Raw genomic sequence first — 72,089 nt, forward strand, 5'->3', positions numbered from 1 at the left:
TGGGGAGGAGCTGGACATCCTGCCTCACGCTCAAAAGCGTGCATCATCACCCGTGGCGCGGGACTCTTTTAGCCTTGCTGCCTGCTGGGGACTCCAAGCCCCACAAACCATCACCTGCTGAGGAGGAGCTGGACAACCCGCCTGGCGCTCAAAAGCATGCATCATCACCCGTGGCGCGGGACTCTTTTAGCCTTGCTGCCTGCTGGGGACTCCAAGCCCCACAAACCATCACCTGCTGGGGAGGAGCTGGACATCCTGCCTCGCGGTCAAAAGCGCGCATCATCACCCGCGGTGCGGGAAACTTTCAAAAAGGGGGTGGTGATGGACAGAGTATCTGAGTTAATCAGAACACTCCTACCCAGTCAACAGATCAGGGCTTGATCCTTCACCGTTTTTTAGCTCACTGCACCAACCCAGTTCAGAACCTGGCTATATGCAAATTAGTCTGTCCCTGGCCCAGTGCATCATGGGAACAGGGCAGACCAAACTACCAAGCCAATTCTTCACTGGAAAGGAAAGAAGCTTCCGGGGACCGGTTTCTGGCATTACAGCCGTCTTCGGCCCGGCTTGCTTGAATCCTGATGGTGCAGTGAGCAAGGGACTCATGTCTGAGCATACCCTTCCACACTTATGGTGGCCAAAATAATTTCAAAAAGGGGGTGGTGATGGACAGAGTATCTGAGTTAATCAGAACACTCCTACCCAGTCAACAGATCAGGGCTTGATCCATCACCGTTTTTTAGCTCACTGCACTAACCCAGTTCAGAACCTGGCTATATGCAAATTAGTCTGTCCCTGGCCCAGTGCATCATGGGAACAGGGCAGACCAAACTACCAAGCCAATTCTTCACTGGAAAGGAAACAAGCTTCCGGGACCGGTTTCTGGCATATCAGCCGTCTTCGGCCCGGCTTGCTTGAATCCTGATGGTGCAGTGAGCAAGGGACTCATGTCTGAGCATACCCTTCCACACTTATGGTGGCCAAAATAATAGGGCCACACAAACCATCACCTGCTGGGGAGGAGCTGGACATCCTGCCTCACGCTCAAAAGCGTGCATCATCACCCGTGGCGCGGGACTCTTTTAGCCTTGCTGCCTGCTGGGGACTCCAAGCCCCACAAACCATCACCTGCTGAGGAGGAGCTGGACAACCCGCCTGGCGCTCAAAAGCATGCATCATCACCCGTGGCGCGGGACTCTTTTAGCCTTGCTGCCTGCTGGGGACTCCAAGCCCCACAAACCATCACCTGCTGGGGAGGAGCTGGACATCCTGCCTCGCGGTCAAAAGCGCGCATCATCACCCGCGGTGCGGGAAACTTTCAGCCTTGCTGCCTGCTGGGGACTCCAAGCCTCACAAACCGTCACCTGCTGTGGAGGAGCTGGACATCCCGTCACGCGCTCAAAAGCGCGCATCGTCACCTGTGGCGTGGGACGCTTTCAGCCTTGCTGCCTGCTGGGGACTCCAAGCCCCACAAACCATCACCTGCTGAGGAGGAGCTGGACAACCCGCCTGGCGCTCAAAAGCGTGCATCATCACCCGTGGCGTGGGACGCTTTTAGCCTTGCTGCATGCTGGGGACTCCAAGCCCCACAAACCATCACCTGCTGAGGAGGAGCTGGACAACCCGCCTGGCGCTCAAAAGCGTGCATCATCACCCGTGGCGCAGGACGCTTTTAGCCTTGCTGCCTGCTGGGGACTCCAAGCCTCACAAACCGTCACCTGCTGTGGAGGAGCTGGACATCCCGCCTCGCGCTCAAAAGCGCGCATCGTCACCTGTGGCGTGGGACGCTTTCAGCCTTACTGCCTGCTGGGGACTCCAAGCCCCACAAACCATCACCTGCTGGAAAGGAGCTGGACATCCCACCTCGCACTCAAAAGAGCGCATCATCACCCGTGGCGCGGAACCCGCGTCAAGGGCGTTCCTGTCCTAGCCCGTCATCACCAGGTAGAGGCAGGGCAGGGCCACCCCCCCTGTTGTCTACCATCGAGCGCAGGTATGCCACGAGAGTCTAACCCCGGACTGAAAGGTACTGTGCATCTATCCCACTCACCTATTTCCCACCTACCCAGAACTGTAAATCTGTACAACGATTGAACTACCACCGGATTTGGTGGAAGAGTTAATCCACGCTATTGTACAACTATCCTTCCCGATATGGGAAAAAGAAAGCTAATGGAAAGCGGTGGAGGGGGGGGGGAGGAGGGAATGCTGGTAGAAGTATTAAAAGGAAAAAGGCAAGAAAGGCAACCAAGAACACTGGTAACAACTGTGTAATGGACCACATAAACACATTAATTGAAGAATGCGAGGACATTTTAGCGACAGACTCAAGTCTGAACATGATAGGATCAGGTCCCCCCTGGTAATGGTCAAAACCTGTATTCAAACTCTGAGAAGGGTCCCGCAACTCCCGCCATGTTTACAAGGCGAAGAAAAAAAAAGGAGCACTATCGAAGAGAGTCGACCAAATGCAGCTAGGGAGATTAATTCAATTGTTAGCGCTTCCAGTCAAGCAGAGCTAAATGTCAGTCATTCTCAAATTTTAGAGCCCATTGTGCTTTGTTCTAATACATTTGCCATATTATCAGATATTCAGGGAGAGGGAATTACGCAGCCCCCCGTACTGCTTCCAGGTGTTACCACTGAGCTGGAAGGTAACAAAACACCGGAACTGAAGGACATATTGAATGTGGTATGCTCACTTCGAGATGAAATTGGGTCCCTGAGTCTAATGTTAGAGAATTTGACTGTTGTGGTTGGGAAGTTGAGTGAAGCAGGGCCCCTTGCAACAATCTGTGAATTGAATGGAATTCCCAACCCATCACCATTTAGTCAACCATCTGCCCATGCCAAATCTGCCGCCCTGCTGACCACTGGTAGCCAGAAGAAAGCTATTTCACTGTCCAGTGAGGTGGTCAAGCGGAAATCGCCCCCAACATCTTCCCCACCATACTCTAACAGAAATAATGAATCACCTTCTACTTGCACTAGCACTAGGCCTCACAATACTGAAACATCAAAAGGGTACCCACTGCACAATAGCAGTTCTCATAGGAGCACTAACATCAATACACCTTTACGCATAAACAATCAACACAGTACAAAAGAAGGGAGGTGGGATCAGAGCACAGCTAAAGTATATAATAGACATAGAATCTATATGGTGAATGTTCCCAAGTTGGACTACAATAAAAGCTCAGAAGGCGTGCAGTCACTGACCAAAAAGGCTATCCATTGGATTCGCTATGTAAGGGGATGTCAGTCAGTGATTAGAGAAGATATTATCAAGGTGCGTAGACTCACTACCCCCTTAAATTGTTTGGACTGTATAGAACTAACCCTGCAGAATGAGGAGCTGGCCGAAAATCTATTTGCTCTTGAATTTAGAACCAGTTCTCCCGATTCCTCATCTAGCCAATTAAGGAGGTCCCGGCTTGTAATTCTGACTAGCAATTATTTGGGGCAGCTACAGATGGGAAGGATGGGTAGCTCTACATTGGAGGGTATTGATTGACTGTTAGGTGAGCCTGGATTATATCAGGGTTGTGTTGACTATCCAACAGTCCCAAAGGGTAGGCACTCAGCCATGATTTTTTTCTGGCAATAGCAGTACTATTGAGGGACCTCTAGGTGTACTACCAGTCCCATCTCAGCCAGCGAGTCACCACAAGCATAGTCATAACCACCTTGGGGAGCCAAATGGGCTAGTGACCACATGTCATGTGCCTGAAGGTTTTGGTACTCCAAAAGACCATAAGGGCAGCCACATAGTCAGGGATTCCAACTGCACCAACAGATCTATCAAGCTCATTCAAATGGCAAGCCCATCTTCTTTCCAGCTAATTGGCCAGAGCGAGTCCTATCAAACCTCATCAGTGGAGCCATATGGCCTATCTAGTATCCAAAAAAACACACCAATAGTCAATGTTCAATGATATCATGGAATATTGCGGGGTTGAGTTCTAAATTCATAGCCCCGGATTGATTGGCTTTCATCAATTGTTTCGACATCTGTCTCTTTCAGGAGACATGGCTCTTTGCACCACAATACTGCGTAGATTATCTAAATGATCATATACCGGCAACTAAAGGAGCAAAAGGTCGACCATCAGGAGGTTTGACCATATGGGTTCGCCAAGACCTGGACATTAGCATAAAGGTGCTCCCCTCCAAGAGCAATGATATTCAGGCACTATGGCTCAAAATAGATCCGCTGGAGAGCATTGATGTTATAATATTTATGTGAGGGGAACTAGAGGAGGAAAACCCCAAGTTTTAGCGGCATTGGGTGAACTCCTCGAGTCGAACTCATTGGGCACCCATGCTATGGTTGCGGGTGATTTTAACACAACTTTCGAACCACTAGCCAAGGGTGAATGGCAACTTTCTGCTAAAGAAGATGCCTAGTGGGTAATCCCGAAACTGGAACTCGACCCTGTACAAAAGTGGTTGCAGATTGTTGTTCAGATAAATTCCATCTGCCTTGAACATAGGCTGAGGGCACTAAATGGTAGGACGCAACAAGACAGGCAGGGTGTGATTACGTTCAATAATGGGCATACTAAGAGCAGGATAGACTATATTCTTGTGAACATCAAACTCTGGCATACAATCATTGACATGGTAGTTAGAGACCGCCCGGAAAGTGACCACAACCCGCTGTGTGCATCCGTTAGATGGTGGAAGCACAAGAGAACACAAGAGGGCGAGGTTGAACAGCATTGTTATGACTTGGTTCCTACCAATGACAGGAGACATCTCAAATGGGAAAGACTAGCAGAAAACTCTGAGACCATGGATAGTATTTTGAAAGATGTTGATAGTGCCCTATCAGAGCTAGGCAAAACTCTGTCCTGTAAAACCCCTTAGGTGCTCGCCATGCAGGCTCACAAATGTTTTTTTAAGCACCTAAGAGCCTATTTTGTTAAGCAGTGCAAATCAAAGAAACCTGGAGGCCAGAAGCCCAGCCGCAGGTTCAACAAAGAATGTAGACAAGCAAGAGACCTCCTTGGGCAGGCGATAAAAGATGGAGACCTTGTGTCAGTACGCAGAGACAGGCAGGCTTACTAGAGAGTTATGTTCATAGCCAAAAGCTCCTGGGACGAGAAACGCTGGCAAGACCTTAAAGAAGCTAGCAGCCAGAATAATAGCAAACTGTTCTGGAGCATCCTAAAATGGGATGGGGGGGGGAACCTGAACAATCTCAAAATCATGTTACGAAGGAAGATTGGGTTAAACACTTTAAACCGCAATATGAGCAAAGCCAGTTAGCGAACATTTTTGTCGATCCCAGTCATGTATTTTATACGGAAGATGGTTTTAACACTAATGATGTGGTGTTAGCTCTTGATGCAGTAACAGGCATACGTTTTTTCCTCCGTGTGTTTGTGTCCTTTCTTTGTTTCTAGGATGCCTCCTACCTTGAGGGAACACGTCGCTGGTTAGTCAGCGTCTTGAACAAGTACGTTTACCGGACCCTCCCTCACCACAACGTCCCTGACAGCCTCAAGCTAAACTCTTTATAGCCCGAGCCAAGGATGGCAGAAGAGGCAGATACAATTAAAGGCCGTGATCTAGCTCAAGGTTGCCGGGGTCATCGACTTCGAACTCTTCCCACCATAAGCACAAGCAATAGAGGCAGCAAGGAGAGGAATAAGAGAGGTCAGTCTCTGAGTGAATTTCCTCTCTGTCGGGCCTCTCTTCAGAGCCAGGTAGGTAGGTATAGATTAGTTCAGTGGTTCTTAACCTTTTGACTTCTGAGGACCTCATGCCTAATCATTACTGGAAACTTGGAACCCCCACTGAATTATTATTGGAATCTGGGACCCACACTGAGTTATTACTGTAAGGCGGGGAACCCGGCCTAAGCATTTTCGATGATTTGAACCGCTAAACTGTGCACAAACAAGCCTTTATCAAACAAATACACAAATAATTAAATAATTGAATTCACAATCAAATCTATTAAAAAAATTAAAAAAATTAACAGGAGTGCTGTACCGTTTCTAAATTCAATTGAGGTCACTTTTGTAATGATTTTAAATAATCAATCAATAAAATACTACTACCTAATTGAGGTCACTTATGGTTAATACTCTATTCTGCATGATGCACTTGCACCGCCCTCACAAATCAATCTGAGGATACTCATTTTTAGCCTCCAATTTCAAATTTCTTCACATTTACAGAACATTTTGAACATTGAAATTCTATATTTAGTTTCTTTATTTATATCCATTTTATTAATCTGTTAATAATATTTAATTTTCTAAGTAATTGCAGAGCCCCTGAGTAGGCTTTGCGGAGCCAGAGGGGGTTCCCGGACCACAGGATGGGAATCACTGACCTAGATGGTTCGATTCTACCTGTTCTGCAGCTAACAGGCGCCTTTGTGATGCACTTTCTAATAAGTTTGTTTAGGAAAAACAGTGGTTCAATGTTGGCCACAATGGGTCCAGAGCAAAAAGTGTTATCCCCAAGGGGGCACTAGGATCCAAGTTAAACTAGAAGATTAATCATACTGGGAGCACAAAGGTAGGGGGACATGTGTAGTGTAAAATAGACAGTTTATTTTACACAGGTTAAACTTAGTACTCTAAGTAATATTCAGGTGCTCGCACAAAGTGAAAGTCGGGGTGATGTGACAAGGTGATAGTGGAGTAAAAAACATAACATCGCATTGATAACAAACAATGGAACTTCACGTGGGTATAAACAATGGAAGGAGTTCCTGGTGTAGGGGTCTACGGCGTTTCGATCTTAGAGACTTAAGATCATCTTCAGGACATATAGTGAGCAGTCTGAAACTGAAGGGGAACAATGCATTGTTACAATATGGACCCTACAGTTGTACTAGTAGCAGTGAATAGGTTCTCCCAGTGGTTGTAGCAGTTAATTCAATTAGAGCAAAACCTCCTAGGTTGAGTGAGGTACAGAGAAGACCGTCTATGTGGTCAATGTAGAAGACCATTGAAGGGTGGTGCGTGCGGGGCGCCAAATATTTATAAGGGAGGTCACGTTTAAGCAGCGGAAGGTAGGAGTCATGCATGTAGACTCATACTGGGGAACTTACTCTTAATTTTTTCTTGGAATGGCAATGGCCCAGGAGGGGCCGTGAACGTGATCTCCTCAGTGAATCACGGGATGTCGCATGCGTTGGTCGGCTGTGTCAATCTAAAGGAAGCAGAGAGTGGGGGCCAGCGCAAGAGAAAGGGGGAGCATGGGCGAAAGTTAAGGAGAGCCACTGCTCACTAAGCCTGCGAGGGCAGGGCTGTAAAATTGAAAGAGAGTCAGCCCAGCAGGACAACAAAGGCCTACACGTGAGGAAGCGTGGGAGGGTAGGCGGAGTGTGACTGCTTACTTAATCGTGCCTTAGTAATAGCGTGAGGCGCACAGTGCCGGCGTGAATCACTCGATGGTCCCCTTAACCCCTTCCGTGCTCATTACGAGCTCAGCTCGTCATGAGGTACACCTCTCGTGTGCTCATGGCGAGCTGAGCTCGTCATGACCACACCCATTTCCATTATGGCCCAGCACAGAAAAAATAACTCAAGCAGCGAGACCGTGGTTGCTGAATGGATGTTTCTGTCGGGAGAAAAGGGCAATCAAGGCGCGCCATAGTTAATGGGAGAAGGGGAGGAATTCTAAGCAGTACCGTAGTACTCACAGTAGTGCAGTTAGCTGAAAGTTATTTAGCCAGACCAATTTAAAAGGGTGTAGCCTACGGAAAAGAGAATTTAATTAAATTAGAGAAGTGCTGCAGGCAGGAAAAATTTGCAGCGTTAAACGGAGTACTCACGTAGTGAAGATGAGTTTAGTTGTGTCTGAACTCTGAAATTAACCAAAGCAGTACAGTAAATTAAATCAAATTACTGGACCTCGGCGTCTCAAAACGGGTGAGGGAGAGATGGGAAACCCAATGCAACTTACTGATTCAGAGTCCTGGTCAGGAATGGAGGACCTTCCAGGGGGACGCTCAGCTATCGACTGGCATGGAGCAACGGAATTGACGTCTAGGGAGACGTGACTTAAGTAGCGAGCCCCGGGTTGTGAAGTCGATAGTTAAGACGGGCGCGGAGCACAGGTGTGTGCTGTAACTAAGACCTGAAGCAGACTCGCAGGTAGGCGGCAGGATATGGGAAGCACAACTAAATGTTGTGCAGGATTAACACAGTAACACATTACCATCTTAGATATCTGAACTGGGTATACATGATTAAATAATTATCATGTTAGAGGGTCATGTACAATTGATTAACACATGCTAAACACAGACAGATTGGATACATCTGGATACCGCAATATACAAAATGGATGAAGGTTTATGCATAGAATATGCAGAAGAAGAGAATGCAGTACCAAGGGTCTGTCTTTAGTCCAGGTAAGTACTAAGTACAAGCATTCCATTCATCAATGGAGTTCAGTCCATTCTCAATAGTCCTGCAATTAAAAATCCATTTACACTCTAAACAGTTAAGTATTGTCTGTTGGTTGCCTCCCCTGGTGTTGGGATGGAGGCTGTCGATTACTTGCCACGTGATGTCGTCCTCGGAGTGTCCTTGTTGTAGAACATTTTCCACTAGTGGCGCGGTCATGACTTTGCAAAGGATCCTGCTCTCATGCTGGGAGATCCTGGCCTTGATTTTCTGAGTAGTTTGGCCGACGTAACGCAATTTGCATGGGCGTTCAATGCAGTAAATGAAATGTTGGGAATTACAATTACTGAATTATTTCAAAACATGCTTAGAATCTCCATATTCAAAGGCTTTGGTATTTACTGTAGATTTGCAGGCCATGCAGTGGTTGCATTTGTAGTGACCCAGTATTGGTGGTAAATTGAAATACGAGTGAATAGAATTGTCCTTTCTAGTGGGTATGTTATGCCCTCACTAGGTGGTCCTTAATGTTGCGAGCACATTTGAAAGAGATAAGAGGTGTCCCTACTGTGAACTCTAGGGGATCAAGCACAGACCAGTGCTTTTTTACCAGTTTGGTTAGTCTGTTACTCACTGAGCTGAATGTAGTGACACGTGATTCTGGATAGTGGTGATTTTTTTTTGGGCTGGAGGAAATATTCTCGGTGTGAGTGCTAGGCCCTTTTCATGGTGTGTTTAACCAGGTGTCTGGGGTATCGTCTCACTGTGAGCTTTTTACAGAGTAATTCAGCTTCTTGGAAGAAGTCTTCCTTAAATTTACAGTTCCGTCTGATGCCGAGAAATTTGCTGTATGGTAGGCCGTCCCTGAGTGCTCTGGGATTCACGCTATTATATACTGTAGTAATGTGTTCCTTTCGGTAGGTTTTCCAAAGAGGGTGGTGTATAGTTCTCCATTTTGGCACTTAATAGTAACATCTAGCTAGTCTATTTTGATGTTGTCATAGTTATATGTGAATTTGAGGCCTGGCTGGGTATTATTTAGTCAATTGCAGAAGATTTTGAGTTCACTTTGGTCACCACCCTAGACCATAAGCACATCATCAATGTATCTCTGCCAGAGGCGAATTTTGCTGAGGTGTGGGTTAGTAGCATTAAAAATGGTGTTCGTCTCCATGTCATCTACGAAAAGGATGGCAAAGTTTGGAGCAAAATGGCCCCCATAGAGGTCCCTTTGCACTGTTTATAGTATGTATCATGGAACAGGAAGTGAAATTTCTAGCAATGCAATAATGAATTCTGTAGGTACTTGGTGAGGTGCTGGGCTGTTGTTTAAATGTTTCCTAATGACCTCTAGAACTTTATTTTGCAGGATGTTGGTGTACTGAGACTCTGTAAAGAGTGACAAGGAGTTCTGTATTGGGGTCAAAGAACTGGGATTCTATCAAGTTGATCAAGTGGGTTGTATCCTTAACATAGCTCAGAGTATTCAGTATTAGATCTTTTATAAAAAGTCAATATACCTTTCCACGAGCTCTAAAATAGAGCCACAGCCGGAGAGGATGGGCCTGCCTGGAGGCGCTTCTGCATTTTTGTGCACTTTAGGTAGTGTATCCAGGACAGGTGTGCGGGGTGATTTGTTGTTTAGGAAAAGAAATTCGTTTTTACTGATAAAGCCATTTTCCAGACCATAATGGGTGACGGGAAGGATATGGTCACTAATACCTCATAAGGGGTTGCTATTAAGACGCTCATAGTGTGAGGTATTACTCAGTTGACTGAAAATTTCTGCATCGTAAGAAGTTTTGTCCTGAATAACTAGTCCTCCCCCTTGTCACATGGTTTTATGACGATGTCATCTAGCTCCTTGAGTTTTTCAGACTGTTCTTCTCTTCTAGACTGACATTGAAGGGGGTGAATTTATAGTTTGCTTTAATTTTGGTAAGGTCTCTAAGGACAAGATGCTCAAATGTGATGATTTCAGGTGGCCTAGAGCTACTAGGCGGGTTTAATGTAGATATAGGGCGAAGGCCGGTGGTGTCTGTTCTTTTGGGTTCTTCTCTGTCCTGAAAAAAGGCATGGAGTCTCACTTTCCTAAAAAACTGGACGATCTCAGCTTGTATATCAAACAAGTTGGGCTTTTCGGTGATAACGAAAGACAAACCTCTGCTAAGTAGAGCGATATCAGTTGAGGCCAGTTGGTGTTGGGAAAGGTTAAAGATTGGTATTTGCTCCATGTCTTGGGAGGGTGAAGTACAATCCATATCGAATATTGGTACCCCCACTGGTAGAACCTGTTCCTCGTCTGTTGTTCCCCTGGGGGAAGTTGTACCTTGTTTTGCCTCTCCCTCTCGGTCTCTATGTCACTGGTGTCTGGCCTCTAACTAAAAGATGGGGGTTGCGGGAAGAGGTGCTAGTCCTTTCACCAGGGTCAAAGCCGTCAGTATCTGCTGATGAGTCAGAGAAGGTTACTGGCTGCTTATTTCTAAATCTTCCCCAGGTACCTGTAGGGTACCTATGTTGTTCTTGTGGGCCTGAGATAAAGAAATCTTCTTTGAGATAAGGGTAGGTCTTTTCCTTATTATAATTTTTAATGTCTTTAGTCACCTTAGTCGATTTTTTGTGATGTTCAAAAGTCTGGAAATCGAGAATGGTGTGTTCTAGTTTGTCCAGATCCGCCTTTGCGTCTGTTAGGCTGTCTAATTCAAGGATGGCTTTTTCCCAGGACGAATGGACGGCTGAAGTGTGATCCACGCACGCCGCCGTTGTGCTTCCTGTTACGCTGAGGCCCCGTCCACGGAGGTAATGCCGGCCGAGATGATTGAGACGCTGGCGTTCCGTTTTGCTGTTTAGCGGTTTAGCGGTTCATCTAACGCTGCACTCTACCAGCCTTCTACCAAGCTGCCGACGCCGACCCGAGCAGGGCTCTGCTGGGTTTTGCGGGACGACAAGACGACGAGACAACAAGACGACGCTTGGGCGGGAGGACGGGAAAGACGATCCAAAGCTTGAACAAGTCGGAGGAGGTACCAAGGGCTTTGCCCTGTCCCGCTTTATTGACTTTTACACAAAAGCTTCTCCTCGTTACTTTCTCAGTGCCTGCGCCCACATCCTGATTCTCCATCCTCTCGTGGCAGCGTGAACCATATACATTGTGCATCTGCCACAGCTCTGTCCATTACTGTGGAGCACCCATATCCCCTTAACTCATCTCTCCCTTTGACCGCGGAGCCCTCTCAAAAGTTCTATCGCCCTGTTGCTGATTTTAAGACTCTGAAAGCGTGCCTTGTTGTGAACTCTGTTCCTCCACTGTTGATTACAGTCCTGCGAGTGCGCCGGTGCACAGGGTGCTTGTGGTGTCGGACTGGATTGATCCTCCCTGCTGCCGCCTACACAGTCACCAAGCGGCCGCTGAGCGGGGGGGGGTCACAGCGTCCAGAGGCGTCCTGGGACTGAGACTGAGATTCTACACCAACCTACTCACCCCGACAAAAAAGCCTCTGACAAGCGATATTTTTAGCATTCGCAGAGCCCGGTAAAGTAGTATTTACCACACAATTACTACCCAACTATGTCAGCAAGAGTAAGGGGCAAGCAGGCCAAACAGGAGCAGGTAAAGGAATTGCTGAAATCGATCAATAAAACCCCGCCTGTAGCTAAAGGGGAAAGAAAAAATAAACGAAAAACCCAGCAAAAGAACGCCCTGAGACAAAAGGCCGCAGAGATGCAACTAGGCACAAACAAATATAATGTTCTGAGAGAACAAGATGAAGAAAATGGTGAGGACATTGAAGATGACCAGGAGGAGGGTGAGGTAGACGAAGAAGTTGAAAACCAGTCCCTCCCCGAACACTCAATAGAATCGAGCCCGACAGTCGCTGCTGAGAAAGGCGCTGGGAAGGGTGAGAAAGGCGAGAAAGGTGAGCTGGATATGGAGGGGAAAAATAAAGGAGATAAGATGGGCCAGATGGGCACAGCAGTTAACAAAACACCTTTAGCCCATGGAACTGGGAACTGAAGAACTGGGATTTCAAGTACCCAGCGGCGTCAGGGACACGCCCAAAGTCCGCTGGGTTCCCTTGCCTTGGTATACAGAGACACGGAATACTTCTAGGTGGCGTCAGAGATCAAATTTATTAGCTGCAGCTAGTAGCAGAAATCCCAGCAATACAACACGGTGTACAACTCAAGAAACTGCTCAATTTTACTAAGGCGAGACATCCCTATTTATACACAAAAAGGTACATTTAAAATGCACGCCCCTGCACCAAAATTCAACCAATAGAAAATACATGACATCACACAGCATCATATAGTAAAGCTCATTTTACAGTGTCCCAACCCACAAGTTAATATTTAGGCATATCTAAATAATAATCTGGAAGGCCCGGACAAACCCTTAATTGAAAGCGTACCCCATGAAATGAAGAAACAGTAAAGAAAAGTAGTTTCAGATAATGTGCAAGATAACAGAAACGTAAAGAAACTTAAAAGTTCACAAATGTCTTGAATGGTGATTGGGAAAGTGGATAACGATCTTGCAGGGAAATTGGCTTGGCAGGGTCAATTCCAGGTGAAAGGCCAGCTTCTGAAATTAACTCCAGTGCACGAAAGAAACCTTAGTTAATGTACACATGACCCACAAAAGGTCAGACTGCTTTGATCGCAGACTAACTTCTGAGGCCTACGTAAAAGGCAACACCAGATGGCAGTCACGACGCATGGCAAAAACCCATGTTTGGAAAAGAAAGTTGTGCACTTTAAAAGCACGCAAAATCACAGAACCTCAGAACCAACTAAAACAGTACCCCCTTTTCTCAAAACCCCTCCACCAACAAGGGCAACTTTCAAGTACCCCAATGCTGGGGGGGACGAATCGGGAAGGGAAAAACGGCATGCTGGTACAAGAAGACTTGAGTGCTGGAGGGGTGTTAACCAGCTCCATAACGTCTGAGTTACCGGAGACAGCGCCATTAGCAGGGGGAGACCAGGAGGACTTTGAAGAAATATTTTCTGCGGCTCCAATAGCACCTATAACATCGGCGCCAGATAACAGCCAAAGTCACAAGCATACCATGAAGACTCCTAGTCAAGAGCTAAGCCTGCAGACATCTCAGGTATCCTAAGAGGACGGGCTATTTTCCCTTCCAAATACTACAAAAACGAACCCTATTGAATTTTTGCTTGGAACCATCCTCCAGGAGTTAAGAGATTTTAAACAATCCCAGGCACAGGAGATCTCACAGCTGCACAGTAGGCTCACGAAAATGGAAGACCTGTTGGTGGGCAATAGGGAAAGAGCCCAGTTAGTAGAAAAAATGCAGGACCTTGAAAACTATAACCGGAGGTCAAACCTACGGCTGGTAGGCATACCAGAGGGTTTGGAAGATAAGGACGTAGTCAAGTGGTCAGAGTCCCTTCTGAAAAAAGCCATACCCGAGCTCCAAGGGGATCTGACAATTACTAGGGCACACAGAGTCCCGGCATATAAACCCAACAATTTGAAATATCCACGCACAATTTTGCTTAATTTTTCCGATTTCAGGGTGAAGGAGAGAATTTTAAATACTGCATACTCCAAGAAATCATTCAAGGCGGAAGGTGTAAATAATTTTTTAATCTTTTCAGATATGTCGGCGGTTTCCGCTCACAGACGCAGGGATTTTGTCAAAATGATAGACTCTTTCAAAGCAAGGGAGCCCAAGCTATGATTGTGCAGCAGTCAAAACTCAAAGTATTGGCCAAAGGGAAGTTCTTTATCTTTACAATTGTACATGAAGCCCAGACCTTTCTAGAAGGATTAGGAGCATAGCCTATAGCTGATCTCAAGTCTGCTTTGTATTTTCTAGTAGGTTTAGGAGTATAGTTTATAATTGTTCTCTATTCTGACTTTTAAGGCGGGGCTAAGGCGAAGACAGGAAGCACACAAGGATGCAATGCAATGGCATCCAAAAAGAAGAAACACAAGAGAAGGACGGAAGTGGAACACGGGGGGGGGGTACCGTCCACTCTATGGGGTGGGAGGGGGGGGGGGGTGGTGTAGGGAGGTGTCGCAAGGGGAAAAATGAGAGTTCATATATTGAAGAATTGTTTGCTTTATTATCAAGATCTGCACAGATATGGCATAGACAAGACTATTCGTCCTTAATATGGCTCTAATATGGACTAGGTCAAATTTAAGATTCAGTATCTACGCAAAAGGGGAATGGTCGAGGTCCCTGTTTTTCGCGCTTTTGCGTTTATCCACATGGAAGGATTTAGACTGCTGCTATTAATATGTATGCTGTTCATCTGCTTAGTTTGCACAAAGAAAGGGTTTGCTGCTATTATTATTTGCACTGCTCATCTGCCTATTTTGCACAAAGTAAGGGTCTGCTGCTACTATATATCTGCTGCTATTACATTTGCACTGAGTATCTGCCAATTGACATACAATGAGCCTTTACCTACTTGCCTATTTGCACAAAGAGTGGTCTTTGATATTTATTTACTGTACTATTCACTTGCCTATTTGCACATAGAGAGTTTTTTTTATACAAGGAGAGGCTTCGATATCGTACAAATCTATTGTTCACTCTCTATAATGTTATAATAACTGTAGAATTTATTGGTTTATTTTGTATAAGAAAAGGGTTTGCTATTATGAAAAACTGTATTGCCTATTCGCTAATCTGCATAGAGAGAGGGTTTTTCCTTTTTCACATTTGCATAATCCGCACAAAGAGCGTTTTCTGTTGCTTTTATATACATTTATTATTATACAATTATTGTGCATAGTACCCACGGGTATAGGCTGAGTTTTAAAACCTTTCTTTTATATGTATTAACTATAGCCATTCTTTTTTTAAAACATCTTTTTATTGAAAGCAAAACAATTCCATCATAATACACACTCAGGAGCAATGGAAGAGCAGATTTAGCTTACATTGTTAAAAGCACATCATTTCAATCATTTACCGGTATTGGGATGATCCACCTCCAGTGCAGTGTACCCTCTAGCCTACCTCCGGTCTTCAATCCGTCCCCTGCCCAGCTACTCCCCCACCCTCTGAACTCCCTCTCCTCCCCCACCCCTATTCTAGAAATGCGGCCCGGAGCCAAGCCTAAAACCATAGCCTCCTTGCAAGGAGGGACCACAAACATATCGCGGGCAATGCCCGACTTGGAAGGGCCTCTCTACTCATCCTCTGAGTCGTCCATCCACTCTCCCCTGTACCTTCTCCAGGCCCGCCAGATCTTTTCCCATTTTTTGGGGCAGCCCCTACTGTTATATATGACCCTCTCCGCCCTCTGGCACCAGTCCAGGTCCCGATCCCATTCCTCTATTGTTGGTGGTAGGTCACTCCCCCAGAGACGTGCGATATTTCTCTTCGCCACCATACTCGCAAACGCCAACCACACCTTTTCTTTCTTGGGCCATGTTACCTCTCCCGTGACTCATAATACATGCCACCTGGCCTTCAGCGGTACCTCCGCCCCAACCACCTCCTCCATTATGTCTTTCAACCTGACCCAGTAGGAGCGAATTTTGGGGCAATCCCAGAGGATGTGGAAGAATGTACCCTCATACCCGCACCCTCGCAGGCAGAAGCGTGATGTAGCATATCCCATTTTAAATTGCACAGTGCGTGGGGTGTAAGACCTATGGAGTATACGAAGCTGTACCAGACGGAATCTTGCCCAAATCGCCACTTCCCTGGGGCACTGTAAGGCCTCGCTCCAATCGTCATCTTCTAGCAAACCCAAATCAGTTTCCCACTTTTCCCGGAGTGGCCCGAGTGCATCTGGGAGGTTAATTATTAACTTTTTGTAGGTGAGCGAGATGGCCTTATCAATCATTGGGTCGAGGAGCAGCCTGTCCTCAAGCGGAGCGTACTCAGGCAGCTGATCCCCTCGCGACAAGTGTGAATGTATGGCATGCGTGAATTGTTGGTAGTGAAGAAATTCGCCATTCCCCATCTGGAATTCGGACTGCAGAGCCGCGAATTCCACCACTTGCCCCCTCTTCCAGACATCGCCCAGTAGATCTATGCCAATGAGGCTCCAGGTATGCAAATTGCGGAGTCTAACTACTCCCCTCAAGAAATCCCCCTTCCATAGGGGCGTCTGAGCCGTAAGTTTCTTCTCCCAGCCGAGCAACTTCGTCGCCCGCTTCCAGATTTGGACCACCACCGCAGTCTGGGGAGGCAAGGGCAGAGTACGCCGTGCCCTAGAGTAAAGGGCCGCCATATAGGTACCCTCGCCCATGGCCGCCCGATCCACCCGATACGCCGGTTCCTCCTGTGGGGCAAAAACCCAGCCATTGACGTTGGTCAGCTGAGCCGCCCAGTAGTAGAGGCGGATGTCAGGGACCGCCAATCCCCCCTCATAGGGACCGCGTTGCAGCTTACCAAGGGCGATCCGTGGGCAGCCACCGCTCCACAGAAGGGAACGTTGCTCCGCCTCCACTGTTTTAAAAACCTGGTCCGGGATCGAGAAGGGGGAGCTCTGCAGCACGTATAGCAGCCGTGGCAGGGCCATCATTTTGAAGAGCACCGCTCTCCCCATAAGGGAGAACGGCAGAGTGCGCCAGTGTTGCACGTCGCCACAAGCGGTCAAGTAGTGGCTGTATATTAAGCCGGAGGAACACCGAGGCCGTCGGCGCAATCCATATCCCGAGGTAGCGAAACGCCTCCTGCCATACCAGGCCCTCACATCCCGCCACCGCGGGCGGCTGGGGCCCCGCCAGAACGTAGCCGAGGGATTTACTCCAGTTGATCTGGTATCCGGAATATTCCCTGAAAGTACGCAATATAGTCATGAGACGCTGAATCGATTCCACCGGCCTCCGGGTGTATAGCAGGATGTCATCGGCGTAGAGCGAAATATGCTCTTCCCATCCGCCATCCATTGCTATCCCCCACAACCCCGGGTCCGTCCTCACCTAGTGCGCCAGCGGCTCCAGTGCCAGAGCGAAGAGGGTCGGAGACAGGGGCAACCCTGCCTCGTGCCACGTCCCAGTCGAAACTCACGAGACGTGGCCCAGTTCACTCGGACTCTCGCCAGCGGTCCCACGTACAGCAGTTTTACCCATGAGTAGAAGTTCGGCCCGAAACCCAGCCTCTCCAGCACGGCGTATATATAACACCATTCGACACTGTCGAAGGCCATATGAGCGTCAAGGAAGAGCAAGGCCGTCCGGAGCACCCTCCGGTACGGCGACTGTCCGTAGGACCCCAAACAGCCGACGCAGGTTAAGTCTCGTGTTCCGGTGGGGCATGAAGCCTGACTGGTCCGGGTGGACCAGCGACTAGATCACCGCCCCCAGGCGCGTAGCTAGGATCTTTCCAAGGACCTTTGTCTCGTAGTTGAGGAGGGAGATAGGTCGGTAGGAGCTGCAGGCACCACGTGGCTTCCCCGCCTTGTGGATCACCACGATCGTGGCCAGGCGCAAATCCCGCGAAAGGTGACCTGCGTCACGCGCCTCAAGGAGCATATTGCATAAGTGTGGTGCGATGTGGCCGGCCACACAGCCGAAAGCCTCCGCCGGAAACCCGTTGGGTCCCGGGCCTTCCCCGTCTGTAAATCCCCCATGGCCTCTTCTACTTCCTTGACTGTGATTTCAGCCTCTAACACATCCCTGTCCACCGCTTCCAGGACTGGAAGTTGCAAGGGGGCAAGGAAATCTCGACAGTCTTGGTCAGTATGAGACATGCGGGAGCGGTAGACCTCTTCGTAGTAGAGTGCGAAGTCCTCCGCTATGGCCCTACCGGTGGTACTCACCGATCCATCTGGGTGTTCAATATTCGGCACCCAGCTACGGTCCCGGTCTCTCCTTTCCAACCAGGCGATCATTCTGTTCGCCTTGTCACCCATGTCGTACACTCTGCGCTGGGTGGCCAGTGCATGTGCCCGTGCTTGGTCCATTTGGAGATCCCTCACTTCTTTACTGAGCAGGCGTGCCCTATGCAGTCGAGCTCGGTCTTGGTCCGGGGTGAGCCCTGTCTCATGGTCCAATGCCATAATCTCTGCCTCTAAACGCTCCACCTGAGCATATTTATCTTTCCGCCTCCTACCTACCTCGGCTTGGACAAAATCTCTCGCCACTGTTTTGTAGGCCTCCCACACTATCCCGGGGGATTCCACAGAGCCTACATTCTCAGTAAAATATTGATCCACTCTCTCCCCAAAGCGCTCCCGAAAGTCCTCATCCTTAAAGAGAAAGGAGTCAAGCCGAGGGGGGACGCTCCAGTCTTGAGTGGGACCCAACAACTGGACCCCCACCGGTGCATGGTCTGAGATTCCCCTGGCCAGAAGGTGTCCATCTCGGAACAGGGTCATGCTGTCTGCGTGCGTGAAAATATAGTAAATCCTAGAGGAGGACCCATGGGCCGCCGAGAGGTGTGTGTACTGCCTGAGGTGCGGGTTATGTGTGCGCCATAGATCAAGAAGGCCCATTGCTTGCTTAAAGTCTAAGGTTGTTCCTTCGGGCCCTCCCTTCCTGGTCCTCCAGCCGAGCCGCCACCTGTTGATGCTGGTGCGTGAGCCTTTGGACCTGTTGCTGCAGCGACCTGGTAGTCCCCTGTAAGTCGATGATAGCCGCCGCGTTCTGTGTAGCCTTTTCCGACGTCTTGTTCAGATCCGCCCTCTGAAGCGTCAACTCGATGGACATTTTGTCTATTTTGGACTCCAGCGTGGTGCCCAGGGATTGAATGGCCTGCATGATGGAGGAGAGGGACGGCTCCCGGGGCTCCCCCGATGGTGCAGGGTGGGGCAGTTCGTCACTAGCCGGGCCCGCCGTGTAGTTGTCCATCGTATTGGCCTGAGGCGTCGTATTCTTCTTGCCCCGCATGATCACAGAGGATAGCAGACGATCGGTCAGTCACACGCCACACCTCCAGGCCGCCACCCAGGCATGGCCAAACCAGATCTCTTGGTCCGGCCGTGCGCGGCCGGCCACTGCAGCCGATAGGGATCTGACCACCCGCGAAGCAGGCCCCGTCTGAGTCCCAGAAGAGGGTCCGGTCAGCGCATCCGCCCTTAGTAACGGGGGTACCGTCATCCAGCGGGCCCCGCCATCAGCCAGATAGGATCAGGAGAGCAGCTTCCAATCCGCCCCCACGTGGCCTGCCGCACAGACAGAGGCTCAGCTGCAGGGGTCCACCGCCGCGACCAGCACACCACGCCACGGTTCGTTCCACTCGCTGAGCCACCTCGGGCTGAACCGGACCACCACCTACCCTTCGCCGGTGCCCCGCAATCATAGGCCACAGGCGCGGAGGGGCCAGTCCCATCTACCCCTCAAGTGCACCGTCTTCTCCCTCGGGGCCGGCAGGACAGGGGCCCCTCGCTGAGATCCCCGCGTAATGTCACCAGGTCTCGGTGCAGACCCGAGGTCCAGGCCCCTCTGCACTCTTTGCGCAGGCTCCTACCGTGCGCAGGTCCCCCTGCAGCCCCGGCGGAGTCCACACCGCGTCAGGCGCCTCAGCGCTGGTGTGCAGGAGCCACGCAGGAGCCCCGATCAGCGGCGCAGGCCCCAGGGCGCCAACGGCGTCTCCAGCCAACAAGTCCACTCACTGGGGGCCCAAACAGGTCGCCTCCCAGTTCCTCAGTCGCCGCAGCCCGGGCTCAGCCCCCCCGTAGGTGCGGGCGGTAGAAGGCGCCGCAATCCGCGGTCCGGGGGGCCCCGGTGTCAGGCGCCGCTCCCGACCGCCACTCAGCAGTCCCGCCGCTCGCCTCCCTGCACGCGAGGCCGGTGCTCCTTCTCTGGGCCGCAAAGCAAGGGCCGCGGTCAGCCTCACCACGCCAAGTCCCGGATCTCCGGCACCCGGGCTCGGTTTCTCACCGGGGAGGGAGCGGATAGCGTCGGAGGAGAAGGGCTCCTCGATTCCGGCCTCAAATGCCGTGTATACCGCGGATCGATTGCGGATATTGGGGGTTAAGGGGATCGATCCCGGAGCAGTTCAAGATCAGGCGGCCATTTTGGTCGCTGCCAGACCAAGCCCCAACTATAGCCATTCTTAAGCATGCTTTTAAATCATTGCCTTCTTAAAAAACAATTAGCATGCTGAAGTTTATCTCTTTTAACGTAAATGGTCTGAACAACGTTCGTAAAAAAAACGCCATCGAATGTTGGTTAAAAAATCTAAACTCTGACATTATATATTTACAAGAGACCCATCATAGAGATAACGTTGACGTAGATAAAATATTTAAGAGCTGGGTTGGCCACATTATATCCTCTTCAGCTGGACTGACACAGAGAGGAGCATGTATATTGATAGGAAAACATCTAGGCTTCACTCTGGCGGGTACGGCCACAGACCCCAGAGGCAGATGGGCAGTTGCTCACGGTAAATTAAATAACGTAAACATAATTCTTGCTACAATCTACGCCCCTATCTTAGACGATTTCCAACCAATTCTACAGTTAAAGAATGCTATAACAGGCCTTCCCGGGCTAATAGTCTGGGGAGGCGATTTTAATTTTTTGCAAAACACTGTATTGGACTCGTCTAAAAAAGATCGCCGTCAGAATAAACCCCAATTAGCTTTGGCAAATTTAAAGTTGCAAACTAGACCTTGACATCATGGATTATTGGCGAGATAATAATCCTCTCAAACGAGAATACTCATGTTTTTCGGCAAAATACAATTCTGCCTCAAGATTAGATTTTCTCTTAACCTCCCATGAGTTAAAGCTAATAATTATGTTCATCTATCTAACGCCTTCTCGGACCATGCGGCAGTCTCCATGGAGATAAATCTGGGATCGCAAGACATAAGCCCTATAAAACTATGGTTTTTCAATAAATCCAACCTCCTAGATCCTCAATGGTGTGCAGAAATTGAAGAATTCATTGAGGAATTCTTTTCACGAAATAGAGGTACAGCCCCATTAAACACGACTTGGGATGCATTTAAGGCGACTCTATGGGGGTTAATTACATCTAAAGATATACCAAAATATAAGGCAAGAAAGGAGGAGAAATCTAAATTACAAACAGATCTAACAAAGGCAACCCAAGAACACTACAGGGTCAGATCAGCATACTCTAGGCAAAAACTCTCCGAGGCTAAGGGTAGGATGAGGGACTTCTATTACGTCCTGGGCGAAACTAATAGCAATTTTTACGCTCAGAGGATGTACGAGGAGAGCGAGTATACAGGGAAGCTCTTGGCTTGGCAAGCCAAAGAAAAACAGGCTCGCAACAGAATAGATCAATTAACTGACCCAACCACTAAAATACACGCCAAGACCACAGCCACAATCGGTGAGTGGTTTCTGAAACATTATGAGGGAATCTACCAAATAACAGAAGAGGCCCCATCTGATTCAATAGGGGAGTTTTTAGATCAACTTACAATTCCCAAATTAGATGATGAATACAAGAAATAGTTGACTGAGACTTTCTCAGAGTCTGAATTGGAAGAGGTGATCGGTTCCCTCCCTAATGGTAAGGCCAACGGAGACAATGGTCTGCCGATTGAATTTTTAAAAAAATTCGGAGGAACATTACGCAAAGAACTTTTAATATTAGTAAATGATTTACTCCAAGGAGGATCCCCCCCAGACTCTTTCCATTCAGCTGTGGTGGTTATTATTCTAAAAGAAAGGAAAGGACAGGGAGAATATAAATTCATACCGACCTATAAGTTTACTAAACACAGACTATAAAATTTTTACAAAGCTTTTAGCAAACCGACTGAATAAAATAGGGGGAAGCCTGGTAGCTAATGATCAGTGCGGTTTTATTGCAGGCAGGCACCTTCATACAAATACAAGGTTCGTATTGGAGGCACTAGATTTTTTTAAAATTAATAAAGTGAGGGCCCAAATCTGGTTCCTAGATGCGGAGAAAGCCTTCGATCTAGTGTCCTGGGACTGCCTTTTTGCCATTTTGCACAGTTTTAGTTTCCCGAATGTTTTTATATCTCTTTTAAAACAACTATATTCGAACTCTAGGGCACAGATTATCATTAACAATTCTAATGTTGGGACATGTCAGGTTACTAGAGGTACTCAACAGGGTTGTCCCCTGTCGCCAATATTATTTGCACTATTTATTGAACCTCTGGCGATTGCGATTAGGAATACACGAACTAATACAGTCCCGGTAGCTGGCATGACTAATATAAAATTGTATGCTGATGATATTGCCCTTTTTCTAGATGCTAACCCCGTAAGTCAAGCGAAAATCTTAAAAATATTCTCTGACTTTCAAAAATTAGGGGGTTATAAAATGAATGTTAACAAGACGGAAATTATTTTATTAAACTGCACTGTAGACACTTTAACACCAGAATTTAGGCAAATTTACTTTTTCAGTGGTTCTTATAAAGTGTACACTAAGACATATTTAATCCCGTTACTCAGAAGATATACATTCAAGTGGTGTAGACCTGCATTATGTTTTTTGGGTTTCTTATCTAAATTAGACGTTTGCTTTGCAGTCGGACTGGTGTTAAAATCAGGGAAGCACCTCTATAATTAAATGCTTTTTAAAAATGTTATTAGTTTATGTATGTTAATTTTCACTTTTATGATTATATATCTGTAAGGGGGGGGTCAGGAATGGACTGGACACGTTGCCTTGGTAAAGAGGGTTTTATTTGAACATAAAGTTTCTTTTTCCTAAAGGTTAGTCTCTCTTTGGCAAACCCTGCAGGATCCGTGATGTCGACTGGGTTGGGGTGTTCTTTTCGACGTTCGGATTGTCAGGCAGGCGAATCTTCCCAAAGGACCTCTCGCAGGGGATATGCCGGAAACAAAAATAAAAGAAAAGGACCAATTACTGCCACGTCCTATTACTCTTTGTTCCCAGGGACCAAGGGGTGAGGGATCACCTACAAGTGCTGCACTCTCTTACGGAGAATTCTAGTGATTGACGTGAGGGTCGGTATATTTACAGGAAAGGGTAGTGCAGGGATACTAGGGAGGGGGCAGTTCTTTTAAGGCGGGTGAAGTTCCCCGTCGTCCCACCCAGTTCGAGATACGGTCCCGTACCTGTCGGAGCCACACTCCTCCCTCGGGAGCGTGGCACGGCGCTGCGCGGTCTCGTTGGCCTCCTGGCACGTCTGCTTCGGACAGGGCTTCACCTTGTTCCAGCTCGTCTGCTTCTCGTCCTCGCGTTGAGGGTTCCACGTCCCGGTGGCGTCCTTCCTCCGCTCTCTCCTCTTCCCGGTCCTCGCCTCCGGTGGTGATGTCACACGCCGACCTCCAAGGTTCCGGACCTTTATCCAATGAAAGGAAGGCTACGTCACAAGGGGCAGTCCTGGTGTCCCGTTCTGTATGCCAGTTAAAGGAGCCGTGTTGCATTTCTGGTGACGATGTTCCCCACGTGAAAGGCTCGTCCTGTGGAGAAGGAGCAACCATTTCTTCACTGTTAACAGACCACCAGTTACTTTCATTACTGCAGTCCTGACTATCAGTCCTTGTCCCGGTCACCTGGTTACACACCTCCCCCCCTGGATTCTCCCGATCGGGGAGAAGGGGCGATCTAGACAAGAAGTCCGCATTAGCGTTGTCCCTTCCTTTGCGGTGTTTTATGACAAAGGAAAAGGGCTGTAGGAACAAGGACCACCTGAGAACCCTGGGATTAAGGGACATGTTCCTTTGCATCCATTGCAATGGCGCATGGTCTGTGTAGAGTACAAATGGACGTCCCTCCAGGTAATACCTTAGTTTATCCACAGCCCACCGAATAGCTAAGCATTCCCGTTCAATCGTCGGGTACTTCCTTTCCCTGGGGTGCAACTTGCGACTTAGGAACAGTACAGGGTGTTCGATACCATCCCCCCCTTCTTGCGACAACACAGCCCCAATTCCTACCTCAGAGGCATCAGTGGCTAACGAAAACGCTTTGTTGTAGTCCGGAGGAATCAACACTGGGTTCGTAGTGATAGCTCTTTTCAGTGCCTCAAATGCTTCCCTAGCCTCCCGGGAGGGTTGACTCAACTGAGAGGGTTTGGCTGCCTGGCTGAGGAGATCTGTCAAGGGACTGGCGGTGGCCGCAAAATTTTCTATAAAGCGCCTGTAATATCCAATTAGGCCTAGGAATCCCCTCAATTCTCTTTTGGAGGAAGGGAAAGGGGTCTGCATGATAGCCTTAACCTTCTCTTCTTGAGGGGCGATGACTCCCTCTCCTAGCAGGAATCCTAAATACTTGACCCTGGGAAACGCGGCTCGTGACTTTTTAGCGTTAACATGTAAACCTGCTTTGTTCAGGGCCTGTAGTACTTTCTGTACATGTCTCAAATGGTCTTCCCAGGTCTTACTGAATATCACTATGTCGTCTAGGTAGACGGAGCAAAACTGTTTCAAGTCTGATAGAACTTGGTTCATTAGCCTTTGAAAGGTGGCTGGTGCCCCATGTAAGCCAAAGGGCAATACATTGAACTCGTAGAGTCCCTCCTCTGTGGCAAACGCTGTTTTTCTTCTGTCCTCCTCTCTCAGGGGCACCTGCCAATAGCCTTTTGTAAGGTCTAGTGTTGTTATATATCTTGCCTCTCCAATCCGTTCAACTAACTCGTCCACTCGTGGTATGGGATAGGCGTCGAAGGCCGATATGGCATTCAAAGCCCTGAAATCCATACAAAAACGAGTGGAGCCATCTGGTTTTGGGATCATCACTATGGGAGATGACCAGTTACTGTGAGAGGGCCTGATGACTCCCAACTTGAGCATTTCTTCCACCTCCCTTTTTACATCCCCTCTCCTAGCAGCCGGGATCCTATATGGCCGTTGTTTGATTATCTTCCCTTCCTCTGTCTGTATTTGGTGTTCTGTCAGATGGGTCAACCCAGGGGTGTCTGAGAATATGGACGAAAAGGGACTGAGAGTCCTTACCAAGCTTTCCTTTTCTTGTTCTGTTAACTCAGGGTTGACTGGTAACTGGTCTAAGGTACTTAGGGCCGTACAGACCGGTAAACCAAAATGGGCAGCTTTTGGAGGGGGTCCTATCCATTTTTTTAGAAGGTTTATGTGGAAGGTTTGGCTTCTGGAGGGCGATAACTGGACTCTATATGTAGTTCGGCCTATGGTGTCTATCACGGGGTAGGGACCTAGCCACTCGCTTTTAAATTTCTGTGTAGAAGAAGGAAGCAACACCAACACCAAATCGCCCTTTTCTAGAGTACGCCATTTTTTTCCCTTATCGTAATAGAATTTCTGTTTACGTTGTTGCTTCTCTGCATGGGAATATGCTAAATCTCTGAGCTTTCCCAACTTGGATTGGAGTTGTTGTGTATATTCCAAGAGGGATCTTTGTTCCTCTATGCCTTCCTGTTCCCAAGCTTCCTTGGTTATTTCTAGGAGGGACCTGGGCTGCCTTCCGTACAACAACTCAAAAGAGGAACATCCCAAACTGCTCTGTACTTGTGCCCTTAATACATACAGTGCTAGGGGAAGAAGCCTGTCCCATTCCTTGCATTCTACAGTTAACATCTTCTTTAAGGTTGTTTTCAATGATCGGTTGTACCTCTCAACGAGGCCATCCGTCTGAGGATGATATGCCGATGTTTTAATTTGATGCACATCTAACAGTGTGCACACTTCCTTCATCAATTTTGATACAAAAGGGGTACCTTGATCCGTAAGGATCTCTTTAGGGAATCCTACTCTCGCGAATAGTTCAACCATCCTGTCTGCTATGTTCCTGGTAGTGGGAGTCTTCAATGCAAAAGCCTCAGGGAACCTAGTGTGATAATCCACTATAACCAATGCATAAGTGTTTCCGCTGGAAGACCGGGGTAAGGGACCTATAAGGTCCATCCCCCCCTTTCAAACGGTTTACCTATGAGAGGCATCGGTTGCATAGGGACAGCTTGGGGCCGCGTCATGTTCTTCTTTTGACAGATGGCACATTTCTTGCAGTATACTTCTGCCTCTTTATACAGGCCGGGCCAAAAGAAATGGCGTACAATATTTTGGGTGGTTTTTTCGGCCCCGGAATGCCCGGCTGTGAGATGTGCATGGGCATAATACAGGATCTGTTCCCTGAAAGCACATGGTACCACTAACTGAAGGTCCTCCCCTGCCTTTCCTTCTCGATACAGTAAGTCATTCTGTATCACGAACCTGGGGAAGGTTGCAGGGGTGAGAGTTTGTGCCACATGAGCAGCCTCCCACGCATTCATAAGTGTCGCGTCGTTGGCTTGTGAAAACCTGAAATTCCTATCCAATACCCAGGGCTCCTTCACTAGGTAAGCACTGGCTGTTTTGCTCTGAGAGGACAGTTTATCTTTGAAAAGTGACAGAAAGTCGGGGTTATCGATGCCCAGAATGATATCTTCGGCAAAGTTGATATGACCCCAACTTTGATTTGTACCGGGGCTCTATCCTGAGGTTCAATGACCAATTGTGCTACCGGATACGGTCGCACGTCGCCATGGACGCACCTTATGTGTACTTGTTCGTTAGGAATGATCTGTGTAGGTCTAACCAGTTTCTCCTGTACTACAGATTGCCAACACCCTGAGTCTAACAGCCCCCGTATAGTCTTATCATTAATCCGGATACGTACATAGAACGATGGACCCATTTCTGCTGAGTACATTACGGCTCGGGGAACATAGCCGACCTCCATCGGTTCTTCGGCTGGTTTTCTTTTTGGACACATCCGGGCGATGTGTCCCCACTCCCCGCAGTCAAAGCACTGGGGTCCCTTCAAAGGTACGTTATCCACCCTCCATGGTTTTTGCCTGACAGGAGGGGGTAGCTCTGGTTTCTTTTTGTCATTTCTCATCGTGACCGGAGGTTTGCTGGGTTTTTCAGAGTCCCAAGGAAAAGTTCTGGGTTGTGCTCGTGAAAAGTTGGTGGCCATTTCAATGGCCTGGGTTACGGTTAAACCAGAGTGTTGGCGTAGCCACCTTTGCGTTCCGTACGGCAAGGCCTCCATGAATTGTTCTAGTACTATACTGTCCATGACATCTTCTTTGCTTCTTTGTCCAGGTTTAAGCCATTTCTCCGCCGCCATCTTCAATCTTAAATACAGAGTTTTGGGGTTTTCCCCAGCTACTCCTCTTTCTTTTCTAAACCGTACGCGGTAAGCCTCGGGGTCTAGTCCTAGATGATCCAGGATGATTTCCTTAATGGAGGCATATGGGGTATTACCGGCATGATTAGCCACTTGGTAAGCGGCTTGAGCCTCCCCAGATAACAACGGGGCTAGGAAAAAGGGCCACTTCTCTGGAGGCCACCCACACGCTTGGGCTGCTCTCTCAAAATTCGAGAGAAAGGCGTCCGGATCTTCCCCTGGTACGTATTTCTGTAATGCTACACCGGAAGGATGGGGACTTCCGGCTCTACGGTCTGTACCGAGGACAGGGGTTTGGGCCACTTTCTGCAGTCCCTCTATCTGGGCGCTTAGAGCATTCTTAAACAGTTCGCGATCAGCATCCGCTACCGTCATCTGATTTTTTATAGCCCATTCCAGCTTGTCTTGTCCGTCGATAAGGTGTTGGATTACTTGTTCCATCAGTGATTGCTGGTGGGGGTCAGGCAATCCCACTTCTGACACCACTTGTAAGGGGGGGTCAGGAATGGACTGGACACGTTGCCTTGGTAAAGAGGGTTTTATTTGAACATAAAGTTTCTTTTTCCTAAAGGTTAGTCTCTCTTTGGCAAACCCTGCAGGATCCGTGATGTCGACTGGGTTGGGGTGTTCTTTTCGACGTTCGGATTGTCAGGCAGGCAAATCTTCCCAAAGGACCTCTCGCAGGGGATATGCCGGAAACAAAAATAAAAGAAAAGGACCAATTACTGCCACGTCCTATTACTCTTTGTTCCCAGGGACCAAGGGGTGAGGGATCACCTACAAGTGCTGCACTCTCTTACGGAGAATTCTAGTGATTGACGTGAGGGTCGGTATATTTACAGGAAAGGGTAGTGCAGGGATACTAGGGAGGGGGCAGTTCTTTTAAGGCGGGTGAAGTTCCCCGTCGTCCCACCCAGTTCGAGATACGGTCCCGTACCTGTCGGAGCCACACTCCTCCCTCGGGAGCGTGGCACGGCGCTGCGCGGTCTCGTTGGCCTCCTGGCACGTCTGCTTCGGACAGGGCTTCACCTTGTTCCAGCTCGTCTGCTTCTCGTCCTCGCGTTGAGGGTTCCACGTCCCGGTGGCGTCCTTCCTCCGCTCTCTCCTCTTCCCGGTCCTCGCCTCCGGTGGTGATGTCACACGCCGACCTCCAAGGTTCCGGACCTTTATCCAATGAAAGGAAGGCTACGTCACAAGGGGCAGTCCTGGTGTCCCGTTCTGTATGCCAGTTAAAGGAGCCGTGTTGCATTTCTGGTGACGATGTTCCCCACGTGAAAGGCTCGTCCTGTGGAGAAGGAGCAACCATTTCTTCACTGTTAACAGACCACCAGTTACTTTCATTACTGCAGTCCTGACTATCAGTCCTTGTCCCGGTCACCTGGTTACAATATCATAGTCCAAAAAAGTTTCATTGATTGATTGATTGATAAGACAATATAAATCATCATATAATACAAAATAATGTAAATATTTTACAAATTTCCAGTGGATAAGACCCTTATTTAATAAAAATTAAACAAAGTGCCATTCCTACCGCAACATCAAAAAAGTGCATATTTGCCAGAAATGCAATTACCTCAAGTCATGAAAGTGTCTGATATTTCAAAAAGACCGGTTTTAAAAACTTTCAACTAGCAGTTATATAAAAGGGGGAATGATTAAGAACATGGCATACAGAACAATAATTATTTAAAGAACATTGACACACACCATTTTTGTCCCGCTTGTTTTCATACCATTCTGTTCTTGAGAAGATCGATTTGCAACCAAGCTCTAATTTGAGTAATTCAATGCACAACCTGGGATCAAGTAAATTTGTTATTAATGGTAAACGTTCTGTAGGACCTAAGGTATTGAATGTAAATATAATAGAACGGTGCTTGAGTAAATAATTCCTATCCAACCTTTAGGACAATTGAAGGGTAAAGTCTCTCAACGTATATTTGTCTGGAAACGGCACCCACATTCTGACAGTTCCATATTAACTACGATTAGTTTTTATTTGATTGATTCTTTTATCCAGAACCGTGGACCATTTACTTTCGTTGGTTAGGATATTACCTCAAGATAGTTTAAATATTTTAGTAGGGTGTCTACATATAGACAACCTATTTAGAAAACTTAGAATCGAGAGCCTGCCATATGGAACCAGGGCCTAAGATTTAATTCACATTAGATACTTTGGACCATGCTCTTCGTAGGTAAACTAAGCATACGTTTTAATTCTGCGCCTTCAACACACTTCTAGATGTATGCACATTTTAAGCACAACACCTCTGTTCCTTACAGAGCCAGAGGAAAATATTATCCTCTTAGGCTTTCATAATGAGAGCCTGATAAAGCTGATTAAATTTCATGAGGGACCCTGTTTGCAGCAGAACTCCTGACTTTCTTGTCTCAAGTGGTTATACAATGTTGGGTTATTGAAAAACATCAGTACAAAGTAGTTATACGAGTTTACCACCACAATCTGATTTACATCAACTCACCATCGAAATGTATAACTTTTTTCCCAACGATCATAATCTGTGTTTTCTCTAGGTTTATTTTTAGAGGATTTTCCTTATAGCAAACTGATTTCGCATCAAGTAACATCTGAAGACCAATAGTCTTCTAATATAAAATAATTAAATCATCCACATAAAGGGGGCACGGACTATGTGTGAAACCCACTTAGGGTGAGAAGGACATTCAGCTAGATTCATCAAGCCGAAAACGGCTCGCAAAGGGCCAGATTAGAGAATCTGGCCCTTTGCGAGTGCAATTTTTGCATTTGGGATTCATCATACCAAATGCAAAAATCGCTAATTGCGAAATCGCATATTAGCGAGGAATAGCATTTAAGGAATCTCTATTTGAGATTCCTTAAATGCAATTCATTAACCATTTTCTAATAGCGAATTCGCTATTCCTGGCCGCTATTTACCACAAAGTCAGACTTCGTGGTAAATAGCGAAAACTCAGAAAAATGCACTTTAGTGCATTTTTCTGAGTGGTATGTTACACACACACATATCCTTTGGACATGTGTGTGCACAACATCTGGCTACATTTGCTTTTCAGGGGTGCTACAGGGTGTCCTTTGGACACCCCTGGCACCCTTGAAATCGCATCCTTATTTGCGATTAGCAAATTGCTAATCGCAAATAAGGAATAACTCCCCATTCATTCCTATGGGCCTTAGGCCTTAGGCCCATAGGAATGAATGGGGAGTTATTCCTTATTTGCGATTAGCAATTTGCTAATCGCAAATAAGGAAGATGTAGGAATCGCAATATTTTTTGCAATTCCTACATGAATCCCGTTTTGCAAGTCCTTAATAGCGATTCATAAGGAATCGCTATTAAGGACTTGCAAAACGGGACTTTGATGAATCTAGCTGTTAGTTGTTTTTAGGACAGCAGGCACATTTTATATAGACTAAACAGTGAAGGCGCTAGGACATAGGCCTGCTGCAGTCCATTCAATATTTAAAATTTCCTTGATAAGTGTCCTGACATCCAATCCCATATGTGGCAAGTTAGGTGTCTGCATTGCCTGTATCAAGTATAAATGGTCACAAGGTATATTCAAGGCTCTGAATTTCTCCCAAAGCCCTTATCTTTCCACTGTACCAATGTCTGTGCGGAAGTCTAAAGCACCTCTTCTGATTCACTTCCAAAGATTTCTTAATCGTTGTCCACAGGGCGAAACAGTGACAAAACAATGATCAGTGGTAGAGTAGCCCTCCTGAAACGCACCTTCTTCAATGGGGAGAAAGCTTTTAGCCAATACTCATTCTTCACGATGGTTCAGTAATATTTTGAAAAGACTCAGAGCCAGAGCTGGTCGAAATCCATGCCCCTTTGGATCTAGTGTCACACGGGCCATTGGAATTCCTGGCACAACTGCTACCTCCAATTCACTTCCAGCAGCCAGCGTGCAATCCTGCTCGAACTTTTCCAGCACCCAGTTTGGATCCTTGATGCCGTGTTCGAGGTATTTAGGCGAGCTATGGTCCCCTCTGCCGTGGCTTCAGGCCTCATGCGTCTCTTGGGGTTGTGATGCAGACTACCGCCAGCAGGTCAGCCAACGGTGCGGTTCACACCTTTCATGTGCCGGTCAATGGCGCCATTGGTCCTTATGATGCTTTTGGTAGCGCATACACCAATCGCAGTTATGGCTCCAATGCCAATCGGCTTTGATAGTGAGTTAGAACCAGTCCCTATCCCCAAATTCACACCCTTCTGGAGTTATTCAGTGGTCCAAAGAGACAGAGCACCTAAATTGACAAGCACATTTAGGTGCTCTGTCTCTTTGGACTGTTTGAGCCCCTCTCCTTGTTTTCAAGTTATTCAGTGGTCTACAATGAAGGGCCAGTGTCTCCTGGAGTAGAAGCAAAATAAAGAAAACTATTCCTTGCATGACCTCTTTTGCACAGATTCAGATCCGGATGAGGCTGGGGACCCTCATAATGGTCTTGCAATGCAGCCGACAATGGCCTTGACACTTTGCCCTAACTGAAATCTTGGAGTCGTAGGGCCTTCTCACCTGAGGCGTTGTCTCCTAGCTTGCTGTCATCAAGAAGTTAGTAGAAAAGTTAGATTTGCCTCTTCCCACTGTAAAAACTAGGACCAACATTTTAACAGAAGAGCTGCAGCGTACGCCTCATTCAGCACAGCCTTTGCTGCCTTTTAATATGAAGCCCTAGTTGATCTTGTTCTTGCCACCAGGGCCACACCTTTGTGTACTCCATCTTGTTAACAGGACCATAGCCAAGAGAAACAGACCAGCACTGGATTATCCTCAGTTTCCTTTGGAACGTTCTCCTCCTGAAATTCTGGCTATACAGGCATTCTGATTCTCAAAAGTCTCTGCAGACAACTTCCCTTTAGCACCAGCTGATAGAGAATCTAAAAGAACGGAGCCCTAGGTTAAAAAGGCTTTCACCACTGAGACCCCTGCTCTTTAGTCACTCAATACTAAATGCCTCTTAGGCAGATATGTACATGCTTTATAGAACATAGCTAGTTTAATTGCACCCAAAGTGCATGATGATCTGCAGCCATATTTCATGGACTTTGTATGTGATGGTCAGACAGCATTGGGGCAAGTCTGTTGGGCCTTGAGATTGCAGACTCAATCACCGGAGCAATGGGGACATCAATGGCTGTGCTTAGACATGCCTGGCTCTGAACATTAGGGTTCTATGATAATTTCCAATTATCCCAGAAGGATCTGCCATTTGACAGCTCCAAGCTTTTTGAAGATAAGGCAGTCACAGTTCTGGAATATTTTAATGCCAGCCAATGCTTGATCACTTGGTTTGCAGCCCCAAAAGAGAGACAACCAGGAATTCTGCACGTTTTCTGACTGTAGAAGAGGAATCAGGCAGCCAACGCACAGTAGCAGGCCCAGAACCCTGTAGCATGACAGTACAGGGACTGTGGGATGGGCAGAAGTCAGACTCCTACCAACCAATCACTTCCTCCTCCTCCCTGACCAGTGGAGAGAAGCACATCTAGTTTGACCTTGTCGGAGCAATTAAGACCAGTGGGTGGGCTGGTGTCTTCTTTTTCACAGCCTGGAGGGGCTTAACTTCGGAGTAATGGGTTCTACAGATTGTGGAAAAGTGGTTTACAGAGTTCTTCAACCAGTCCCCTTCCTAGGTTCACCCTTCCTGTTTTGCAGGAACACCTTTTCCTACTGGAGTAAGTGGTGGCATCCTTGCTACAGAAAGGAGCTGTGGAGTAGGTACTAGAGCAGGAGACTGGAAACGAATGCTACTCCCACTATGTCCTTATTCCAAACAAGGATGGTGGTCTTCTAATCCTCAACTTCAGGGTTTTGAACCTCTTCCTTCGGAAATAAAAGTTCAAAATGTTCTCCATAGCTCAGGTTCTTCTGGTGCTGGAACTGGTAGACTGGATAGTGTTACTCTTCTTGCAGGACACAAATTTCCACATACTGATCCTGAAGTCTCACAAGAAGTAAAACAACGGTACGACGGAGCTGGCTGGCCGAGAAGAGTGCCGGGCGCCGAGAAAAGCAGACATCATGCACTGTGCCCTGCCGGGTCCTGCTGGGCTGAGAGGAGCAGAGAGCAGAGGGGAGAGGCGCGGTCCGCTGGTGCGAGCTGAGTCGAGACGGAGGCTGCGAGTGTGAGCTCAAGTGCTTGCAGGTGAGCGGCAGTGAGCGGTAGTGGAGCGTGGTGTGCTTGCAGGTGAGCAGCAGTGAGCGGTAGTGGAGCGCGGTGAGGCCCGCGGGGGGGGGGGGGGGGGGGAGGCGAAAGTTTACCGCAAACTACCAACCACAAATCCGCAACCCACCAACCACTTTCAGCTAACCACCCAGCAAGCCGCTCTTCCCCCCCTCCCCCTCTGACTCTTGGTCCTCGTTCCAGCTCTACTGATTTCTGGTCTGCCTCAGCCTCAGCTTACCCTCACTGCGCTGCTAGCATTGCAAGAACTTACATCTTTGTGCATCTGTTTCGAGGGTGCATGCCGCTCCCTTTGCACAGCCAGCGACCCTTCAGTGACCCTTCGGCAGGAGCCTCATCAGCCCTCAGAGTTGTCTTCCACTGTGCCTGCTTTCATTTGCCTCTAGTGCCTTTTTCACAGCAGGAGCATTGAGCAGTGAGCTGTGAGCCGTGAGCACTCGCAACGTAGCCAGTGCAAAACCGCAACTAAACCATCCGAAAGTGGCCAGAGCCGCCATTACACCTGTCTGAGAGCCGCAACTAAAGGTTAGGAATCTTTCCTTAACCTTTTCTCAACATGACAGAGTTACCTCTGCTATAGTAGGAGCCGGAACCGCATAAAAAACATCTTATCTAGCACGGCAGGAGGATCAAGTGTTTTGTTACCTCCAGCAGCGAAATAGTGAAAATCGTCAGCAGTCAACCCCTCTCCCTTTCCCTCCCTCTTCACGACAGGAGCTGGCAACACCGCCTCCCTAAGGAGAGGAAAGAGGATTGGGAAGAGTACCTCCAGGGATAAAGAAAGCTAGAGAAAGCCATGGAAGTAGAACCGCTTGTGGATTTAGAGGACTCTAAATATACTCTATACTCTAAACAGACTCTAATTATGAGGTCGGGGAAAAAAAGGGGGCAGTCAGAGGCTGTCATCCGTAAGGCTAAGCAGAAGGTAAAAGTAAAACCAATTCCGGTAACAGCTGAGGAGGAGGGTCACGAAACACAGGCCGCCAATAATTCAGTACTAAATCTAGGAAGCTGTCACCCCTACCTATACCAACCAAAAATATCTTCAAAATTTCAGTTTTTAAAAGATCCAGCTTCATCTATATTTTCCACCAGTAACAAAATCCAGGGTCTTCAAGAACCACTCCTCCCCTTTTCTTCACAAAAATCACTACAACAATCACGGACCACACCAGTAATAGAACAAGTCACAGTGGAAACTCTAGCGACCCAACCTATGGTCACTATGCCATCACCAGAAAATATCTGCAAACACAAAACAAAAAAAAAACAATAGCCCGCCTGCCCTCCAAGAAGGGGAGGTGGAATGGCAAACCAAGGACCATATCACTTGCCGACCCCAGTCCACTCCCCAATGAGCAATGCCACAATTGACTTAACTGATCCTAAAACCTGTAAAGAAACTCGAAATGTACAAGAGTCTACAACAGAGACTGGCAAACTCACAGGCTTAGGGCAGGAGGTCTTAAGTGGACATAAACCAAACAAATCACCAGAACTTGATCACCGCTTTAAGACCTTGTTTCAAACCGACCCCCACTAATCCCCCAAGATCTTATATTATATCAGGAGGCCATTCAGTCAGCCCATCGCCATTAGGCACTGAAACAGGGAGCCCCCAGGTCACTCGCAAAGAGCCCTCTGAAACTACATTGGATTCCCCGACTTCTAGGGGAGGTGGGTCAGACCCCCTCTCCTACCTGGGATCACAGGAGTGGGCGGACCTACTATCATCCTATGCACAGGAAACTCCTGGAAAACAGCCACCGCCTACAGCCAGTATCAGTACAAATAGCGACGAGACACAAGGACACATCAAAGAAATCGTGTCCAGCAACTCAATTCCTTGCAAAAAGTCTCCAATTCCCACTCTGACCTCAGGTTCTTCAATTCAACCGGGGTAACAGGTATCGAACACATGGGAAATTCTACTAAACACAATGCAACAGACTGTTGACGTATTACATTACCAGTCAGACAAAATGGAACTGCAGTTGTCACTACTAGATACTTTGGTCCTTTTTGTAGGGGTAATAGACGAAAAATTAGGCCAACTAAACCTCCTAATCAGCAGAGCCCAGCAAGAAGCTAAACTGATCTGTAGCTGCTGACCCATTATAGACAAACTATCAACACTCCCTTCAATCGACTCTACTCTCATAGATGGCCTGCCAAAGGGCTCATCCACAGAGAAACCTTAAAAGAAGCAGTGTCCATTGAATCATTGAAAAGGGATCCCACCATTGGAAGAAAAAAAAACAACCTGACATAAGTCTTTCAACTTGTCAGGAAGGCAGTTTGCAGTCTGGGACCATTCTGTTACCTAAGGTGCAAACACCAAAGCAGAACGCCAAGCAACGTCGTCAACTCAGGTCGAAATAAAATGCCATCGCCTAGCCTCACAAAAGTGTACCCGATATTCACAGTAAATCGACCACTGCAACAAACACAAGAACAAACAACAATAGTTCATGTCCCCGAAGCTGAGGGAATGTTAAACCAGCAAAGAGAAACCGACCTTATGGAAAATAAGGACAACGCAAACAGAACAAAAGAGGAGACATCGCTGTCGGGGGCAGCATGATCTTCAATCAGTAGTCAAACCGACTCCAGAGATAAAAGAACACCCGAAGTCAAATTGAAACAGGACGACAGTATTAACGGCAGAACACTGCAACCAATTGGGGCAAGGGAGATTACTTCGCACCTTTGTTCAACCCAGGAGTGGAACTCAGCTGCTACACTGCACTTACCACTTAAATTGGGCACTGATCCTAGTACCTCTACCAAGCAAATCGAACAGCCAGTTCACACGCCCAGTCATGGTCCATTAAAAACACCAGGAGGGGAAATCCAACTAAACGATAACACATTCCAATCACTCAATGAAGCACAGAGTGCCCCTATTGGGTCAAGGACTGGCTCAACTGGGCACTTGGGTCTCTCGTTAAATTTTGATCAAGGCCCAGGGTGCCCTCCAGGCCACAGGTGTCAAGAGCCACTAATTCCTGATCTCCCTATTGTATCAACTCAGCACTCTACAATCGACTCTATTGAAAAACACTTGGAGCCAAAGCAGACAGACCAAGCAGGGCACTCTACCACCATTAACTTCCCCCCCGAATATGAATCAAAAGGACCTTTCGATATCCTGAACAGAGGGAATATTCTCCAACTTCTAAGTTCAATACCGGCACTGAAAGATGTAAGCTCTGGGGATTTGCTTTCAATAGAATTTATTAAGTTGGATAAAACGCAAAGAACGGAATCCACCAAAGCCACCTGGAGGACCATCCAAATAGCAAACAGAATCTGGGAAGAACAGGATATCTTTAAAACCTGGGGGATCCAAGCCACAAAGTTCTATAACACCGGATACCCATTCCCCTTACTCAATATAACAAGAGAAGGGAAAACCCGTAAAAACCCTAAAACCTTGTCCATACTTAGGGGAGCTCGAGGAAGGTCACCACAAAATGAACAGGTATCAAACATACAAATAAGCACAGCAGACAATAACGTAGCTGCCTCATCTCTTCTCAGTATCACCAGAACTATTAACATATTCGGTCACTTACACTGGCATGGAAAATTAACGAGGCATGGTGGAAACTCAAGTATAGCACCTATGAGGATATGTTCATGGAACATCAACGGGCAAAATAACAAGGTGGCTGACAGTGAGTTCCTTGGTTACATAAAAACATTCAACATTATTCTATTGCAGGAAACATGGCAAGAGGAGCCTCTGCAAATAGAGGGATACACCTTTTCCACACCCCTGCATTAAGGAAAAGCAGCTACAGGCGGCCTGGCCACTTACATCAAAATATAAAAAATTCACAGTGCGAAGGAAGTATCTTCTTTATTCCCATCTGTAAATACCACAAGGATTCAAGTGGTCCTCTGTGGGAAAAAGGAGGAGGTTTTGCTGATCAATACATACATCAATCTGAAAAGGAAAAAACAGGACTCAAACACACTGATCGAGCACCTTTACCAATTGATGAGTATACACACTACTCCAAATCTTATTCTGTCAGGCGATTTTAACCAACATCTATTAGGTATCCCCCCAAATGAAGACACCCAAGCACAATCCTTCTATTGGAATATTCCAACTCAACAGTTCAGCCCTCATGGGAGAAAAGCAAAGGGTGTGCTGGAGTTGTTAAATGATCTAGAGAACATTGGCCTACGAGTGCTAAACGGCAGATTTGTGGATGATTCTCCCGCATCCGCCTCTTTCCTTTCTGGTCATACTACCTCCACAATTGACTACAACCTAGTGACTCTCTCATTTTTTCAATATATAAAAACCTACCATCTAGGAGACAAAGGAGACCGTGACCACCGGCCGCAGGAAATCTCACTTTATGCCACTCCGGACAAATCAATTCCAAACCCAGCTGGAATGCATGCATGCTACTCAATAAATCTTAAAAGAATTAAGTCGTCAATTGCAAATTCCAGGGAAGTACTCATGGAAGCAAAACAACAATTAAATGAGCTTAACCCCTTCCGCGCTAAGCGTTTTACCGCTGTGCGCTGAAGATTCGCAATTACCGCGTTACATGACGACAGGCGTACCTCATGACGAGCTGAGCTCGTCATGAGCGTGGAAGGGGTTAATCAAACTCCGGAAAATCACATTCATATCTGGGAAACTTTCACGGCCACATTTTCAAATTACTACTCATCTGTAGTCTTGCAGACTGTGCCTAACAATCAAACCTTAGCAGGGATGGCCACAAGTGCGCAAAGGGCGACTCTGAAAAGCATTAAAAAAGCTATCAATAAAACACTAAGGTCACTGAGGGAACAACCGGAGGACACGGCTCCACACCAACAGCTCTGCGAGAAAACGGCCGAGCTCAAGAAACTGAAATGGGACATAAGAAAATCACAAGAAAACGAACTTTGGGCTAAACTCCATCATGACTCCAAAGGGAATAACGGTGCACGATTCTGGGCAACAACAAACAAAATGTTACAACCGGCACATGGTGGTCTAACATCACACATAACAGAAAACAACTGGACATCCTTCTTAGAACACCACTTTAATCAACAGCTTCTTGGATCAAACACTAGCATGGACAAACAACCCGTATTTCAATCTTATACCACGACGACAGGAAAGGCAACATTTTTTGTGATCGTTGCTGACCAGATCAGAGAGCAAATACGTAAAGGGAGGAAAGACGGTGTACCTGGTCAGAACGGGACCACGACAGCTCTTTTCAAGCAAGCCCAGAATATTGGTCAAAATCCCTAGTTCCCATCTTCTGCGCAGTCAGGCAAATGGGGTGGATGCCCGCATCATGGAAGGGCTCCATTATATCACCAATCTATAAGGCGGGGGACAAAACACTACCAAAAAACTACAGCCTAATTGCACTACTGAATGTAGTAGCAAAGTATTATGCAGGGAACTTACTAATCGAATTACAGGAATGGGCAACAGAGCAAAATATTACCCCCCTCAGCCAAACAGGGGGACACTGGAACAACTACAAACCTCTTAGCTATGTCACTACTCATAGCTAAAGCGATTTTCAGCAATCGTACTCTTCACTTCTACTTTGTGGATTTTAAGGTGGCGTTCGACAACGTTAACCGAGCTAACCTTTGGATGAAGTTATCCCACTGGGGGATTCCTTCGTCCCTCTTGAACTCTCTAATAGAATTACATTCCAGTACGTGGGTACAGGTCAAGCTCGGCAACGGTTCTCATCTGTCGAGGTGCATTCAACAGGGGTGCGTTTTCGCACCTTTTCTCTTCAACCTTTACACTGCGGATCTGATAACAGCACTTACTGCTTGCAATGCGCATGCTCTCCGAATAGGAAGAAAAAACACTTCCAGTATGTCTTATGCGGACGATGTCGTTTTAACCAGTCATACTCAAGTTGGTCTACAACGGCTACTCAACATACTTCATAGATATGCCGACGAGAATTATCTGGAAGTCAACATCGAAAAAACCAAGACTCTGACAATAAATGGCAAACTGTCCCATTCTTGGTCACTAGGTAAAATTGCACTCACCAACTGTGAGGTGTATAAATACCTAGGAGTTATGATCGACAAGGGGGGGGGGGTCACTTCAGGAATCGGCTCAAAGCACTTAAAAGGAAGGGAATGGTGGTTGCGATCACGCTAAGACAACTTAAAACAAAACGTACTGGTCCAACATTCGCTCCACTTCTCCGCGTTGTGGAAGCAGAAATTTCATCATCAATTACATATGGCAGTGAGGTTTTGAGAGGCAGGGATTCTCGATTACTGGACACCATTTTGACAAAAGCATACAGAGTAATGTTAAATTTACCGCCTTATGTGTCGCCAGCACAGATTTGGCTCGAGCTTGGTCTAACGAAGCAACTCCTCGCAAGGCGAGGCTCATACATCAAGTGCTGGCACGAAATTAAGAACTCCGCCGCAAACACATTGAATCACCAGCTCTGGCAGGAACTGTGCAGCCCCCCTACCTCACTGGCCAAAGCTTACTTGGAGGAATCGCTCGTCATAACGGGATTGGCCAACCTATGGGAAATCCCAACAACGCATTTGCACTTTAAACGCATCACTAATAAGGTTGTTAAGAAACTCTCCTTTATAGAAGACAAAGCCCCATGTGCACACAGGAGCCACGAATGGATGACTTTATCCAATTATAAATCATTTGGATCACAGGCATACTTTGTAATAGGGTATTCAAGGAAGTCTAAAGAAGCCTTTTTAAAGCATAGGCTAGTAATCCTGCCATCCATCCCACATCTTCCACCACGGCTAAGAAAGAACTACGGAAACGTATGCCAGCTATGTGGGGCTGGAAAGGAAGACATCGAACACATAATATGCTCCTGTGTCAAGCTTAAAAGGAAAGGGTTGACCAGCTAAAAACTAACTTTAACGACCGAGGCATACGCACATGGAGACAAGCAGTACTTGCATGCTTCAATCCACTGGATTCACAACTGAATGGGAAGCTTGTCAAGTTTTTAGTTCTAATAGCATCCAATCAAAATATGCTTGTTACGGTGGCTAAGATGGCGGCTCGGTAGGACGTGCTCCGCGGTGGCTCCCTAGACCCGACCTCCCGACAGGGATTTCAGCGGGCCGTAGCCGAGGCTCGAAGAAGGGGAGAGGCGCCGCTGAGCAGAGACGACCCGCTGCCGCTGGTGGGCGCGAAAACAGTGATCCGAGCCCCGGCGGACAACGGCCCGGGGGGCCTCCCACGGCGCTCCCGACTCAAGAGCTGAGGAGTGGAGGGATCCCACGGCGACCGCTGCGACCTGGGAGCGGTTTTTGGCCGCAGCCGACGGTGAGTCCGGCGGATCCGAGGCGGACAGAGGGGTGCCGGGTCCGCCGGCTCCCCACACTACGCGAGGCCCCGGCTTGGGCCTGGTAGCGGAGGACGCGGCCTAGCCTTCTTGACGGCCGGAACGGCCGACGAGCAATACAGTGAGAGGCCCGGGCGGCAGCAGCAACAGCCTATCAGCGTACCGGCGGGGGGACAGGAGGGTGGACACCCCCGCCACAAGCAAGAGTTAACGTGGCCCAGGTAGAGGGCTGAAGACCCCGGGCAGCAGTGGGGCCTTGGCGCATGGGGCGTGAACAGTAAGCGGCCAGGGAGACCGGGGGCCCCTACCTCTAACAAGCGAGGAGCGCCCCTCGAAAGGTGTCCCCACGTGGCCCCACACAGCGTGACCTCGCCCGCTGCAGCGCCTGGCACCCCACAAGGGAGCTGCACAAAGGAGCAAGAGGGGGACGGAGGCCCCTGGGAGGAGGAGTAAGAGAGCGGACAGCCGGCCGGGCCGAAGGAGACCGGGGCCACAGCTGGCAGCGGAGTACTCGGCTCAACCCAGGGCATAGGGGCACCCGGAGCCAGGGGAGTGTGACGCAGAGGTCCCGACCGGGGACACACGAGGCAACCGGCCAGGCCGCAGCGGGGCCTGAGGGAAGGCCTCAAGGAGGCGACGAACCGCAGGGGCGGCGAGCCCTTGGGGGTGTCGGCCCGGGCGGGTCGGCGGAGGCCCGGGACTCGACCGAGTGCGCCACAGCCCGCACAGCCCATAGGTGGCGGCTGCAACGCGAGGGCCTTCGGCCGCGGCACAGAGGGCACGGAGACGGTCAGGGCGCGGAGCCGAGGCGCTGGGTGAGCACAGACCGCCCCCACCCCCCCAACCGGCTCAGACACGCCGAGGAATTCTGCTGTCCTGCCAGGGATTGCGACCCAACTGGGGCCTCCAGCCGGGACTAGGAGCACTATGGCGTCCAACAACCGCAAAGGGAACCGCAACATCTCAGAAATGCTGACCAAGGGACCCTCTAAGGGCGACAAAAGCCCGGACAAGCCGGCCCCGGTGCCCCCCCCAAGGGAAGGACCACACAGAAGGTGAGACTCCGGCGACCAAGGCATTCATGGAGGCCCTCTTCACCTCCCTTAAGGAGGACATCCAAACCTTCAGGCAGGAAATGACCGGGGAGTATAAAGAACTCAGGCGAGATGTCGACGAATTGGGGGAGAGAGTGGCTGCCAACGAGCTCTCAGGTCAAGCCAGAAGTGAAGAAATAGAACTCCTCCGGCAGGAGATCGTTCGCCTCCACGACCAGCAGACTGACCTCCAGTCCCATACGGAGGACCTGGAGAACCGCTCCAGACGAAATAACATCCGCGTCCGGAACGTGCCACCCAGGGCAGAGGGAGACGACGTGGCAGGGTACCTACAAGCGCTCTTCCGGATGGTGCTAGGCAAGGACGATGACTTTGTGATCCGCATTGACAGAGCCCATCGGGTGGGCCTGGCCCGCCGGACCCAGGGCCCCCCACCGGATATCTTGGCCTTCCTGCCGGACTATCCCCTAAAGGAGCGCATACTGAAGGCGGCACGTCTCAAGCAGCCCCTTCGTTTCCAAGACCATGATGTGGAACTTTTCCAGGACTTGTCGGTGATTACCCTACAGAAACGGAGGTCATTTAGGGTTGCCACCGCCTTCCTACGCAAGGAGGGGGTCCCCTACTCCTGGGGGCACCCTTTCCGTCTCATCTTTAAGTGGAACGGCGCCCTGCACCAGCTGCGATCCTTGCGCGACACCTGTGCAGTATTGGACATCCCACACGAGGAGCTGCTACAGGACAATATGGACGGGGGGCGGTCTTCTGGGACTGTGTCTGGCTCCCCTCGGACGGCGGGGGACGGCTGGCAGAAAGTGCGTCGAGGCAGGCAGCAGAAGAAGACTCCTAAGCCTAACCCCGAAACAATGGCCCAGGAAAAGGCCGCAGCGATCCAAGTAGTATCCAAAGACACTGGCGCCGACTCATGAGACGAGTACAGCGATGGTCGCCAACAGCTAAGTTTTGACTCCTGGTCGGGTGGGGTCGGGGGGGCCGAGAGCCGCCGCTGCCACAAACCCTTACATTGACTCCTTTACTACAGGCCTAGACTGTCAAATGATTGGCCTGGGACTATGTTCACCTGTTGGGGGGGGGGGACGAGGGCACAGGTTGAGGGGGGAGTTGGGGTTAGGGTGGGCGCGGGGGGGGGAACTCGGTGTGTTCAATTCGAATCAAAGACAGGCGTCCTAGGGAGAGGTGGCTCGGGGCTAAGTCTAGTGCAGGCAAAATGCTCACACTCCCATGGCAGTTGACAGCATTCGTATCCTCTCCCTTAATGTGAAGGGACTTAATAATCCTATCAAAAGGAGGGCAGTTCTCTCATTCCTCGAACGCTCTGAGGCGGACATTTGTCTGTTACAAGAGACTCACCTGTTAGCAAAAGACTGGCACCGCATGAAAGCCAGAGCCTTCCCTCATCAATTTTACTCCACGACCACTGAGAAGAAAGCGGGGGTAGCTATACTGGTAGCCAGGCACTTTAGAGGGCGGGTGGGGAGCAAGGTGGCTGAGATCAAGGGCAGACTCCTAGCGCACACAGTTCATATAGGCCCTTCTTTCTTCACACTAGGCTCTCTCTACGCACCCAACACTAAACAGGAGGCCTTTTTGAGGGGGGCGCTGTCCGAGGCGCTGTCGGGAGACGTGAGGCTTGTTCTGGTAGGAGGGGACTTAAATCTGGTCATGGACAATGAGATGGATAGGTCCGGGAAGAGGTTTGGGGACACGGGGGCACTCTCGGCGACGGGGAGGCAGTGTCTGAGAGACAGGGGGCTGATTGACATCTGACGGGAATTGCATCATACCGCCCCGGGATACACCTTTTATTCACATGTGCACCACACATACGCCAGGATAGACCACTTTCTGGGCTCTACCGACATGATCCCCATGACTCAGGACATAGACGTTACACCAGCGGCGCTTTCAGACCACGAAGCGGTAGTCCTCCAACTGACGGTCCCGCGCACACCTCCACACAGGGGCAGGTGGCAACTCAGAGAAAGCCTGCTCTCCCGCAAGGGGGTGGTACAACAACTGTCCCAAAGCATCGCCAGTTACTTAGATCAAAACGACACCGGGGAGGTGGCCCAGGCGACACTGTGGGGGCGCTCAAGGCGGTCATTAGGGGCGACATCATGGCAATCGCGGCAGCGGATAATAAGGATCGAAAGGAACGGAGGCGGGAATTAGAGACGCAGGTGCTGGAGCTGGAGCGGGTTCACTGCCGGACGGGCGCCCCCCCGGATCTGGCGCAAATTGAAAGCGGCCAGGGCACAACTGGCAAGTCTGGACTTGGACAGGGCAGAATATGCGGCGCTCCGCCTCCGCCACACGTACTATGTAGGGGGGGGATAAAACTGGTCGCCTGCTAGCCAGCAAGCTTAAGGCTAAAATGGTCCGCTCCCAGATCCCCGTTATACGCGGAGACGACGGCGACGAAGTCCGAGAGGATGACCGCATAGCGGAGGCATTTCGAGCCTTCTATGCAAGGCTCTATGCTGCGGACCCGGCTCTGGGGGAGGAGGCGGGAAGGGCCTACTTGGAGACCATAGAGGTCACAGCTCTCAGTGAAACGAAGGCCAGTGCGTTGGACGCCCCTTTCCGCCTGGAGGAAGTCATATCGACTCAAGCCCCTGAAAGCCCCGGGCCCAGATGGCTTCTCCGCGGGCTTTTACAAGTCCTTTTGCCCTCTCTTGGCGCCGGTCCTTACCAAACTGTTTAACTCTTTCGGAGGCCCGGGCTCGATCCCGAAGGAGATGCTAGAGGCAGAGGTCATTGTCCTGCCAAAACCGGGCAAGGACCCTTCGCGATGTGCGGCGTACCGGCCGATATCGCTCCTCAATCTCGACCTCAAGCTCTTCACGGGCATTTTGGCCTCCTGTCTGGGCCCCTGCCTGCCAGGCATAATCGAACCGGACCAGGCGGGCTTCGTCCCCTCCCGGCAGTGCGCGGACAACACCAAACGCATAATGCATGTCATAGACAAAGCTAACTTCAACGCCTCTGATGCAGCACTGCTTTCGGTCGACGCCGAGAAGGCGTTCGACAGGGTGGACTGGAGATTCTTAGACCACACGCTGACGAAATTCGAGGGTCTCCTTACCGGCCTTCCTGTCAGAAATGAATGAGTTCGGGGCAGTATCGGGCTTCAAAATGAATGTACAGAAGTCCGTTGTCCTCCCGCTGGGTAGCAATGCCCGGCCGGCTAACAGAGAATCGCTGCGCATAGGGGGTCTCGAGGTCAGCTCCACAATACAGTACCTGGGGATAGACCTGACGCCAGCGACTGCCCAGACGGTTGACCTTAACTACACTAAACTCTTGTCACGCGTCCAGGGGGACATAGCGAGATGGAAACAGCAGCCGTTCTCGTGGCTGGGACGGGTGGCTGCCATCAAAATGTCCCTTCTGCCCAAGATCCTCTACCTGTTCCAGACTATCCCGGTCACCCCCCCCATTGGGGATGCTGAAGAAACTGCAGGACATCCTAAACCACTATGTGTGGGCTAACAAGAGGTCCAGGCTGCGGCGCGACTTGGTCACGAGGGTGACGGCTGAGGGGGGCTTAGGCGTCCCAGACTTGCGGCGTTACTTTCAGGCAGCACAGCTTAGGTTCCTTCTGGAGTGGTCCAGGCCGACTTCAGAAAAGCATTGGTTATTTCAGGACAGGGCCATGGCGGGCCTGCCCCTTTGGAAGGTCCCCTTTCTGGCACGACCCGACAGACCGACATACCTCAAGAAATCCCCTATCACCAGGACTCTTCTACAAGTGTGGGACGCTACTGCGGTCCCGAAGGGCCTGACGACTTTTCCCTCCCCTATGACACCTCTGTTAGATAACCCGGCGTTCCCCCCGGGCAGACCGCCGGGCTCGTTCCCCCAGTGGCGACAGTCTGAGTGCCGCTCCGCAGGCCACTTGTTTGATACAGAGGGCTTTTTGACATGGGACACAGTGACAGCGGACTACACACTTGATAAGCCGCACCGCTACCAGTACTTCCAATTTAGGCATTGGCTGACGCACCCCGACGTGGCGCCTCTGGCCGGTCGTCCTCTCACCGCCTACGAGAGGTGGATCATGACTAAAACATCGGACTCGCGGTCCATCACAGAACTATATCTAATGCTGTCCCCACCTCCCCCCACGGAGAGATCCGCGGGCAGAAACGCTGGGAGAAGGAACTAGGGCGAGCTCTCTCTGACAAAGAATGGCATGACATCTATTACCGGGCTCACCACACGGCCAGAAACACAGCTAGCAAAGAGGCGGCAGTGAAGATCGCCTATTATTGGCATTTGACACCGGAACGCCTACACCAGGGGAACCCGAGCAAAGACCCCAAATGCTGGAGAGGGTGTGGACATACGGGGACCATGCTACACATTCTGTGGGAGTGCACCGACGTACAGGAATATTGGGAGGTAGTGCTTAAGGACATAGATACCCACTTCGACACCGACATTCCCCGCTTCCCTGCTTATGCGATCCTGGGGCTCCCCAACAGACTGATGTTCCCACTCAAATCAATACGGGGGAAACAGATGGGATTGGCGATGGGGGCAGTGACCCAACACATCCTGTCATTATGGGGGACCACAAGAAAGCCCACTCACACTGGGTGGCTACACAGATTATGGTATATCATGGGGATGGAAAGGATACAAGCCTCGCTCACGCAGACATCAGAAACGTTTAGAGAAGTATGGCAGCCACTCATCTCCTTGCTTTCCCAGGAATTCACGGAGCTCACCTGTCCGAAGTATCTCAGGGTTCTGAAACTGGCGGAGGGGTTCCGCGACGAGACGACCAGAGCAGAACATAAGGTTTAGCCTGAACCCCAAATTGTCACTCCTATGCGATACAAGGGACACACCGAGTGGGGGGGGGGGAGGGTTGGTAGGGGCCGAGGGTAGGATACAGTTGGGATAAGTTGGGGTGGGTGGGGTTTCTAAGGGGGTTGGTGGAAAAGAGTTCTTGCGGACAATGCGGGGTTCATCTACCATCATACGAGCATACATGGACACCTGGTTACCCCTCGTTAAACAGATGGACGGTTGAGAAATGTAACTCCCTTGGGGCGGGTGCTGTTGCTTTGCTCATTTCGCTCATGTATGTATGGTATCGCTTTGTGGAACTCAATAAAATACATTTGATCAAAAAAAAAATATGCTTGTTACTACAACTAGCATATAATTCCTCACAGGCCTCCAGCAAAAAGACTCATTCTGCACTTTTTACTTACGCACGTGTGCACTGATACCTAAAAACCTTTTTAACAGAGCATTGATTGAAAAGCCTTTTCATCAAAACGTTTTATCTGAATGTATTTTGTAATGGTTTTAATTAAACAAAAAACAATAAATTGTACTTACTTAGTAGTGGCTTCACACTATGTTTGACTCCACATTACAAAGTCAGTGACCCATCTGATTGATTCTTGCCTGGTGGAGTATGGAGGAAAACCTGCTCAGAGGGATGTCCTTCTAACTTTCTCCAGCCATGACCATGGGAGTGACTTATACCCCCACTTTCGGGTGCCGGGTTCACCTGGAGGAACTGGAGTTCAGAGACCTCAGGTATCCAACAGAGCACAACTTTCACATCAATCTGCTCAAACTGAGGCCAATTTGCCTAGTCCTAAAGGCATTTCTCCCTTAGCTTTGCTGTCAGCCAGTCCAGACCTTGACAGACAACACAATGTTCTATATCAAAAAGCAGGGGTTAGTGGGGTCCCAATCTCTCTCTGGAAGCGCTGAGTTTCTCGTCTTGGGTGCACCAACGTGGCATCTGGATGGTGGGGAATCAAGTAGCCGGCTCTATGGACACCAGGGTCGACAACCAATGTCATCTTGCTGACTACGAGTGAAATGTCTCCCCAGCAGTAGTGAAGAGCATCATCGATCAATGTGCCATACACAACGTGGATCTCCTTCCACTTGTTCCAATTCACGTTGCCCAAAATTCTGTGCTCTTCTGTGTCTGGCACAAGGAGCTTTGAGGGACGCTTTGGTTGAAGTGGAATTTTCCTCGTCCATCCACCTTGAATACTCAGGTTCTGAGGTAGATCAGCTAAGTCCAGGCCCAAGTCATTTAGGTGTCTGTGGATTAGCTTGGAAAATGTGCTACTCACACGTTTTGTACCTCTACTCTAGTCCCCTGCTCTGTTTTTGTCTCAGGGTTGCTCTTCTTTCCAAATAACAGTGACCCGCCCTCCACTTGACTCTCCAGAGCAGCCAACTTTATGGGTGGAGACTGAGTGGAGACAACTGACAGTTTTTTAGATGTGAGGTGGATGTAATCTTATCTGCCCGTAGACCTTTACTCAGTCTATTTACTTCGGGAGGTGTCGTAGGTTTGCCATTTGTTGCGCAGACCAGCAGATTGACTCCTTGAAACCACAATTGTCTGACATTCTGAAATTTGCACTTTCTTTGGCCCAAGAAGGATGTGCCATGGGTACAGCAAAGGGCTATCTACAGCCTTGTTGACTTTCCGCTGCTTCCCGGACCAACTGTCCATATTCAAGTCTCCCACACTTACATAGTTGTTCCTTACATCTCCTGACTCGCAAGATGATTTTTCATGTTGTGATTAGGTTGGCCAGGCCTGTCAGTAAGTTGCAAGCACTGAACATTAGGGCCTCCTGTTACTACTTTCTACACCAACAAGCTTGTACTCTGAACCTCAACGTTTTTCCTTCATAGAGTGGTGACCCCTTCTGTCTGGGTCAGTCGGGCACACTCCCTCCTCCCCCCCCCCCCCTTCCCTCTTCATTCCACAAAGTGATAGGTTCTCTAAACTTTCTAGAAAATCAGAGGTTGGTTTCTTTAAGACTCTCGGCAATGAAGACCCAGCCAATAGGCCAACTCAAATTTTAAAAATAAATAGTTGTACTATAACCATTCCAGAGCCCAGTGAGCTTTATTGGAGTGATATGTGTTTCTGATAATGACCAATCACAGGAAGTTTTACAGAGAAATTAGTGTAACTTCCAAACCCTCTTTCATTGGGGGAATAACCCACTCAAGAGCACTAGAAAATGAAGGACACATTGTAAAGAATTATTTTTAATTAAATTCTTAGTCTAGTGCAATTGATATGAATAGCAACCACAATGAAGACAAATACAATTGCAGCAGCAACATTTTCCAAAAGTGTAAATAAGAAGAACCACTCCAACTTGATTGCTATTATAAGCCTATAGCAAGACTATCCTCGTTCTACTTCTAAGCGTTAATCTAATTCTAGCATATCAGAAAATAAAACCTAGTTTGAATTTCAGAGATGGTACACACCCGTTTGAACAAAGGAGCTTTATGTTGAGTGAAATAGTAAGGTTTGCTATTCTCATCCCATGAAGCCAGCTGCACTGATAAATCAGCGAGCAAAGGCTTAGGGGCCTGCTGTCCCAGTAGAATTCAGTTGGCACTGGAAATAGGATTCTGTACGAAGTGTCCCAGTGTTGCCTGGTGTGAAGATTCCTCTCTACCCTTCACTCGGTGTGCTCGACTTTTATAATATAATTTCCTTGTTGTTAGGAGCTCTTAGGAAAAACAATTAACAGAAAGTGGCCTGATGTCCCATCAAATATTTCAGTTCTACATGACTTGCGTTCTCTTGAACAGCAACAATTAACAAGACACACAGTTGACAAGCTTCTAAAAACTCTTAGAAATCAATAACAACTTAATGTAAATTGAAGCAGCCAGCTGTTAGATTAAATACTGTAAATCTATTCATGCAAGCTTGATCATCACATCACTGAACATAATAATATAATCTAAATATGCATCATATGTATCGCACCTATTCAACATTTACTAATAGTATTCACTTTTGAGTGATGAGCACATGCAACTCAAGCAAAGCAATGCCCAGAATGCAGAAGACATCATTTTCATACCAGAAGGAGGCGGAGAGACTGCATAGGATGGATTAGAAGAGGGCGATCAGTTTTTATATCAACTGCACAAAGGAAGTTTGGTTGGATGACCACCTCTTCATTGGTTATGTAGGTACCCGGAATGGGAAGGCAGTGCAAAAAGGGAATTATCTAGATGGACCATCCTGTGTACAGATTAGCTATGCGATGACCAAGAAGGAGCCCCTGGATGGCATTAGGACAGGCTCTGCAAGAACCAAAGCTTCAATATCTGCTCTGGCCATGGGAGGGCATATAGTCGACATTTGTAAAGATGCCATCTGGTCATCCAGTCACATCTTTGTCAAGCATTATTGTCTGGATTCAGAGTTGAAGATGGACAGGCATTTTGCCTGATCTATGTTGCAGGATTTCCTGTTGTAACCACCGATCAAGCCCTCCATCCACGTTATTGTGTAGAAATGTATTCAAGAGATGTTGACTCAGTAGTTAGAAGTATCCATCAGAAGAAAAAGTTACTTACGTTGAAGATTCCTCACAGAACTCACAACCGCCCTCCTGTTTTGATGGATGGTTATGGGCCTCTATAATTGGATCCAACTTCTGATGTTGTTGCTCTACATTTCACAGTCTCAAGTCATTCCCATCCTGCTGCTTCGACGTCGCTAAAAAATGGAGGGGAAACTAATATTGTCTTGACAGGCACATAGATGGCACTTCCGCCATCAATGCGAAGCCTGCACCCTCAACCTTCATGGGAGAGCAATGGAAGCAAGTTTTGTCGAACCAGACTAGCGCTTGGAGGGATGCTTAATAGGTGCAAACTTTTCAGGTAGAGAGAGTATCCACCAAAAACGTTGTCAGCAAAGGTAGGTAGCATTTTCTTCTGACTCAAAGAGGGAAAGTCCTTGTTAAATACAATGTGATTGTGACTCCCACATGCAGGACTGTATGAGTGTGAGAAAGGTGGGTGTTGGGTGTTGTTGACAACAACACCCAACACCCACCTTTCTCACACTCATACAGTCCTGCATGTGGGAGATCACAAATTCCACCCCACCCCTTGTATTAAGCGGCAAGTCAGCAGCATAGGGAGAGGTGGCTGGGGGTGGAGGGTCACAGCAGTGTAGCGGTGGGAGGGGGAGGACCAGGGTTTCCGCCATTCAGCGCTGTCCAAGCACGGATGGACACAGACGGGTTTGCCTTTGGCATGTCTTCAGTGCACCAGTGGAATTCCCTCTGAGCGTCCGCGCAGCGGCCGCCATTAGGTAGGTCCTGGGATGCAGGAGGAGTGATTCCACTTCCTGTGCAGATGGATGATGAGAAATCCAGCGATGTCACTTGCTGTACAACTGGATAATGCAAAATCCAGTAATGCACTTCATGTGCAAATGGATGATTGTAAATCCTGTGATGTCACACACTTTGCAGATGGATGATGAAAATGGGTCCTCCTGCTTGGCTCTTTTTTTTAAGACAATTTTGGCGGGAAACCAGTCATTTAACTTCTTCTGCAGACAGATGATAGGAAATCCAGTGATTTTTTAAATTAATTTAAAATTTCATTTTATTGAAGTTTGAAATACAGTTGCCCAGAAAAAGCAAACAGTATTGTAAATCGTACTGGGAGAGAGCATACACTGATCAGCTGACGCAGGCAAATCAATAATATAGACAATTACTTTACGAAGAAAAATAAGTCAACAAAGAATAATCCTAACAGTTATTAAGAAAAAAGACAGGAAAAAAAGAGGGGGACAGCCACTAAAAAGGTAGTGAGTAAAGAAGATTCTTGCAGTAGTATCTCCATTGCCTCAATAAGAGGCCTCGACTAAGGTGTGGTGTGCAGCAACTCAGACTTCCAATGTCTGAAGGCACCTAATGTAGAAGCAAAATCAACTGCTAATCCGCAGCTTTTACATCAGGAGTAGTGTTCTCCACTGTCCCCCCAGCTCGCAGTCTTAAGTATGATTCCAAGGGGGACCAAATATCTTTAGGACGTGATCGGACCGGTATCAAGTCCCAGTAAGTGGTTAGATGATCCTGGCAGTACGCTGTATCTTTAAGCCAGTCGGCAGTGACCCAGTGGATTACCACTCATCGTGTGCCCAACTGGAGCAGGAGGGCAGTCAGCTTCCGCAGGTACGGAGGGACCTCCTTAACATAGCCCAGAACTTCTACCTGGGAGTTAGCTCAAGCCGCAAGCCTGTGATCTCATTAATAGCCTCCAAGACAAAATGCCAGAAACGACCCACTCCCGAGCAATCCCAATATAAGAGAAGAAAACACTGTGCTGAGCATCTAACGCAGCGGGCATCTTCTAGAAGACCCAGTCTATGCAGCCGTTTTGAAGATGCGATAAAGCCAGTTTAGATACTTAAAGTAAACCAAGCGTAGCCAGTAGTTGGGCGATAATGCCAGAGCCTGGGTGCAACAGAAGTGCCACTGATCCCTTGGAATGGGAACTGCTAAAGCATCTGCCCACACCTTGTGAGCACCAGGGACCTACATCCGTGCCGTCTCATGCATTCCAACATATAGCCTGGTAATGAGCCAGCGCAGGGAGTGGTTCACAAGAAGAGCCTCAAGCACCTGAAACTTGGGGGACGCTGTAGGATATGAAGCATGAAGACCTCGTACAACTGCTCACAGCTGGTAGTATGTAAGCCTATCTAGTATGTTGATGTCATGGCCCTTTGATGCGATGAAGGAGCCATCAGGGTATTTGGCCCCCCTTAATAATGACTTGCAACCTGCGTAATCTATTGCACATGCCGGTTTCCTGGGTGATGGACAGGGCGGCGTGGCCGATCAGAGAGATTGAGAGGGCAAAAAGATTATCTAGTCTAGCTCGCTTCAGCATCTCTCTCCATGCCCACACATGCAGCCAACCATGTCAAGTACTGCCCTTGGCTGCTGCGGGTTCTAGTACATTGCCATCCGGAGGGACACTGGGTAGCATAATCATGTTCAGGTGCTGTATGAGCCAGAAATTGTGTGGGGTATAGCCAGTAGAACGCAACCTTTGCCGACGCACTGTAGTAGTGGAGATCCATATACAGCGCACCCAGACCACCCTGCTCAAACAGGTGTGTAAGTACTTCCCATGAAATCCTTGGTTGTCGCATTGCCCATGAAATTGCCACCATGTGCGATTGGAGTTGTTACAGAAAACACATGGAGAGTGGTAGCGGAAGATTTATAAACAAATTGAGGAATTTGGGCAATATTATCATCAGTGCATGTCCGAGTGCGCATGCTGATCAGAGTTCCCCAGACGGAGATTTACCCCTTATTGCTCCCGACCAATCATCAAGAGCCATATGTACTACTGTTATCATTACCATCCAGGTGCATCAGTTGTCACTATGACCCCTAATATACTGGATACTGCTTCGCCGCATGATTTTGGAGCATGACTCTATACAGGAGGAATTCACCCACATGTACCTGTTGCTGGTGCCAATTAAGATTTAGGGTCACTAAATCAAGAAAAAGAGGAACATAATAGAACGATATGTGTTTTTTGATTAAAGGCAGAATCTGGGGAGATTGCAGAGGGAAATTTAGATTTCCTAAATGGGTATAATGAAGAGGAGCACAAGTGTTTTTTTTTTTTAATAACACGTCTTAGGGGCCGATTACGATGTCGTTAGGCAGGGCTCCGGATGGGATTCAGATCCCTTGTTTCCGACCGAAATGGTCACCTTTCCGGATGACTGAGTACGAAGCAAGGAAGCTGTTCGGGCTGTCCGAATCAGTTCCGAATGGGATTTAGCCAGCCTGAGTCATTCAGATCCGAATCGCACAGCCCAATGGAGATGTTTTCGGAACAATCGAGTACGATGACTAATTCGGACAGCCATTCCGAATCGGTTTGACCGAGACAAAACAACTTTCAGAAACTGTCTTTGGGGGACCGTCGTGGGCCCCCATTCACCCAGAGGCAACCAAATGTGGCCGGTGGGAGTACCCAAGGGACCCCTCTTCCTAACCATGCACAATGTGGCAGGCACCATGGGGTACCCGCCACAGGGTTCAAGGTTTTCCCCACCCACCCCTTCTTCCAATGGGAGCCTGTGTTCTAGTTCGGGACACAGGCTCCCATTGAAGTCAATGCGAGTCTGATCGAACCAAGTCCGTAAACATCCAGTCACATCGTAATCAGTCGGTAGGACCCCCCGAATACGAATCACTCATAAAGCATTCCTAACCCGATTCGGAGGGAATGCTTTCATTGTAATCGGACCCTAAGTCTTGCTCCCATGCAACATGTAGCGCTGCAAAATTGGCTGGTGTGTTGTATACTAGGGAGCAATAAATTTGGGATATATTATGGGCGCCTAATTCCCCAGGAGCAGCTTGGCCTCTAAGGGGTTTGACTTGGGGAGATCCTCTAGTTTTGCAATGTATGGAGTGAGGGCGTCTCAGCTACAAGTAACAGAAAAATTAGCTACAATGTAAAGCGTATTCACATTTCAAACTCTGATATGATTTGAGTGCTTTGCTGTCCATCAGGTCTCCCAGAGTGGATATCCCAATGATGTTCTATTTATGAAACCCTTCTAGAGCCACCACTTGGCGACGTGCAGTTCCCTTCCACACTGGCATCTGACCTGTGAGTCTTTTGTCCCAGCCCATGGCTTTTAAGGCAGCTCTCCAAGTCTGGAGAACTACCATTGTAGCTGTGGCCAGGCATGTGCATCAGTTCAGGCCTCACCGCAGCAGCACCAGCCCAAGTGGACACCAGGCCTGTTGCTCCTTGCGCCACAGACCCCAGCGCAGGCCACCACCGGATCACAGGGACAACTATTGGGTCGTCTCTTCTCCCGGGGGGCCGCATGAGCCAACCAGCGGCCCAGGTAGGCAGGATGTAGAAAGATTACTTAAATATGATTTGGGTACTTTGAAGTATGGACAGATAAGCAGCGTAGAACAAATAAATAGGAGCCAATCTTTAAGATTGCGAGAACTATATTCCACATCACTCTAAGACTCGCTAAAGATCCTGAACAAATTAATCGAAAAAAAAGACGCATATAATATATTAAAGACCCTGGATAATAAATACTTCATAATATATAGAGAAACGCCTATATAAGAACAAGATGGACCCTACTTTATATAAGAATGGGATCCCCTATATATACAGGCACTTATAAAGGGCCAAACGATATAATAAAGATCTGGAACATAAAGCACTTTACAGTGGTATACAACCTTTAACACGCATTTTTTACCACGCAATACCATTACCACGCATCTATTACAACGTAAATACTTTTACCACGCATACTTTTACCACGCAAGTACTTTTACAACGCATATACTTTTACAACGCATTATATATATAAATCTGTTAAATGTTAAATAAGGAATTAATATTACTTTTGTTTTAGGTTTAAAAATAATACTAGAGTATTTTTTTTATTATTTTGTTTGCTAATTTGATAATTTATTAATTAATTATTTAAATTAGTACTAGAGTATTATTTGTTGTTAATGTTTTTTTATTAATTTGGTAAAATATTAATTATTTATTTAAATTATTACTAGAGTATTATTTGTATATTTTTAATAATAGTAGTAATGTTAATTAATAAAAAAATAATATTTATATATTGTAGTTGTTTAAAAATAGAGAATTAGGTAATTTATGTAATTGAAGTATTTTTTAAGAATTATTTTATATTATATAATATTTTATATTATATAACAAATAATTAAATAATATATTATATTACGTAAATAATAATTAAATAAAATTAAATGTAAATACTTGTTAATATTGTTTTTTTAATGAATTTGGTAAAATATTATTTGTTTATTTAAATTATTACTAGAGTATTATTTGTATATTTTTAATAATAGTAGTAATGTTTATTAATAAACAATTAATATTTATTTATTGTAGTTGTTTAAAAATAGAGAATTAGGTAATTTATGTAATTGAAGTAATTTTAAAAAAAATATTTTATATTATATAATATTTTATATTATATAAATAATAATTAAATAATATATTATATTACAAAAATAATAACTAAATAAAATTAAATGTTAATATTAATAAATATTATTTTTAGAGTAATTAAATATTATAAATTATTTTTACAGTAATTAATTATTATAATATATTATGTGGATAAGATTTATTTTTATGTAAATTGGTTATTTTGCATTTAATACAATTTATATAAATATTAGTTTGAAAAAATAATTATATATAGATATACATGAATTAGGATCAAATAAGTAAAAAATTCTTAAATACACGTTTTTAAAGTTTTGATTTATTAAGATAACAATAATGAAACATTTAGTTCCTACGGTTTTACATTGAATCAAATGGCAAATGTTGTCCTTCTTTTATTTTTATGACAGATGCTATGAGTCCCGCGGTACATAAAAAGGATGATAAAAAGAAGATGAAAGAAGATTGAAAAAAAGGAAAAGGAATTAGAAAACAGGTAAGGAGATAAAACGATTAATTAATCATATAAATACAATACTTTAGAAGTAATGCATGAAAAAATGAATCAAATAAACCAATTATAACTTTGTTGAAAAAAATTATTTTTCAATATAAATATATCCCAAAAAAGATTAGATTTTTATTATTTTAATACATATTTTTACAAATTTTTAATTTTAGTGAAACATTTTTAAATAAATCAAATTACTTTTATTAAATCATAATAAATTAAATAGTCCCTTTTTAATTGTTGCAGCTTTCAATTACGTAACGATGTAAACGTGAACGTAAGCGGCCATTTTGAAGAGTATCCAAGGAGGAAGCAGCTGGAAGCTGATCTGCGTCCACGTAGGAAACAATTTAAACTTTATTAAAAGTACTTAAATTAAAATAAGTATAGATATATTGTAAGGAAAGGATAAGGAGAGGTTGCTTAATACGTAAATGATGTAAAGTATGTAAAAAAGTATGTCGCCGATCGTATAGCTAGAATATGCCTATGTCGGGTCGGAGGGGGGAAAGTATAGATTTGTTTATCTTGTTTTATAAAAGTTGTTTTGTAATATGAAATACCCATAAGATGTGTATAATTTGTATTTATTGTATCGGTACGAAAGAAATGTAAGAAATGCATTTTTGAATATATCGATTGTTTTAGCATTACTTCAGAGGAAAAAGAGGTTAGAAAATTGTTGAAAAAAGCTTCGATGAAAGTAAATAGGTGTTTTACAAAGTTTGTTAGATATAGAAATTATTTTGTAGGAGTGATGTCTGGTAGTTAAACATTCAAATTGATTAGATGGTTTTAAAGTGATTTGTAGGTTACTTCACGTTATAGTTTGTAAAGAAATAGAGTTGGAGTTTTACGGAACATAATTTGGAGTGTTATCTTTGGTGATTTTGGAACAAGACATTTAATAATATTGTTGTTTGTGTTTCTAAAAATACTTTTGACAATATAACATTGCCGTAGAATTAAGGAAGATGCATATGGTATTGTGTATTTGAATTAATATTTCAAACCAAATTGTGTTTGTTTATTTATCAGCTTCAGTTTAAATTTAATTTTAAAAGAAATTATTTGCAGAAAAATAGAAATAGAATGTGAAATATTTAAAAAAATATTTATCAGTTCAAAAAATATGTTGTATGCTTTTAAAATGTGTAAAAAGAGATGGGTGAATTTAAAATATACCAATCAGAAAAATGATGGGTCACTTACTTTTGGTAAATAAAATTTAAATAAAAAAAACTATTTTAATAGAAAATCTTTAATGATTTCAAGAAGCTTTTTTTCACAATTTAAAAAATAGAGTAGAAAAATGTAATTTTCAAAATTTTCAAAAATGCATTTATCTATATTTTTCGAAATGAAAAAATGTAAGTGGAAGATTTGAAGAATTTTTTATATAAAGGGAAATAATAAATAATTAAGAATATTATAAATTTTGGATTGGTTTGGAAGTAAGGATTTTTGAAACTACCAAAACTTAATTTAAAAAAATAATATTTAAAAAAAAGGGAAAAGACCCGACATTTTTTAATTTTGTGTATAAATTTAGAAAAATGAAAAAGCCAATTAAATTGAGAGAGTAAAATTTTTTTGAGCAAAGCAGGAGAGTAATGTGAAAAAGTTATTTAAAAACTTAAAATGTTAGCTATATTTTCCAGGTAATCTAGAGCCACACACAACGAAAACTGTTGCAAAAGTGCCAATAGTCTCTCGGACATTTCCTTTGTTCCATGGGATATTCGTGGGTTTAGACTACCTGTAAGAGTTTGTGAAATTCTCATTTCCTGAAAACTTTGCTCCTTCTTCAAAGTTTCCAAAAAAGAGTAGAAAGTAGGGTGGGGTTTTCCAATTGTATGATTGAAGGAGTTATGCCATCCCTCAATGGCATTATTTGTTTTTGCCTCTCCCTGTAAGCAAGTCGAATAACAGTTCCACCACTCCACATGGAAACGTGGCTTCCTCCTGCGACCCGATCTGCTTAGGTGTCCAATCCATGTGTCTTCCATATAATTTAGAATGGGTGCCAATTTTTCTTCATTTGCTATGTAATAATCAGACTCTGTAATGGCAGTGTAGTACTCATCTACACTTTCGGGAGGGACAAAACAAAGAGCAGTTAGTTTTTTTAATTCTACTTGTAGTTTGCTGTCTGAGGAGTATTCTGTAACCAGGTTTTTTTTTTATAATTTACGCCAGAATGCCTGGGAAAAATGGAAAAAACACCCCTGAATTTGGGTATCCATGTACATTTTAGTGATTACATTAATCATGCTCAATTCAAAATCAATGATAATTTTCCTAGGGCTTTGGTTTGTGATTGTTTTTATAACTGATAAAAGTTCAGTGTAGGTTGCAGAAGTCTTATCAGGCAGCAAACTATATACTAGGGGAATAACATTATTATTAATTTTTGCATGTATAGTATAAATTTGGGTGAATGGATGGGGTGTACTTTTAAACGTCCCATCCATCATCCAAATTTCACTAGTTTCAAGTTTAACAAGGTTTCTCGGTGTACTAAAAATTAATATACGTTTCTGAGGGTTTTCATTATCATGCAGAAGAAAAGGTTCATCAGAAAAAGAAATAGTGAGTTTGTGAGGAATAACTATATCTGAAAAGGTATGAGGTGTATTTGTTTGAGTATTACTTGCATGCTTTTGACGTTGAATAATTCTTCTCAAATTATGTATGGTTGGCATATTACTAGCTATATGATCAGGGACATGCTGAGCAATTTCTCGTAAAATGGATCCGGTGGAATCATTGGAGGTGCTTGCTAGTACCTTCATTTCATTCACAGTTTCTCTGACATCAACCTCCATTGCAGAGGCAGAGTGGTTATGGTCAGTTGTTTTTATAATGATATCATCAACCGTAACCGCTCTGCCGCTGCAACGGGTTGAGAAGTATTGCACGCACCTCCAATGATTTCTTGGGAAACTTATCCTTTCCTTACAATATATGTATCCCATATGATTTAAAAGATTGTTTCCTTTTCTGGATTTAATGTACTTTGCTGTGGGTTGAGTAGACATTATCTGTAAAAAAATAATAATGTGATTAGGTTTGTGTTTTTTGTTTACTTTCAGTTTTAACAAAGAATTTAACACATTTACTAATTTTGAACCTCTCTGCATTTACATTACTAATTCATTATCCTACACTATCCAGCACTTATCCTACAGCAGCACTTTCCTGGAGTAAGAATAGAAATTGATACCTCTACACTATCCAGCACTTTCCCTAATGCAGCACTTACCTGGAGTTAAAATAGTAATTAATACCCACACACTATCCAGCACTGATCCTACTGCTGCACTTTCCTGGAGTAAGAATATTAATTGAAACCCCTACACTATCCAGCACTTTCCATAATGCAGCACTTACCTGGAGTTAGATTAGTAATTGAAACCCCTACACTATCCAGCACTTTCCCTAATGCAGCACTTACCTGGAGTTAGATTAGTAATTGATACCCCTACACTATCCAACACTTTCCCTAATGCAGCACTTACCTGGAGTTAGAATAGTAATTCATAACCCTACACTATCCAGCACTTTCCCTAATGCAGCACTTACCTGGAGTTAGAATAGTAATTAATACCCATACACTATCCAGCACTTTCTCTACTGCAGCACTTTCCTGGAGTAAAAATAAAAAATGTGATCACTGTACTTGTACTTTTTATTTGAATTACCTTAGTAGTTTGGTGTATTTTTCTTGTTTGGTTGTTAGATTGGCTTGGATTTGATTTTCTTTTGGTATTTGAAGAGTTGTTTGATAATCTATAAACAGAAACAAATATGATTTTGCATGTTTTTGGTTTTAAATGTTTTATGAAAAGTGGAAAATATCTACATTTCAGTTGAAAACTTTAATGTTTCAAACATTGTGTTTTTACACCAACCCACACTTTCACTACAACAGCATTTTCCAGGAGTTAGAATAGTAACTGAAACCCCTACACTATCCAGCACTTATCCTACTGCAGCACTTTCCTGGAGTAAAAATAGTAATTGATACCCCTACACTATCCAGCACTTTCCCTAATGCAGCACTTATCTGGAGTTAAAATAGTAATTGAAACCCCTACACTATCCAGCACTTTCCCTAATGCAGCACTTACCTGGAGTTAGATTAGTAATTGAAACCTCTACACTATCCAGCACTTTCCCTAATGCAGCACTTACCTGGAGTTAGATTAGTAATTGATACCCCTACACTATCCAGCACTTTCCCTAATGCAGCACTTACCTGGAGTTAGATTAGTAATTGATACCCCTACACTATCCAGCACTTTCCCTAATACAGCACTTACCTGGAGTTAGATTAGTAATTGATACCCCTACACTATACAGGACTTTACAGTAAGAATAGTAATTGATACCCCTACACTATCCAGCACCTTACATATTGCAGCACTTTCCTGGAGTAAGAATAGTAATTGATACCCCTACACTATTCAGCACTTTCCCTAATGCAGCACTTACCTGGAGTTAAAATAGTAATTGAAACCCCTACACTATCCAGCACTTTCCCTAAAGCAGCACTTACCTGGAGTTACATTACTAATTGAAACCCCTACACTATCCACCACTTTCCCCAATGCAGCACTTACCTGGAGTTAGATTAGTAATTGAAACCCCAACACTACCCAGCACTTTCCCTAATGCAGCACTTACCTGGAGTTACATTAGTAATTGAAACCCCTACACTATCCAGCACTTTCCCTAACGCAGCACTTACCTGGAGTTAGATTATTAATTGAAACCCCTACACTATCCAGCACTTTCCCTAATGCAGCACTTACCTGGAGTTAGATTAGTAAATGATACCCCTACACTATCCAGCACTTTCCCTAATGCAGCACTTACCTGGAGTTAGATTAGTAATTGAAACCCATACACTATCCAGCACTTTCCCTAATACAGCACTTACCTGGAATTAGATTAGTAATTGATACCCTACACTATCCAGCACTTTACCTGTTGCAGCACTTTCCTGGAGTAAGAATAGTAGTTGATACCCCTACACTATCCAGCACTTTCCCTAATGCAGCACTTACCTGGAGTTAAAATAGTAATTGAAACCCCACACACTATCCAGCACTTTCCCTAATGCAGCACTTATCTGGAGTTAGATTAGTAATTGAAACCCCTACACTATCCAACACTTTCCCTAATGTAGCACTTACCTGGAGTTAGATTAGTAATTGATACCCCTACACTATCCAGCACTTTCCCTAATGCAGCACTTACCTGGATTTAGATTAATAATTGATACCCCTACACTATCCAGCACTTTCACTAATGCAGCACTTACCTGGAGTTAGATTAGTAATTAATACCCATACACTATCCAGCACTTTCTCTACTGCAGCACTTTCCTGGAGTAAAAATAAAAATTTTGATCACTGTAATTGTACTTTTTATTTGAATTACCTTCTTACTTTGGTGTGTTTTCCTTGTTTGGTTGTTAGATTGGCTTGGATTTGATTTTCTTTTGGTATTTGAATAGTTGTTTGATAATCTATAAACAGAAAAAAATATGATTATGTATGTTTTTGGTTTTAAATGTTTTATGAAAAGTGGAAAATGTCTACATTTCAGTTGAAAACTTTAATGTTTCAAAAATTGTGCTTTTACACCAACCCACATTTTCACTACTACAGCACTTTCCAGGAGTTAGAATAGTAACTGATACCCCTACACTATCCAGCACTTATCCTACTGCAGCACTTTCCAGGAGTTAGAATAGTAACTGATACCCCTACACTATCCAGCACTTATCCTACAGCAGCACTTTCCTGGAGTAAGAATATTAATTGAAACCCCTACACTATCCAGCACTTTCCCTAATGCAGCACTTACATGGAGTTAAAATAGTAACTGAAACCTCTACACTATCTAGCACTTTCCCTAATGCAGCACTTACCTGGAGTTAGATTAGTAATTGAAACCCCTACACTATCCAGCACTTTACCTGTTGCAGCACTTTCCTGGAGTAATAATAGTAGTTGATACCCCTACACTATCCAGCACTTTCCCTAATGCAGCACTTATCTGGAGTTAGATTAGTAAATGATAACCCTACACTATCCAGCACTTTCCCTAATGCAGCACTTAACTGGAGTTAGAATAGTAATTCATAACCCTACACTATCCAGCACTTTCCCTAATGCAGCACTTACCTGGAGTTAGAATAGTAATTAATACCCATACACTATCCAGCACATTCTCTACTGCAGCACTTTCCTGGAGTAAACAAAATAAATTGATCACTGTACTTTTACTTTTTATTTGAATTACCTTCCTAGTTTGGTGTGTTTTCCTTGTTTGGTTGTTAGATTCCCTTGGATTTGATTTTCTTTTGGTATTTGAAGAGTTGTTTGATAATCTAAAAACAGAAAAAAATATGTTTTTGTCTGTTTTTTTAATTTAACTGTTTTATGAAAAATTGAAAATGTCTACATTTCAGTTGAAAAGTTTAATGTTGCAATAATTGTGCCTTTACATCAACCCACACTTATCCTACTTCAGCACTTAACTGGAGTCAGAATAATAATTGATACCCCTATACTATCCAGCACTTTCAGTACTACAGCACTTACCTGGAATTAGAATTGTAATTGATACCCCTACACTATCCTGCTTTTTTCCTACTACAGCATTTAACTGATATTAGAATAGTGATTAATACCCCTACACTAACCAGCAATTTCTCTACTGCAGCACTTACCTTGAATTAAAATACTAATTGATACCAATACACTGTCATGAACTTTCCCTTCTACAGCACTTACCAGGAGTTAGAATAGTAAATGATTCTTTTTAATTATTTCTCCATTTTTTTTAAAACTAAGAGTAGTTAGGGATATCTATCAAGTTTTCCAAAATTATATGATACATGGAGTTTGGTTTTTAAAAAAACATATTGTATTTGTAAATGATTTAAAAAATGTGTTTATGTTTAAAATACCTTTTGAATTAGCTGTAATTTGATTCTTTTGAATTCCTGCTTGGTCTTCTTCTTCGTGTGTGTTTAGTACTGGATAAATTTGCAAATCTAGATAAGGATAGAAATGAATATGATTACTGTTTTGTTAATGAGATTAGTTAGAATAGTCATTGACAGTTACATACTATCCAATACTTAACCAAAATGATGCTTTCTCTGCTTTTGGAAAACTAATAGAGAACTTTATATTCGCAAATAATTAAAAATCAAATGCACATTTGCAACAGATTACTAAGGTATGCTTTTTAGGATTTTGCTAATTTTTATTTACCTTTTAATGTTGATGTATTCTTTTTAGTTTTGATTCAGGACGATTTTCTGGTTTGTAGATGGCTTTCTTTGTTGTTAGTTCAGTTGCAATTTATCTTTTTGACAAAGGGCTGAATTTAAAAAAAGAAAATGTATAATGTCATTATTTATTACAATATTTGTGAAGGAAAAACATGCCATAATAGTTTTATATTTTTATAACATTTAATTTCCATCTTTGAACATATTTCGATTTCTGAGTACTGCATATTTTTAAAAAAACACATATAATATTCATCGTTTTTACTTTAGCACCACCTTTCTGAAGTAAGGCTAATATTTGAAAAGTATATGACATTATACATTTTGCTTGATCTGCATTTTCTTGCTGTTACAATTATATTTGATACTTAATTATCGTTTCACACTTTACCTACTGCAGAAAAATGATAGGGTTATAATAGTAGGTGATTAACATTTTTAAAAAATTAGGTTGACTTCTTACGAGTATAAATATGTAGTGAATTTTTTTTAACCGTTTTTAATAAGACGTTTGTTTTTCAATCTTGATAAAAAAATTTCAATCGCCCTTTAATTCTGTTGATAAATACAAATTAAAATGTATGCATTATTCATGTATTTCTTGATGTTTTAAATATTATCATAATATTATTTAACAAAATTAAAAAAATACCTGTAGATAAATGTAGAAAAAGACTGTGGTTCGTGTAACAAAATCTTTTATGTGGAAACGTTGTATTTTCCTCAGATTTTGTAGGAGTTAATCTTTAAAAAAATAAAGAAATTACTGTCTTTTATCGAACATTAAAAAAAAAAGATTGTTCAGATTTTATTTTAACTGTTATAAATAATTAATTAAATATTTGTCGAGTAGAAATGTTGTTGGCATTATTACTGATATATGTTCGTTTCTCGTTACAAATGTAATTTATTGTTTTGCAAACCTTTAAAAATACATTCAGTTAATATTTGCGTTACTCGTGTCACAAACTTACTTGTAAATATGTGAAAAAAGCTCCAAAGTAGTCTGCTGCTATTATCAAGTTGAGGGGTCAGAGGGTCAGGTTTTCACGTCTGAATACTCTGGGAGTTGTCAAGCAACTGATTTTAAAATGGTGTTTGGCTTGTATTTATAAGTTTTTCTCAGATACATCCTTTTTTAATAAGAAAAACATCGTTAGTAATCTATTTTAAATACCATTTTATTAATGTGGAAACTAATAATTTCATTTTCGTGTGAAAAAGTGTAGTTTAATAATGTTGAGTGAATATCGTTCCGTTTTGGCATCCATTTCGAGAGTATTGTTGTGGTTTGATTTCATGGAAAGAGTTGAAGGACTAAAAAAATCAGAAAAGATTGAAATGGTTTAAAATGGCAGCTGTGTTGGTATCATCTTTATTTTATCGAGAAAATATTGAGAAAATGTTGTTTTATTTATAAAAATCATTTAACTGATTCGTCAACTCCATGAAATATGTTACTTTTTTACTGGTTTCAATATTTATTTTAATACTTGAGTACTAATTTTAATACTCGAGTACTAATTTTGATACTCGAGTATTAATTTAAAAAAACGGTAATATTTCGTAATATTACGTTTAGTTTTTCACTATATTTTAAAACACTTCCCCACCCAAAACCCCTATTTTCCCTGCAATCCGTGCCAGGTTTTATTTGACAAAAAAAAAAATATATATATATTCCGTTGTAATAGTACACGTTATAAAAGATTTCGTGGTAATGGTACTTTTTCATTAAATACGATATATTGCGTTGTAATAGTATTCGTTGTAAAATTCTGCATTGTAATAGTATTTGCGTTGTAAAAAATGCGTTGTAAAAGTATGCGTGCTAAAAGTGTGCGTTGTAACGTCATACATCCCTTTACAGTGCCTTTGAAGAAAGCGTGTAGAAGTGTAAATATCACCTTTCTCTACCTTTAATTGGCATTTCACCTAAGCTACAGGTTTTAGCAAATTTTTCAACCACACAAAAGGAACCATATAGTAAAGACATTTGATTGCCTATTGTTGATAAGTCCCATGCGAACACAGAAATAGAGAAAGTTGAGACGGTCCCCTGACGAAGGCACCGCAGCCGAAACGTGCATAGCTTCCATCTACTGCCAGCCTTTCCTTTGTCTATGAACTAATTTGGATCTTTCTCACATAAATGTGTATTGAAACAATTTGGTTAATCATTTGCATAAAAGAATTGCACTGTTTTCTTTTGAATATATGACTATGTTGTATTTCTCTTTATGCATTGATGATTTGAACTATTTATCATGAATTGAAAATAATTTTTTGATATTCAGATATAATAAACAAAACACAAATAAAACGTTTTTTGGGTTAAAAAATGGGTGAATATGGTTATGGTCATTAACTTAAAACGATGCACAATGTGCTTTTTTGTACAATCATATTAATGTTGTCCTGGAATTTGGAATTTTTCGATTATTGTACACTTGCTTCTAGCTCCTTTTTTTACCCCTTCATATTAATTTCCCTATGGCTAGCAAGTTTATTTTTGCATGTAGAGGTCCCTACTTTCCAAAACTAGAAGGATTACTGGCAGGCGACACGGAGCCGAGTTATATTACGACAGCCATCTTAGGTGGCCAGGCCATGCCCTCCAACAGGAGCTTAAGTTCTTGAGCAGGGAAGCTGCAAGGTGCGCTAGTGAAGCTTATGAAAGGTTGCTAGAACTGGCTTCAGAGCTTGGAGCTGATTTGAGTAAAGGATTTAAAGCAGAATTTCAGAATGTTCATGACTGCAGATACTCTAAAGAATATTAGAACACAGAATTTGAAAATACATGTCAGGGAGCTAGTAGAATGGATCAGAAAATGGGGGAACACATAAAAGCACCAGGCCCAATGGTTAAGAAAGAGAAGGAAACAGAAATAGAAAGAGGATCCAGGTGGGGGTGAAGGGGAAATTTGTAGGAGTGATATGAAGGTCAGAGAGTAGGTCCCCTCTTCGCTTTTGAAGACCTCACAGATCTGTTTCCACTACATATGGGCAATACGTAACGTATGGCCAAATACAGCACATCGACTAAAGTCTTTTATCCATTACTAGCAGCCCGTCCCGACGTTGTCCGGGTATGAAATAGAATGTGTGTAATGTGTGTATTCAATCAATCAATCAAAATCATCTTTATTCGATTTCCATAATTCATTGAAAACCATAAAAGCACATATAAAACATATTTTCAGTAAAATCATTAAAAAAGATTACATGATTTAGACACGAAATTCAATAAAAACGGCAAATTAATTTAGATTAGGGCAGTGGTTAACACAAAATTTTAAAAAACAAACAATTGATTTTGCATATAATTCGTTATCCAACATTTGCAGTGCTAGGAAAGCTGGGCGACATGTTCGAAGCCCCATTGCTCTCAATATTGGAAGAATCCAAGGTCTCCGTGGAGTTTCATAGAACTTGCAGAACAATACTGTATGAATAGAGGATTGCTTAGAATTAGGATCACATGGACAGGGTAAAGAAATACTCGTCCAGTCATTCTGTTTTGGAAAAGAAATCAGCCGGTAGAAATTATCTAATCTAAATCTTGTAAGTAAGAATTTCTCATATTGGTTTAGATTGTATGTTAGATATGGTTGTATTAAAAAGGTAGTTTGAATGGCTAGCAGATGCTGAACTGTGCTTTTTCCCACTTCTTGGGTCAGTCGGAGATCGCCCAAATGGAGGAGACACAATTTCTTTAGCTCCCTTATGGGCACTTTAGAGATCATGGATGGTTGAGTATAATATCTCAAGAGGCCTAGATCGCTAAAAAAGGACTTTACATACTCAAGCCATCTTATCTTATGGCAATTGTCCAGTGCCATGCAATCCTCTATGAGGGCGCGAGTTAACATGCACTGGTCATTTGTCCAAATACGTTGCCATAACAATATTGGTTGGATCTTTAAGATGTCCGAAATATGATCCAGCCCTAATTCTAAATGATACCCATAGGTCGTGGTACTTTGGGGGACAGCGAGGAGATAATGAAGGAAAGAGTTCTCTACTCTCTGTAGGTCATCTGTATTTAAAAATCCCCATAAACCTGCGCCATAACTTGCAACACTGACGCATTTTGCTTGAAAAATCTTTAACATCTCTTCCGGTGCTCTCTTTCCTAGTTTTTGTGCAAATGCCGTCAGTGCTGATGTTGCCCTTAGAAAAGCTAGCATTGATGGCTTTTGTCCACTTTAAGTTGTTGTCTATCATAATCCCTAAATAGGGATAATGTGTTGTGGATGCTAGGCTTGAGTTGTTGACGTATATTTCCTTGAATTTTTTTTGGTCTTGGACCAGCGTGCATAGTGAAGGTCTTTTTTATGTTAACTTTTAAATTCAGGGAGCTCATATAGTTACAGTATCTATTTAGCAAGCGCTGAAGTTGGACCGGGGTTCTTGCCAGAATGACGGCGTCGTCGGCATAAAGTAATGCCGGTATTGGTCGACGTCGACTTGCTGGCAAGTCTTGGCTCTCTTTTACCATATCTAATTCGAGGCCGTTGGTATATAGTGTAAATAGGAAGGGGGCCAGAACGCACCCCTGTCTGATCCCCCCTCTCTATCTTGAAGGGCTTGGTTAGCTCTCCATCAACCCCGTATCTCACCCTCGCCGATGCATCAGAATATAATTCTCTCAAGAAATTTACCAATGGGGGTGGAACCCCCATATCTAAAACTATTGCCCACAGTTTGGAGTGACATACGCAGTCGAACGCTGCTGTCAAGTCAACGTAGACCATGTACAGGGATCCTCCCTTTGCTGAAACATATTTCCCCATTAAAAGTGAGAGATTGAGGACTTGATCTACTGTGCCCAACCCTTCTCGGAAGCCATATTGCAGGTCTGATAGTATGTTATTATCAGCTGCCCAATCTTGGAGGCGATCTAAGAGAATGCGACCAGCCACCTTCCCTAAGGAGTCCAGGAGCGATATGGGCCGATAACAGGCCGGAGTATGGCGGTCGCCTTTCTTAAAGATCGGCACCAAGATTGAGGTAGACCAAGACTCGAGTAAACCGGTCGTGGTAGCTGCTTCTAGAACTCTCGTCAAAATGGGGGACCACAGATCTAGATTCTGCTTAAACAGGTCAACTGGAACCCCATCCGGGCCAGGGGCTTTACCAGATTTTGATGTTTTAATGGCCCTGATGACTTCATTGTGGGCAAATTTTAAGTGTATTGGATAGTTTGTGTGCTTGGGGGGTTCAGGTAGACCTGAGGTACTATGTTCGTTTTGCCTGAAAATAGCTGAGAAATGATCAGCCCACGCGTTGGGGTCTACCGCCACTTCTAACTTTGGGAGGTTACTATCAACACAAAGAAAGGGGGATTTCCCTATTCTCCAAAAAGTGGTGCAATCTTTCATAGAGCAGCTCTGATGCAATTGATTCCATAGGGATTCTTTAATCTGTTTTTTGCGATTTTTTTAATGCTAAATTGTAAGCTTTTCTTAATTCTGCTACCTCATTTCTGTCCCTTATTTTCTTAGTTAAAGCTACCTTTAATCTAGTGTATGATTTTGTGCAGTTAGTATTAAACCATCCCCTCGTATTGGGCCTTTTCGGTTTCTTAGTACAGAATAGCTCTTCCCTTATTAGTTTAGTGATGGTATCATAGCTTGAGAGTACTTGCTCGGGGCTGGCATTTATATCTAAACAGATGTAAAGAGTGGGCAAAGCTTTCTTTATTACATTGCCCATTACTAGATCTTGATCTGCCTTGCCCCATTTTAGTGTGAAACCGTTAGGCCTTTCTAAATTTAGAGATTGCTGGTCCAAAAGGCTCCAAAATACTTTCTCAGGCATAGTCGAGGGGATGTTAATTTGAAGGCTATTAGGATAATAGTCACTGACTGCCTTTATAATTGTTTCAAATTTACTTAATCTTGGTGCAGAACACTGAGAGACTAGTATGAAATCAATTATACTATTTAAACCTCTCCCATTAAAGGTGCTGGAAAAAGGGATTGGAGGGCTTACCAGTTCATTTGCAAATCCCAGGTCTGCAAGAGTCATTATTTCGTTCATGCGGTCCCCGGTAGACGTATGTACAAAATGTGTTGAGTTATTCCCATTTTCATCATGAATACCACAATTTTTGGTGCTATTTCCCTTGCACAATGACAAATTGAAATCACCGCCCTAAATTAGTGATACAGACTTATTAGTATGCCGTGCACGTAAATCTTGGATTAATCCCGTAACCTTATTTAAAACATCAGTTAAATCAACTGAATTCAAATTGTTATAAAAATGTATCACTAAATAAATAGACGCCTTATTACAAACTATCATAAGTGCCTGATAGTTAGATTCTAGTCTCAAAACTTCGATTTTAGCAGTTGGCAAGGTGTTAGATATGTATATTATAAGTCCTCCTTTTGACCCTCCAGAGGGAGAGGGAACAGCTTCTGAGAAATAGGTTTTATAACCTGCGATATGAACTGGGTTACGAAGCCATGTTTCCTGTAAGCCTATGATATTGTATCTAGTGACTAGTGCTCTCCAATTACTATTTGTAATTTTAGTCTGTAGACCTCCTACGTTCCAAAAAATAAAATCTAATATTTGGGGCTTACTGCCTGTCTTAAATGTAAGTTTGGGATTTTGCAAAAGATGTTATTTCTGTAATTCTGAAATTAGGTTGACATGTCCAACTTCAATACTCTCGGAGGGGGAACCCAAGTCTACTTCAGGTGTCATACTAATTGTGTCATTGTAAGTAAGAGGAGGTTGGAGGACTACAGCTAGAGCATCATCGTTCCCTTCTGTTGTCAGTTTTAAGAGGGCATTTGTTGGACTCTCTACTCTTGTGTCTGCTGGGACTGCGTCCTGTCATTCGTTGTCGTCTAAGCCTGACAGTGGACTAAACCTGTTGTAGGAGGGAACTATTTGGGATGGCCAGTGTAGATTTTGGGAGTTTTGCCGGTGATTGGGGCCATAGTTCGTATTTAGAGGGGGGTAGAAATAGCCTAGTGCAGGGGTACTCATAGTACGGCCCGCGGGCCAAGGGCGGCCCGGCAAGTCTTCCGTGGCGGCCCGCGGACCCCCGAGACATCATACCTGTGTTTTCCGAGTTTTTTTTTAAGTGTCTGCAGCAGCGCGAGAGACTCTGCTGCTCTGTGGGGGCTGCTGGCCCGGCGATCCTAGCAATGGCCAGAGTAAAGCTGCAGGGGCCTAAGAAGAGGTGAAATACAAAGGCCTCATTAAAATGCAAATGGTCTTTTAATGACCTGTGAAGTACTGGGGCGCGGCTGTGAGTGTGCGTGTGCCCCGGCTGGCACACAGGCAGGGTGAGATGACAGAGGGTGACAGAGGGAGTGGGAGGGAAATGGAGGGGGACGGAGAGGGAGTGAGAGTGAGAGGGAGTGAGTGAGTGAGAGGGAGTGAGTGAGTGAGAGGGAGTTAGTGAGTGAGTGGGAGGGAGGGAAGGAGTGGGAGGGAGTGAGTGAGAGGTAGGGAGTGAGTGAGTGAGAGGGAGTGAGTGAGGGAGGGAGTGAGTGAGAGAGAGGCAGTGAGTGAGAGGGAGGGAGTGAGAGGGAGGGAGTGAGGGGAGGGAGTGGGAGGGAGGGAGTGAGAGGGAGTGAGTGAGAGGGAGTGAGAGGGAGTGAGTAAGAGGGAGTGAGAGGGAGGGAGTGAGTCGGAGGGAGTGAGTCGGAGGGAGTGAGTGGGAGGGAGTGAGTGAGAGTGAGTGAGTGGGAGTTAGTGAGAGGGAGTGAGTGAGTGAGTGGGAGTGAGTGAGTGGGAGGGAGGGAGTGCGAGTGAGTGAGTGAGTGGGAGTGAGTGAGTGAGTGAGTGGGAGTGAGTGAGTGGGAGTGAGTTGGAGGGAGTGAGTGAGAGGGAGTGAGTGAGAGGGAGTGAGTGAGAGGGAGTGAGTGAGAGGGAGTGAGTGAGAGGGAGTGAGTAAATGAGTGGGAGTGAGTGGGAGGGAGCGAGTGAGAGGGATGGAGCGAGTGAGAGGGATGGAGTGAGTGAGGGATGGAGTGAGTGAGGGATGGAGTGAGTGAGGGATGGAGTGAGTGAAAGGGATGGAGTGAGTGGGAGGGAGGGAGTGAGAGTGAGTGAGAAGGAGGGAGTGAGTGTGAGTGAGTGAGTGGGAGTGAGTGAGTGGGAGGGAGTGAGTGAGAGTGGGAGGGAGTGAGTGAGAGTGAGAGGGAGTTAGTGAGAGGGAGGGAGTGAGTGAGTGGGAGTGAGTGAGTGGGAGAGTGGGAGTGAGTGAGTGGGAGTGAGTGAGTGGGAGGGAGTAAGTGGGAGGGAGTGAGAGAGTGAGAGGGAGTGAGTGAGAGGGAGTGAGTGAGAGGGAGTGAGTAAATGAGTGGGAGTGAGTAAATGAGGGGGAGTGAGTGAGTGAGTGAGTGAGTGGGAGTGAGTGAGTGAGTGAGTGGGAGGGAGTGA

This window comes from Lissotriton helveticus, chromosome 3_1 (genome assembly GCF_964261635.1).
Source record: "Lissotriton helveticus chromosome 3_1, aLisHel1.1, whole genome shotgun sequence".
Classification (NCBI taxonomy): domain Eukaryota; kingdom Metazoa; phylum Chordata; class Amphibia; order Caudata; family Salamandridae; genus Lissotriton; species Lissotriton helveticus.